Below are 72089 nucleotides of genomic sequence, written 5' to 3'. Positions count from 1 at the left end.
CAAAATAAAAACTGCTCAACAATATTAGAATTATCAACAAATCTGCCAAAACCTAGTAATTGAGTTTTAGAAGTTCTGTCAGTACTCTCGTCTATTTGTAATGAAAATAATTTTTGATTTTTAATTTTTTCTAAAACAATGTCATTAATATCATCAGCCATTTCATTTATTCGGCGGCTAATAGTATTATTGGAAAGTGGCACTTTGGATATAACATCTTTAGATTCTTTACCTAACATTGTTTCAACCATAACTAAACAGGCAGGTCCTATTAATTTTTCGCCAATAACATGAGAGCTCATATTTTTAGCAATCAGTTCTGCGACTTTAAATGATGCTTCAAGAGCTTTATCAGATATAGTCACTCTTTTTATCATACTATATGCAGCTCTTTTATTTGAATTTAGGAGGCGTTCAAAATATAGTCGTGTTTTTAATGACTCACCCGGATGTTTTGTTGTTAAATGCCTTTTCAATTTACTGGGTACCATTGCTTCATTGCTTAACTTTTCACCACAAACGATACAAACAAGTAAAGGACAGTCAGTATCGCCATTCCACGTAAATCCAAAACATAAATAACTATCAGTATATTTACGTTTGACTTTTAAATTTAAACTTGTATCACTTACTGAAGTGGATTGTTTAATATTAATTTCTAAATTTAAATTGTTGTAATTTCTATTAGCATCAACATCGTTCGTTAATTTAATCTTTTTTATAAATCTATCCATTTTTTAACTACCGTTACGTAATAACATGCGCACGATTATCACTATACTGAATGACTGAACTGCTAAATGACTGCTTATAATACCCGTATCGGGCGTATCGAGTATTATCAAATATTCTAATCTATAATAATAGCTGTGTCTTTCCATGTGGACATTTTATCAATTTTTATTTTTAGGAGATTTCTATTACACAATTACAATGTAAGACACAAATTACACGGCACACCCAAATAATTTCGCGGCACACTTATGTGCCGCGGCACGGCGGTTGGGAATCCCTGCTTTACCCTGTCAATAAATCCTAAATATTTTAATTTTATGATCTTAACTCTATTCATAAGCTAAACAAAATACTATCATTCAAAATTTGTGGACCTTAAATGATTTATAATTTATTAACAATATCAACTCTGAAATAATATATTATTTAATATAGTTATTTATGTATTATATAAATGACAACAATCAACCATCATTATTATTATGGGGAACAACCTGCCCCTATAAAAAATGAGTTCAAAAAAAGTAAGCATGAAAAATTAAATTATTTAACTTCAAACTGATTAATTTTTATTTTTTTTAGATAACAATCAACAACAAAAAAAAAACTAAGAAAAAAAAAATACAAAACCGAGTATGTATATTGTTACCTATTGAGTATGCTATAAGATTAATTTCGCATACCTAATTTATTTAATTTTTTTTTTAAAAGAATGTAAAGTATGTTCGAAAAAGCATTTAGGCCAATGCAGATTGCTGGCCACATACCATAAAAAAAAAGTTAGTATACCTGTATTGGATATTAAATTTTAATTGATTAAGCAATAATAAACATGTAGTTTGTTGTTTAAATTAGAATGTAATATATGCAACATTGGCCACAGGGGCCGATGCTGGTGGCGTTCGGAAAAACAGGTAATTATTGAATTCAATAAAACAGTTTCCTGACTAGGTGCAATTTGAATATGATTATTTTAATAATACATTTTTTTAAATTTTAGAAAACCTAAGAAAAAAAAGATTAGAAAGTTTTTTTTTTAATACTTAAATATCACTATGCACATATCGAATATTTAAATATAATAGTATTTATACTAAGTTTCTGTTAATTATAATCAAAAAATGTCTTCATTTAATTTATTTATCAGTGAAATATTAAATTACTCTATAGTTAATTAAATAATAGGTATATGATAGTGCAATTATTGATATTGCAATTCAATTGAAATCATGGGCACCTATTGGGGGGAAAGATAGGGCACTTGCCCCCCCTGGACAAAAAATATTATGGACTTGTAGCTCAATAAATATTATCATAATATTATTATTATCTTTATTAACTTACATTTGAGATTTTTTTTTATTTTTACCCCCCCCCCCCCCCCCAAAATGTTACCTATGGACGCTCATCATTGAAATAACTAAAATGACTCATTTTTGGTTTTCATAACCACACAATATCAAAATAGTAGCTCGGCGCGGTGCAGTGGCTGAAATTAATCACTCATGTGGTTAAGAGTAAGCAACGGCCGCTACCACTACTACTCGGATGGGTGACCACCTAGGTACGTAGTGCGCAAAAACCTTGCCACATATACACGTGTTCCTAAACCGATCGTACCAACCGTAAAAACACAACCTATCCAACCAACCCTTACCCCTACCACAGTTCATAACCCCTACAATAGCTAATGGCCTTAGTCGCCGGGCTTAAGTTCAATAAAAAAAAAAAAAAATATATCAAAATATATTTATTTACTACATTCAGAATCTAAAATATTTGCAACCAAACATTAAATGTGTATTTATTAAGGATTTTTTTTGTAATTTAACTAAACAACCACTCTCTCTCAAAAAAAAATTCTGAATATTACTGATGTTCATAAAAAAAAAAAAAAAATAGGGCAATATTTCATATATTATTAGTATACTATCGTCCACAAACACCGCAATAGTGTACCACTAAAGAATATTCGATACACTGAAGAATAAGTTTATTAAATATATTATGTCATAGTCAAACTAAGCATTTTACTAAATGACAAATAATCAAATAAGTTCATTTTTTATTCAATTTCACTACCAGTCTAGATATTTAGTTAAATGATTTTAAGAAATTTAAAAATGTAACGATATTTTCTATTAATTTATATATTATATAAAAAAAAACCATTAGTGATGATAGTGAAATTACCTAAATAAAAATGTAATTTAATAAAATGCCTTATTTGACTATATGCCTATCACAAATACACTATTCATATTCATAAAACTATAGTAAATACAAAATATTATCTAATTCTGTTATAGAATCAAGAAGGCAATACTCCAATGGAGGTGGAGGAGATGATTGTTTTTGAATAATAAAAAAAAAAAAAAATCGTTTTAGTTTTTTTTTTACATCCTACCTTCATCATGGATCATTAAAAAAAAAAAAAAACTACCTATAAAAATTACAAAATGTTATAGTACCTGTTCTTATTATACGTTGACTAGTTGGTTGTGAATGAGTTGCTGGTTGAAGCAGGCAGATATGTTAGCCAGCATAACGTATGCACCAATAAATAAGTACACTTTTTTAAATTTGCCTCCTCGGGGTTATAGGACCTGAAAATGTAGGTGAATTATGTTAATTAGTAAACAAGTATTAAAAAGTCCAAGACAAATGTGTCAAAAATTGTAACTCGCAATGTAGGTATACCAAAAAAGTACTCGCCGAAAAGAGTACAACAGTGTTAATAATACATACCATACATTGTGCTATTTCAATTATTGCATTGAAATGTATAGGCTTAGTAAAGTTGCCTATAATCACATATTCACATCAGTTGGAGTTGGAAATTCATTGGTCAAAATATATTTTATTCCAACAAAACAATTTCAATGAAAAAAAAATAAAATAAATCACACGTGCAGGCTACGTTTAATATTCAATTCACAACCACTATAACTAATTAAAATTAATAAAGTAAACATACCTTGACGAAACGAAAGGTAACTCGTTTTATTGGGCTTCGAATGCAAACAGTTCCGTTATTGATAAATTAAACTAATCACTTGGTTATTTGATAATTGATTACACCATATTAACAAAATACAATAAAAATAACAAGGTATAACGTTCAATTTAACCAAAACCAGAAATTGAAACTCACTAAAAACTTGAAAATAATTATAATTATGTGTCTGCCATATTGCAGGCATTTAATACCTATAACGAATAATAGAAAATGTCGGAGCCTCCTCGCGTAATCAGTGTCATCACATATTCACATCTCTCTATCATGTGTCGTCCACGTGGTTCCGAAGAGAAAATATGACACCAATTAATTTAGGCTCGAGGAATATTTTCGGGAAAGAGGACAAGATCCCGGGAACGTCAGGTTCTATCCCGTGCAACCTGCAATAAATATATTGGCGGGCGGTACGGAAGGGCAACCGGACGTTTCTCCGACGCTGGCAGACACGAGCGCCAGCCAAATATTCGGACAGCCGCCCGGGGGGATTTCGAAAAGCCCAACAGCAAGTCAAAAACCGGCGGGCAGCTTGTCGGAGCACGGTGGGCATCAGTCGACCATGCAACAGGGACAGTCTGCGGGGCCGGTAGAGAGCGACATATTTAAAACCGCGGCGGAACAGTTGAAGTTGTTGACACAAACGTTGCCGCAAACGAACGAATCAAAGTCGTTTGAGGCACGTTTACGGGCGCTTGAGGCAAACATGACAAGTTTCTTTACGGAGACACGTCTAGCAGCAGCACATCAGCCACACAACATCACAGTCCCGCGGAGCAACATGCACCCGTCACCGAATCGCGTAACAACTCGTATACACGATAATTACCAGGCGGGCAGGGCGCATGAGTACGACGAAGGCGGCGCTCACCATAGTGTTAGCCACGTCGCCGCCCCGAATAACCGTCCGTTCTTCGCGCGGGAAACCCAGAACGGCTATACGGGTCACACAACGCACGCGACGCACTACACGCCGTACGAAGCACGCACACATGAACGTTCGGTGTTAATACCGTACGAGGACTTGCGTACAGCAAGAGCCTCGTTACCCGAGTTCACTGGAACAAGGGCCGAGGACTCCGTACGATATATAGATAATACTGAGGCGATTTTGGTGCAAGCTCGTATACACCACTCGGGTTGGTGCAGGGCGGTCGAACCGCAATTAAAAGGAACGGCGAACACACTCACCTCACCGGTGACATGTGTGTGCAACAGCAACCGGCTTATGGGGTAGCCGCAGGTGTAGGGACAAAGGCAACAGAGACACGGGTGTTCACCTACCAGGTGACGGGGACGCGAACACACACACCGCGTATACCCCCGCATTAGGTCAGTCTACGCACGTAAAACCACAGGCGGGTACAGAGGCAATCGATAGGGTCAGTGTGATCATGGCGGTTAACGCCAACGATCAAACAGCTCCTGTCGCGGTTCAGAACCAATTGCTCCGCTCGATCAATGGTAATACGACTAATAACGGTACATGAACACGCCCGGACAGAATTCCGACCCCGGCGGTCGAACTCGAATTCCCGTCAGGCTCCGTAACAGCCCTATTAGACTCGCAGGCGTAAAAATCGTACGTAAACCCGATAATAGCCCGCAAATACGGCAAATCACCCCCCCACGGACCATCAAACAAAGTCCGGATGGCGGACGGTCACACTGCGACAACCAGTGGCACCACCTCATTCGAAGCTAGAATAGGAGCACTCGAGATACAATTCGAAGCAACTCTTCTAGACAATTTGTATTGCGACGCGTTACTAGGACACGACTTCCTTGTCAACAATGAAGTCTCTTGGGATTACGCCGCGTGTACAATACATATGGGTAGGCAAATTCGTACGTCGGCATGCTGGAAAGGGAAGGTTCAACCACCCGCCACTAGCCCCGACTTGTCACAATTAGAATTTGGAAACGACACCGAAACTCGCGCGAAACTCACCAAAATATTATATAAATATGCGGAAGTATTCAGTGAAAAAGTAGGACGTACCAAATTAATTGAACACGAAATTTTGCTCAAAAACCCATCACCTATCGCGCTAAAACCATACCCTTATCCACAGCAAAAACAAACTGCAATCGACGATATGGTGCGCGATATGGAAACTCAGGGCCTCGTAGAACTAAGCACCTCACCGTGGGCTGCACCAGTAGTATTGGCAAAGAAAAAAGACGGAACATTTCGTCTCTGTGTCGACTACAGGCGGCTTCACGACGTGACGGAATCCGACGCGTACCCCATGCCAGATCTTAATAAAATGATTAGGCAGATGCGGGGTGCGAAAATTTTCAGCATTTTCGACCTGAGGTCGGGTTACTGGCAAGTGCCACTACACGAAAATGCACGAAAATACACGGTTTTCCGAACACGTAGTGGTCTATTTCAGTTCCGAGTCCTCCCCTTCGGTTTAAAAAATAGTCCTATGACTTTCGTGAGACTCATGAACGAGGTCATGAGGGGTTACCAGGACGATTTCGTACAAGTTTATCCAGACGATATTGTAGTATTTTCAAGGGACGAGTACGAACACCAGGCTCACTTAGACAAAGTTCTCGAGCGTCTCAAGAGATTCGGACTAACGTGCAATACAAAAAAGTGTAAAATCGGTTTTCGCGAAATTTCATTTTTATGGCACATTGTAGATTCGGAGGGCATAGTAAAACAACCGGAAAAGTTGATATGCATTGACAATTTTCCGGTGCCAAAAAAGGTTAGGGACGTACGTAAATTTTTGGGCGTGTGCAACTGGTACATCCAATTCGTAGATAATTACGCGGATACCATAGCACCACTCACTAATTTATTAAAAAAGGGGGTACGGTGGAAGTGGACAGATGTAGGGCAACGCGCGTTCGAATCAATAAAAAACGCGCTAGTCCCATCACCGAAATTGTCACCACCCGATTATAGCAAACCGTTTTGTCTGCAAACCGATGCAAGCGAAATAGGAGCGGGTGCGGTACTTTTCCAACGGGGTGACAGATCGGAGGAAAGGCGCATAGTGTCCTACGCAAGCAAAAAGTTTAGCGAAACGCAAAAAAGTTACGCCGCGGTTGAACGCGAGTGCCTAGGAATAATCTGGGCAACAGACAAATTCCGTCCATATCTAGAGACCCGACGTTTCGAGCTTCTAACCAACAATTCGGCACTAACATGGTTACACAGGGCCAAAGACAGAAATTCAAAATTAACACGTTGGTCATTACAACTAGCTAATTTAGATTTCAGTACGGCACACGTCCCGGGAATACAGAACGAAGCTCCCGATTTGTTATCCCGCGACCCGGTACCGGGCCCAGCCATAGACGAAGACCGACTCGAGGAAAAATTGGTAGGGGCACCAACAACGCCAACAACCGACGTTGACCTCGAGTCCGACCGTATCTTCTCTATGGGAAATAACCACGATAGTGACAACACGCCCCTCACCGCGACAACGCTCGAAAAGTGACAGTCTCAGGACGCTGCAATTCGCGACGTAATCGCCAGTCAACAGGGGGACAACCCAACTCGGAACGCTAAGAACGCAAAAGCAGGGTCCTGTAACTATATTTTCTCCGACGGCCTATTACGCGTAACCGTAGGGCCCCACACACCCGTCGTGATACCGAAAACCAAAATACAGCACGTAATTTGGAGGTGTCACGATCACGTCTTGTCCAACTACCCGGGTTGGAAAGAGACGTACCGGGCAGTTCGACAACGGTACTATTGGAAAGGTCAAAAGAACGACGTCAGGTCATATGTCGGTGCGTGCCACGTTTGCGCGTGCACGAAACCACTTAACTCGCGTCCAAACGATCCGATACAACCTAGAACTCCCCGACAACCGTCGGAAGTTATCAGTATTGATCTGATGGGACCATACCCACGTTCCGGTAAGGGAAAATCATACATACTGGTAGCAACCGACTGTTTTAGTAGATGGACCGAGGCTTACCCCCTAGGAACAGCAACCTCTAAAACAATAATCGAAACACTAGAACGCGAGTTCTTCTCACGTTTCGGTTACCCGCGCTTGTGTCTCAGTGATAACGGCACCCAATTCGTATCGAACGAAATTTTAAACGCGTTAGAACGTTGGGGAACACAGGGTTGGACAACTCCGATTTACCATCCGAGGGCCAACCCGGTCGAACGCCGAAATCAAGATTTGAAAAAAGGGTTGCGCGCCCAGCTGGTTGATGGCAACCACAAATCTTGGGACATAAAACTACCCGCAATTCTATTTTCGATACGGAACAGGTGTAACGAACAGAAATGCTACTCACCCGTGGTCCTCGTTCTCGGTAGGGAATATAAAAGACCCGGAGATTGGGCGCTGTCAAATTCAACACCGGTCAGTATCGGGAAATCGCAGGAAGAAAGGGTAGTGCGTGAGCAACATGTTTTGGGCAAGAAGGTAGGGGTACAACCGAGTGCGAACACCGCGACACCGGTGAAGTTCGGCAAGGGCGATGTAGTAAACTACAAAGCACACCACCTATCAAAGGCACACAAAGATTTCCACGCCGGATTCGCACCAAAGTGGTGGGGACCGGTAAGGCTGGAGAGGCAGGTCGGGAAAGGTGTTTTCCTCACCGACCAACAGCCACCGCGGAAAATACATGTGTCCTGCCTAAAACGCGCACCGCATAACGAGATTGCCAAATAACACAATACACGCTAAAATTTATTATATATATACATGTGTGTTGTACCCTAGCCGCCGTTTTACAGGTTCCGCAGAGTATCATGAGTGGCCGACAATCCGAGGGGCCATGGCAGCCGTTAGCTGACCTGATCTGTCGGTTGGGGCTGGTCAACGAGGGCGACGCACCGCAGACGGCAGCGCAGGTGGCGAGGATGTCCACCGCACAGCTGCTACAAGACCCGGTGCGGGCGGCGATCTATCGCCGAGGTTGGGAGGACAAGACTGCGAGCATCCAAAGGACACTGCAACAACCTCCACAGCCGACCACTCGCCGACCACAACCGACTCCATCACCGGCCCGGTCACAAAGGCCGAGCCCCCGACACTCGCCGGCAAGACGGCCGCAAAACCAGGCGGCCGCCGGTACGGCGAGTCGACCGAGCTTCACGACACCAAGGGCGCTGGCACCGGCGCCCAAGGTGTCCGGAGCGACTCCTCCCCCACCGGTGGCAGTGAAGACGGAAGCACAGCAGGCGAGGAACTGTAAGAAGTTACAACAGCTGAAGGAGAAGAGGAGGGCCAGGAAGCTATCGGCAAGCCAACAACACAGGCTAGCCAAGCAACCTGCGCCCACTTCGGACCCGGAGGCCGCCTGCAGTGACCCGTCGGAACCGACACCGGTGGAAACGATGGAGGTGAACGAACTAGCGCCCAAGAGTGCGAAACTCGAGGAGCCGGCACCCTCAACCAGCCAGGAGCAACCAGACCAAACCACAGACTCGCGCGACACCGCTGAGGATGCCTGGCTGGCCGCTGCAGGCCTACCGTTGGAGGAGTTACCGGATACGGTGTACGACAATCAGTTCTACACCCCGGTGACGTCGCCCCGACGGGAGTAAGGGGAGGGGGGCTAGGAAGGCAAGGCTACCTCAAGCCACAGGCGAGAGGTAGACCAAGCCAACCCACACCACGACGCGACGCTCGGTGCAAGTACGCCCCGTGTGGCGGTTTAGGGGGGGAGTATGACACGGTACGCAACGGCTGCCAGTACAAAGTACAGGCACCGCAGCGACCGGTCTACGACTTTATCAACCACCACCACGGGTGACGACGACGCGACATCGTCGACTCTCCCTACACGCCGCAAAGGCTAGTCGGGACGGAAAGACAAGTCGGGCCGGACGAGTGCCGGCCGTCGGCGATCGGCCTCTCTTGCGTCAACCGTACTACGGACAATAACCACGTTCCGAACGCCGACACAACTTTACTGTTTTTTTTTACGGCAAATTCTCTTATTGGCGATCGCGCCTTGTTGGCTTTGTGTTAAAAATATTTTGACATAGGTATATTTTATACGTAATTTATTGAAGTTATAAATGTCAATAAAAAATTGTATGTACGGTCAGAAAACTTAAAAATTTAAAACAAAGGTCTCAAACATTTTACTTGAAGTAAAAATACGACATTCGCATAAATGTTTTAAAATATATATATTGTAGTGAAATTGTTTGTGGTAATTCATTGAATTGTACCCATTGCGAAATAATAATAAAAAAGTAATACAAATGTATTATATATTAAGAACCAAAATCTATACAGTTTTCAATATCAAAAGTTAAATAACTTTAGATTCTGATCTATAGTTTATTTAAATATTTTATTTAACAGTTGATTAATTGATTTTAAATATTATATACACTAGGTTTATTCTTTCGCATGTAGAAATGATAGCTGTAGTAGATAATATTAAATATTATATTATAATTAATAATAAAATTTATTACTAGGCCGACAGTGACACCGTTTCAGCACAGAGCCTCAGAATCCTTTTTCTACTTTTTTTGTATGCAATAATTTTTTTATTGAATTCAAATATAGCACATCAGATGAAGTTATCAATTATATGCTACATGTTACACTAGATATGAATACATAATAATAATAATTTTAATTACAATGAAATAGTTAGATAGTATGTTCTATGTACAGGTAACAGAAAACTATAAGTACTAATCTATATAAATCTATAATAATTATATAACTACTAACTATAAAGATTCAAAACATAAAATATATAATATTGTAATAAATTGTAATAATATTACCCATACTTAACATTAGAAAGTCTCCCTATTTTATTTTTAGATTTTAAATTTCCAAAATAAATATTCAAATCTTTCCTTTATTCTATTTTTAGACATTATATAAATATCAATTATTTTATACTAAAAATATAATTTATAATTTTGTGTTCAAAACACAACAATTGAATTGAACAGTGTGCTGTGTCTTATTGTCTACTGAACACTTGAGTACCTAATTTTTTTATTATATTGTTTAATTTCACAACTTTTTTTTAATTATGAGTGAATCAAAAAAAAAAAAGATTAAGTGTACTGTGGCGATTTTTTACATATTTTGATCCACATTATGCAAAATGTGAGATTTTTAAAGTCAAAATTTCGAATAGGACAACAATGTCAAATTTGAAAAAGCACATGGAGGTGAAACATCCTTTGGTTGATTTGCAGATCTATAATAGACCACAACAAGAAGTAAGAACATAATTCAAATTAGTGGGGACGTACATAGATAGAATTGTTAATGATTGTTTTTTTGAAAATAAAATGTCTTTAATGTATATAATAAAAAAAAAACAAATATTAAACTGCTTCATTTAGTATTTTTAGTATTTGTAACAAATATTTGAAAAAAGTAAATATTTTGGTTTGTGTGTGTCCCTTTAAATTAAATAATTTAATTTAAATATATTATAAATTTTTGTAATCCTTAGGAGACACAAATTGTTCAACACTCGCATGATTTAACAGGTCAGTGTATGGATAATAATGTTAACATTGTTTCACTTAGTGAAAGTACTTCTGAAGTAGCAAGTACTAGCAATATTGCTAGAACTTCTGAAGTAGGAAGTACTAGAAACATTGTTAGAACAATAAAAAGAAGTTAACATCTTTACACACATATGTTCCAAAGAAAATATCTGCAACTGGTAAATCAAATTTGAATGATAGTTAACTAAAACTTTTTTTATATAGATTGTAGGCCATTTAGTATGGTAGAAGATAAGGGGTTTAAAGATTTTGTTAGGATGTTAAACCCTGCATATAATCTTCCAAGTAGACAGACCTTGTCAAAAACTGCTTTACCATTTGCATATGAAAAATGTTTAAATGATATGAAATCACAAATTACGGAAAATGCTATATCAGTTTATTTGACAACTGATTGTTGGATGTCAATTAATAATCAAAACTTCATAGCAATAACTGCTCATTATTTAGACCCAGATTTCAAATTTATATCTGTTTTGTTGGAATGTGTACCGTTTGAAGAATCCCATACTAGTGTGAATCTGAGTAGTAAAATCCAATCGGTCATAACTGACTGGGAATTAGATAATAAAGCTGTGTTGGTAGTATCTGATAATGCTTATAACATAAAAAGGTGCCATAACAATTTTAGGTCTAAAGCATTTTGGGTGTTTTGCACATTCCATAAATCTTATTGTACAAGACACTTTAAAATTATCAACAATTTCAGATATTATAAGTATTGTAAAATCAATAGTTGGTCATTTTAAAAGAAGTTCGAATGTATCTCATGAATTGGATAAATACCAGCAAAATTCCGGAACAGTACCTAAAAAATAATACAAGATATAGCTACAAAATGGAACTCGACCTATTATATGTTATGCCGTTTCATAGAATTGGAAAATGCAATAAAAGCAACTTTAGCTATACTTGATACAAATCTGCCTACTCTTTCCCCAGATCAATGGAAAATATGTAAAGAGCTTTGTTTGGTAATAAAGCCCTTTGAAGAGGTAACCAAAACAGTAAGTGGTGAGAATTACATTAGCACTTCAATGGTTATTATTTTATACAATGGGTTAAAAGATGTAACTGAAAAAATGTATAAAAATTTTGATACTCATGTAACACAAGTGGTTTTGGAACTGAAAAATGGACTTGATAAACGGTTTTCAAATTTGGAAAATAGTAACACTTTGACAATTTGTACATTTTTAGACCCTAGATTTAAGCAATTTCCATTATCTGAAAGTATAGCATATTAGACAAAGAATAAAGTAATAAATGCAACAACTAAGATAGCTAAGAAAAGAGACAAACCACAAGACCAAATAATGACAATTATCAATAACATCCAGGTTGAAAACGATGAATTTTGTATTTGGAACAGCTTTGATACAACAACATCAAAAATAACAACTCAAGGATCTAATACATCTAAAAGTATCATAGAAGTAAATATATATGTGGATGAAGACCTATTATTAAGAATACTATCCATTAAAATGGTGGAAAGAGTGTGGATATATCTATCCAAATTTAAGTTTATTGGCCCGGGAGAAGTGCTGTGCTATGGCAACGTCTGTACCTTGCGAAAGGGTATTTTCAAAGGCCGGATTTGTTTTTAATGAACGTCAAAATCGTCTGAATCTATCAAAAGTTAATCAAATACTTTTTTTAAATCATAACTGTAAATTGTTGTAAAATTTATTTTAATGTTATCAATACCTATAATAATAATTAATAGTTAATATTTTTAATTAAGACCAGTAAATATTTGTCTATCGGTCTTAAAAGTTTGTTAATGTCCTCTGAAAATTCTTGTGCATATTTTGGGAAAGTATTCCGCAAGGATGATATATATGGATCGGATGTAAATAATAAAGTATAAAGCATGCATTAAATCTTCATTTGTATTTAATCTAGAATTTTTTGTAGTATGGTGCTATCTTATAATCTTTATTTCGGCTTTCTTGAGCTTCTTCCGATAGTTTACCTTAAATATATTACATTTTAGTAAAATAATATAATATTTTAATAATATTGTTCATCATACAAAATATACCTATTGGAAGAGGAGCAAATGAATTTTTTTAAAAATTTACATCAACCTGATACTAATAGTTCATCTTCCTTAACTTACGATAATTTCTATCAACACTCTGCGTCTTTGTATATACCTCCGCCCAGACAACCTGACATTAATAACACATATTATTCAAATACATCTCATAACATTCCATCTCCGTTACGTTAGGTTCGATTATTACGCGGGTTTTCGACGATTTTAACGTTTTTTTTTTTTTTTTTATCGGCTGTTTGTTATATTGTAATAATATGTTGTTGTATTTTCAAGTGTACGTTGCTTTGGGAAACGTTACATTAAATAGACAATTAATATTAATATAAGCTTTATTACACACGAATTATACGGAATTATTATATATGATGGCATACTCTTAATTTTTTTATATATTCACACACACACATACATATAAAATTGATATGTTTCTTAATATAAAAGCAGTTAGGTACAGGTACCTATAGTTAGGCAAGTCAAAGTTGTAATTGCAAATATTCTTAATCATACCTAAGAGTTTATGACACTTTTCTTATAGTATTTTATTATGCGTGTCATTTAAATTGACTATGATGTTATGTGTAATACGTTTTAATGTATACTGTAACAATTTCTCTGAATAAATTATATATATTTAAATATTGTTATATATTGTATTGTACAATTGATACCTATTTGATTTGTTTTAAGGTTTTGTCTAATATATTGGACTATGATGTAATATTATAATAGATACCTATAACACACTGCCACTGTACATAATATGCGGTGTTCTCTGCGGTCCGGAAACGGCTTAAGGGCTCGACGTTCGACTCAGTTTCCCATCTCAAACTGTAGTCGATAGGTTTAGGCGTTAGGTCCCCGTGCTAGGATTGTCAAGTTCGAACCCCGCTCCAGCGGTTTCGTCGTCGATCCGACGGCGGCGCTTTAAAACGCATGGCCGCTCTGACCTATTCAGCTGCCTTTGTTCTACAAAAAAACTGCCCTCCCCCTCCCACTCACTTTATCACGCAATATCATACCTTGACTGAACAAAAATTGTATTTGCATATTTAGGTATGAGGATTGTAGCATGTATGTACCTATATTAAATCTTTGGTGTATGGTATAAATGTCTTAAGTCAAATATTGACATTTTTGGATTGTGGTATTATTAGAATCAAAAAATTGTATATTTTTATATCTTGTTGATACAGATAACGTAAGTCAAAACTATCACCACTATAACCCACTGTCAGTGAAATGAAATATTATTAGCTGTCTTCCAATAAATTAATTAAATTTAAACATAAAAACATAATATATTATTTTAAAATGTAAGACAACTTTACCTCAACGAAATAAATTTGATAAAAATCAACATTTTTCTTCACCTATAAACCTATAGACTGGATATATATACAATAATCCAGTAATATGAATTTTAAAATAATTATAAGAACAAAACATAAAATTCGAAATGAAAAAAATTAAATTTCTACATAAAAGAAAAAAAGAACACAGTATACATAATATATATCATTATTATAATATAGTACTTTATAATTATATAGAATATATTATTTTAATGTTACAAAATAGCTTATTGTATAAATGTTAAGCAAAATGAACTTTTCTAGCTTTTACAGCTGAAAACTTTTCAATTAATGATTTTGTGTCCACACTTTGACATAACTGATGTTCAATTGAAATAATTGACAGATTAGTCAATCTATCTTGATTCATAGTTGATCTAAGGTAGTTTTTGACTATTTTTAACTTTGAAAAAGATTTTTCTCCTGTAGCAACACTAACAGGCATTGTTAAATAAATGCGTAGAGCAATACACATGTTAGGAAAAAATGATGATAAGCCATTTGTTTGAATATAATTTAAAACATCATGGGAATTGTAATCTAATTTTAAATGAATTCTTAATGATATAATTTCTTCGTACAACTCAGGACCACTTATATCAGATTCATTAAGGACATTATCGGTAAGATGTATTTGTAAATCATTACAATGTTTGAGTAGTTCTTTATCAGACATTTGTATTAAATTCTTAATTGAATAAAATATTAAAAATATATTCGAATTTGTTCTAAGTAACTCAAATCTTTCATTAAGTGATGATAAAGTAGAATCTAAAATAGTATAGTAAAAGTTACATTTAAAACTATTTTGTGGATCAATAATGATAACTCGATACAGCATTACAGCAACTCTTTTGAAGCTATTGTAGTATAATTAGTACACAATGTCGCTAGTTACTATCCTGTTTTAAATTATTGTATTTATTTGTTATATTGTATTATGTTGTATATTTATTAAGAATTGCATGTCAAAAAAATATTGATAGACGATAGAACCATACGATACCTACTAAACCCCTCAGCGTCAAAAATCAAAATTTATTCCCAAAAATTTAGATACCTATTTAAATTTGCCGCCCCTGGAATATTACCACTTTTTGCCGCCCTTGTTTTTCGCACACCTCGCACACCTAGTTTGCGCGGGCCTGTGGGTAATTATATATTTTAGGCGGATTGATTATTCAATACCGATTTTCGACGTGTTTTTCGTGTTTGTATTATATACGTACAGGTTTATCTCGAGTTTTTGAACACCGATGAAATGCAATTGTTATTAAACATAAAAAAAAAGAGATTTCGATTTTATTTTTACGTGGCGTTTATATTATGTTTATACAATATAAATTGTCATCTTCGCAATCCGATATTAATTGGACGTCAACGGCGGCCGTGTTAGATTTAATCTTTGGGTATAGTAATACTATCTTATCGTCGATAAGATTTCGATTTGACGAATTGTAAATCTATTTATTGTTGGTGAATTCGTTATACTCAATACAAAATTAGTATTTATTAATTATTAGTGTAGGTACCCATCATTACTATACGCCTTCACTTCCACAGTCGGCGTATTATTGTTAAATACGTACAACTTTAAATATGCGAAAGTATTTATAAATTTTGCTTATTAGGTATATTTGTATTCATTGAAAACCAATACCTCATTGAACCCCTTAAATACATATATTATGTTTGGGAAGTATTAAGAACAAATAATCAAACACCAATATCATAGACACGGAAAATACGTATAATAATAAGATGCAATTGCACAATATACAACATCGTCAACATCTGTCATCTAAGCACCATGTTTTTTTTTGTACTACTGTTTTTTTTTAGCTTATATATTATGAGACGTTATGCTTAAAATGCTGGTTTAATGTAAACCAGTTATCTGAACATTATACATACTCATTCATATTTACACTTACAAAGCATTATTGCTTTTAAATTAGTTCTGAATAAACCAATACATTTATTGCAATAAATTGTCTAATTTTTATTTAACAACTTATTATATTTCATTAATGCTGAGCTATAAATTATAATTATCAAACGATTATTTTCTGTTTGTTGTTAATATTCTTTATTTTATTTATCTTTCCTTCACATATATTAATAATACTGACTATAATATAACGAATACACGACACTGGTCAATTATGTAAAATATTGGTACAATAAAGGATTTCAAAGATGGGTTAAATATTTACCTACCCTGTTTTTATATTTATCACGTGTGATATAAACCTTATGTATTTTTAAAATTTCAAAACAATTTTTAAATTAAAATTGAAAAACGTATATGGAAAAAATGCCTTTAATGATGCACATAATGTATTATTACATTATCTTACAATTTATTATGTAAATGATGATGTATTTAAAAGTACATATTACAAAGATTTACTTTAGGTGATGACTGATTGCTAGACCCCCCTTCAAATACTTAATTTCTATTCTATCGTGTAATTCTTTTGCATTTCAAAATTATTCTGAATTCAAATTTCAAATATTTCAAATACCTACAATAAAAAATAGAAAAATAAATTAAAATTGTAGAAAAGTCAACTCAAATACTTATTGTTGTATTCATTGTAACTAATACCAATTTTAATTTTACTTCATAATACATATTATAATCGATCCTACTGCGGCGATTTGATATACACGGCCACCCGAACGCTCTAAATTTATTGCATTCTTTTCAAGTTATTTTTTGATTTTTTAATTTGAATTTTGATAATTAAAGCTATTGCTTTCTCTTATACAATAAAATACATACGTCTACGATTTTTTTTTAATACCATATTATTACGATTATTATTAGTATAATATAAAGTGTAGTACTACAACGCGTTAATGGAGTACATTTTGAATTTTTATGTTTTCAATTTTTATGACATTTGAGATGTTTTATATAGTTTCCTACATATCAAAAACAACATCTGATATATTCTGAACTTTGAAATTAGGAGGTATGAAAATTATGGATTTAACTTTCGGACATCGATTTACATCATATATTATGATGACTGATAGCTAGACATTCAACTACCATTTTCACTAAATAAATTGTATAATATGAAAAAAAGAACCAAGCATGCGACGGAACACGGTATCAGATTGTTCATATTATACTATATTGACATTATAAACCTACTATTCACGCATTGTCCGCGATCCGACGGGTTTAATTGCGTTTAATTCGATTTTTCCCAATGATAACTGACAACTCGACTTGAATGCTCACAATATGTTATTCGACTTTACACTTATAATCCTACAATACAACATTAGACTTTCGACGTCGGAGGCGCAGGCATCACGTGATGTGATGATTGATAGCTAGACACTCGACTATCATTTTCGTTAAATACATTTTTTTATATACAAAAAGAACAGGGCATGCAATGGGAAACGGTATTACACCAGCTAAGGACTGATAGCTAGACACTCAATTACCATTTTTCGTATTTATTTACTCGACTTATAGATGACTTATTGATAGTCGAGTGTCTAGCTATCACGTGATGCCTGCGCCTCCGACGTCGAAAGTCTAATGTTGTATTGTAGAATTATAAGTGTAAAGTCGAATAACATATTGTGAGCATTCAAGTCGAGATAAAAAGATAATATGATTCAAGTCATAATAACTGAAATTTTCTCTCTTATAGAAAGAAGTAATAGTATACTATCTTCTAATAATAAATAACATAAGAAAGAAATAACAAAGAAAATTTCAGTTATTATGAGGTAAAATGTATAAGAAAATAATTTTACTTGTATGTCGTCTCAACTGACAGTATAAAATTAACTACCTATACAATTTATTTTTATTTTTGTATGATTAATATTACAATACAATTAGATCAATGAGTTCCAGAGATTGTGTTCTATGTAATACTACATTTTCAACTGTATCTAATTTAAATAAACATTTAAAAAGAAAACATACAGATCTTTTACCACAGGTATATACTATAATATCAAGTTTTATAAATGTTAGGCCATAATTAAACACAAAAATTGTTTCATTAAAAATAACTAGTTTTTATTATTTATTATTTGTAAATATATTTTTATTTTTATTCTTATTTTATTTATATAAAATATTTCTGAATGTGTCATCTTGTATTTTGTGGAAGGTTAATCACATACAGAAAAATGGTTATACTTGTGACAACTGCAATCAAAAATTTAATTCCAAAAAAAATATTATCAAACATCTTAAACACGAACATAGTGAACTAAAAATTAAATGTTCATTTGAGAATTGTGACAGATCTTTTAAAACATTAATAGGTTTTTCCAAGCATTTGAAAAATGATCACTACATTGACATCAACACAGAATCACTAAGTTTCAATACTATAGAAGGTATCCTGATTTATTAAAATTTTAACTATTATTTGTTTTAGAATTTAAGAAATGGAAAACCAATATTGAAGACACTAACATCTGTCAATATGTTCAAAGAACATCTACTAAAACTTACCATAATGTAGAATACACATATTATATTTGTCATCGGTCATACCATCCAAGATGAGCTAGCAAGGTAATAACATTTTTTCTACTTGAAATAAATGATTCCTGAATTTAAAACCTATAAAGTAAAATTAGATTATTAAAATATGAGATAAATGTTATATTTAAGGGTCAAAGGAATCCTAAAAGTAGTGGATCGGTAAAAATTGGAAAGGTTTGTCCATCATATATAAAAGTACACCCAAAAAGGAGCCCAATTTCAGATAGAATTTTGTAGTACTCATTTATTTCATGATAATGAAATAGGAAAACAAAGATTATATGCTGAAGACAGATGCCAATTAGCAGGTAGTCATATAATAAAATACAAAAATATGCTTAATTTACTTTTGTGTAGTCACATTAAAAATTAAAAAGTATTAGGATAATTAATACCCTTTTATTTATAGCTTATCCTAAAAGTGAATAATCATAGTTTAAAAATATTTATGTTTACATTTTTTTTAGGAAAACTAGGTATGGGTGTAACAGTTCAACGAGTTTTAAATGACGTTCAAAATTCTGCAACTATAACTGATTTTAAAAGAATCCATTTATTAGAAAAACGAGATTTGCATAATATTAAACGTGATTTTAAAATTGATAATTATTCAACAAAGATGCATGAAAATGATTTAATTAGTGTTTACCTGTGGGTAGAGAAATTTAAAGAAAAAGGTGAGACAAATCCAGTGTTATATTTTAAGCACCAAGGAGAAGATTCCACAACACATTTGACTCGGCATGACTTTTGTTTAATTTTAATGACTGAATACCAAGCTGAAATGTTAAAAAAATTTGGATATGATAAAATATGCATAGACGGAACACATGGTTTAAATAGTTATAACTTTCAGTTGTATACTTTACTTGTAGTAGACAATTATGGAAATGTATTTCCTATGGCATTCTGTTTTACAAATAAATCAGATACATCTACATATAAATTATTTTTTGAATATATCCGGCGTGCAGTAGGACTTATCAAAGCTAATGTATTTATGTCTGACGATGAACCTGGATTTTATAACGCATGGGAATCTATTATGGGTCCGGTTTCTAAACAATTATTATGTACTTGGCACGTATTAAGAAGTTGGAGTAAAAACCTTTCCAAAATTCATTCAAACGAAAAAAAATCTATGGTTTATAAGACATTAAAATCTTTAATGCATGAAACTGATAAAAACAAATTTTACATAGAATTAACAAAGGTCATTGAAGATTTAAAAAATGATACAGATACTGCAGATTTTGGTCAATATTTTGTGAGCAATTATTCTTCAAGAGTTGAAAAATGGGCATTTTTTTTATTTATTATTATTGAACCATGAATATTTATTCGTTTTGTATTTTACTATTTAATATTTATTAACAATTTGACCTAAGAATTTTTTTATTATTATCTATTAACCACAATGATAAGAGTAACGACGTCATGTACTGATAAATGTGATAAGCGATTTGACGCCATGTTGGATTCTTTTGGAATCTTTCCTGCGAAGATCCATTCGTCCAGCAGCAGATTTTTGGCATCCTTATCACGCGCGCAACGCCCCTAGCGATTTTCTCCATAATTTGACTTCCGTGATTATCGTAGTGATAAGTGATAACAAATTAATGATAATTCCCGGTGTTAATATTTAAAATAAAGCGCGCATTTTAATAGACACGACATTATTCAATATTCATAAATATTTTAGCTTAGTTTATAAAATTTACTACTGTTACAAATTTGATTATAAAAAATATATTATGTAATCAAGTATCAATATAATGTTGTAACTTTATTTTGCCATAAACTAACAGTTTTATTTAATCAAATAAGTAATTTTTTAATGAATTTTCTTGTTATTTTATAATAATTTACTTACTATGTAGTTAAAATGTAGAATATAGCAACAGACAGCAGCCTAAATTTTATAGTTAACAAATGATTGTATCTAGACATAAAGCACTTCTTTTTTAGAATTTAAATTTGTTACTGCTAATGTCAATAAATAAAATGCATAATATCCAGTCTAGTTAATACAATATGCCCAGTAAACATAGTACGTATAACCTACGTTTATAATAAGGATAACTTTGGTGTATACTATACGTAGCAAATATTCGTATAATACTTGTACAATATACGTCAAAATACGGTTTTTACGATTGAATTTACGTCGAAGGCACGTATATTCCTATTCGTATATTTTTCGTTTTACAATTACGTTTATTCAACGTGGATGATACGTCTTTTATTAATTTGGGTAAAATTACGTCGATATATGGTTTAAGAATATACATATATTTTACGTTAACGTTACGTATATTCATATTCGTATATTTTTCGTTTTACTATTACGTTTATTTAACGTGGATAATACGTCGATTAATAATTGGTCAAAATTACGTTAATGTATGAGTAAGAATACACATATATTTTACGTTTACGGTACGTATATTCGTATAGGTACGTCGATTTAAAAATGGTCAAATTTAAGTTCGATGTATCTAATTACGCAGTGATGCGACGATGTTATGGGTAATGTGTAGGTATAATGATTTACATATATTTTATGATTGTAGTATAAGTGAGTATAGATGATTAGTGTATACTTATTGTATAAATTGTAATAATGTAATAAATAAATAAATAATAGTAATATAATATAGTGTATAACATTCTGCAGAATTATGATAATATATTAATATATTATAGTATATAAATTGTAATATATAATAATATATTATTAGACGTATAATGTATAATGTAATGAGTAATGATTAATCGATAAGACGTAGTCGGTGGGTAATTCCGTTAATAACTTTTAAATATATTCTATTTATACTATACAGTATACGGGCATACGGCCAGGGCCCGGACACTGATAAAATTTAACACAGTTTGGTGATAGTGGCTTTTGTTGGCACACTATCAGCCAGACAATTTACGAGCTTCGAATGAAACTCGAAGTTGGAGAAAAGGTAACTTCTACAAATAACAACAAGCTTGACGAAACAAAACTTTTTATTTGGTAGAGAAACAAAAAACGAGAGTAACGTACTTTATAATAAAATAAATACAACGGTAAAAAGGTATAGTGCTCGCGGAGACAATATACGCGCGGCGTAGTTTTGGCGGTGTCGTAAAAAAAAGGTAAAGTCGCGTGACGGAAAGGAAGTTAGCTGTACTGAGAACTAGGGACTTCACAGTTCGGATGTCGACAAAAGAGTGCCAAAACGGGAACCGCGAAATCCGCGTAACGGCCGTAACGAGCCGAGAAAAGCGGATCGGTCGCTCGCGCGGACTGGCGGGGGGTAGCGCGAGATCGCGATATCGTTACAATAGGCCTATATAGATATAACACAATAATAAATAATAATACAATAATACAATAATAAAATAATACAATAATAATAATGGTACAATAATTGTGCGCTAGCGCGGCGACGATAAACACCGCGACACTGCGTCCGCGGTGTAGTGGTGATAACACCGTATCACCACAACAGTAAAGATACCCAATATTCAAAAACGTGGCAGCCATCTTCCCGTTGGCTAATCAGTGTGACCATACCAGAAAAACAAAATGTTAAATACAATTTTTTCCAAAAATATTTTAAATCTAATTAGTTTTATTCTAATTGATCACTTACTTAAAATTATTAAAATCAGTAACCGTTAACGATAACTATAAACCAAATACATAGTTAGGAAGGTACTCATATTAAATACATGATAGAAAAAAATACACATTTTGTTATATCAAAAATATTATTATTTATTAGAAGCTTAAATGCAGCAGATGTAGTTTTGAAAGCTAATATAACAACAAGTTGTTGAAGGCAAGCTTGAGTAATGGAGAGAGGTACTATAAAAATATGGGTTAAAAATAATAGAATTGATGGAAACAGCATGTAGAAATAAAAAGAAATTATGAAAGTCAAATTTGGAGGAAAAGATAGAAACAAGGTTATAGCAGGAATATGATGGTAGGTGAGCAAAAATAAGAGTAGTTGATCCCACTTGCATGGAATAAAGTTGAAGCTGGAGAAGCAAAAGCAGAATGTGCAATATTTCTGAAAAATAAAAAATAAATTAATATACATAATCAACATATTAGTCATGTTAAAATAATTAAATGATACTAATCAGATTACTTCATAGCCAGTTATTAGCAGTGTCTTATATAGATTTCTATATTGTATACTTGGAAATTGTTAACCGTGATTTGTATTTATATACTATTTTCAACTATTTTCCCTATCTTGGTGACTCAACTTCCTGTAAAATTTATAAATTAAATAAATAATTATTTTAAAATATTAGACAACATGTACACTTAAATAAGACAAAAACATTTTTTATTTATAATTTTTACATTTTTTTTTTTAAATCATTAAAAATTAGGCAAGTAATTACTTATATGCCAAATTATACAAATAATAATAATAATAATAATAATAATAAAACAAAATCAATAACAAAGTATAACAATTAACAAAATTTTTCTTAAAATATGATGCACATTACATTATATCATCATTAATCATACATGTTTTATTATAGTTAGTTTTCTATTTTTAAATTGGCGTTCTGAAACCAATTCTCTATTTAAAACTTAACAGAGGAAAATATTCTAAACCTTACAAATAACTTAATTAAATAAACATAATCAAAATTTGGACATGGGTGCTTAAAAGGTACATTACATAAAAATTCATTTAATTTATAAGCTACTCCTTTAGCAATTGCAAACATAGGAAATCTTTCAATAAATATGTTTTCAAGCTCATATATGTATTCATAAAAATCATTTTCGGGCATTTGAAGATTACCGTAAGTCGTCTGTGCAGTATTTGTATATGATTTAAAATAACATAATAAAAATGCTTGATCTAAATTTGTTTGGGACCTGCCATACTTAATACATAAATCACAGGAATGTTGACTTAAACACTTACTATACAAATAACCACAAACATAATGTAAGGCATTTTTTTCAGGTAAATTTAAGTGCCTATAGTCAACAGTACCAATTTGAAAATTAAAATATGTACCTCTTGATGAAGGTTCTGGCAACACAACGTTGGTGGGACCGACTTCTTGAGGATTGATATGACACAAAATGTCATTAATGTCTTTAATACAATTAGCATTGGGCGAATGTTGAAAGTAATTTAAACAAAACAAATTCCGAAAAGCTATATAAAATTGAACAGGAGTAGGATTTCGATGTTTCCATTCTTATTGCGAAACATACCGAATAAATTTTCTAAACAGTCCTGATTTAAACGGTTGGTAAATAAAACATAATCACTGGGATGTCTGGTTGATTCATTTATTAAAATCCACAACTTTAACAGCCCATTAATGGATATTAGCCAACCGTTTATAAAATTCACCCTGCTAGTTACATCAGTACCATTTGCCTTGGAAATAACTTTAATTTTTTTAAAAAATGAAAGCATCATAGAAAGATGTTCTATTTACATTGATGTATTTTTAAAAGGTCTTCTGTAGGATTTGCTATTTGGTACTTTACACGAATTAAAAATATCAAAAAGTTTATCCATTTTATCTATAAAATTAATTGTACATTTGGCTTCTAATGGTAATTTACCCAATTCTAAGTGAGTGTTCATTCCAGCAGCTACCGATTGGCTAAAAACCTGGGCTGCCAAATACACTCGCATTTTTTCAAAAGGCCCAGGATTTATGTGAGCATGAGTAAGCTTAGGTGCCAATCTTAAATTAAGTTTGCTGTCCACATTGTAAAATTGTATAATATATTTATTATCAGTAAGTTCATCATCAATACTAAAATTATGTTTGAAAAACATGTTACGAGTGGACTTTAATAAATGTGGCGGATCAAACAAATACACAATCTCTTTGCCATCAACAGTAAAATAAGGGCGCTGTGGGCTAACATACACACTTTTACTGAAGCTAACAAAATTTGAGCCTTGGTCAGTGACAAATGCTCTAACATTTAAAGATATGTTTAACAATTTTTTTATAGTAGACATTATAATATCACTTAAATCTAGGCTACGGCAGCTTCCGGACACAAAAAAGTATGCTACTGGCTGCTTCCACGTAACATTAATTCCCCTTATCATTAAAACTAATGCATACTTGGCTGCCTCATAAGTTTTAGTGAGATTTGTCTGATGAAATCCTATAATTTCATCTTTGGGAAATGAATAATACAAATGAGTTTTTAAGGACATTTCATCAGCACATAAGATGCAGTCAAGGGCCTCAGTTTTAAAGGTAGACATTTTGAATTTTACAAAATCAAATAAAAAATCATTTAACCCAGGAATCAGTTCATATTTTGAAGTAACTCTTCTTAAAGTTCTAACTGAAAGTAGACTTAAGATACTTTTCAAAAATCTATACACAGATGGGCCTAAGAAGTAGATTGTTAACGCTAATTGCTTCATATCATTTGTGTACCTGTATCCATGAGGGTTTCTTGTTTTGCACATTAGATTAGATTTCACAATCGTTAGTACAGCGGGTGATAAATGTTGTTCACACAATGAGAGTAAATTTTCAACAGTATTAAACTCACTTAGCTGATTGCTCAAGGCCAGGATAGTTTTTTCAGCTTTGAGACGAGCTTCTTTTTCAATCTTCAATTGTTGCCGTAACAAAACTTTTCTGGGTGTTTTCTCAGACCAAGATTCTAGAGTTTGGCAACCTTTTGAAGAACCTAAATCATATTCATATAATTTTAATTAGCACATAGTAAATTGTAAATAAACAGTTTAGTAAAATTGTTTGATTAAATCTTACTGGAACTTGTGAAATCTGAAGGAGAATCTAAATATGTAGATTTTTCACTAGAAAACGATGATATTCCAGGAGAAATAGCGTAGTCAATACTATCAGGTACTACTACACAAAATTTAAGAATATTATATTAAATAATTCTTAAAAATGGATCTAAATGGAAATCATATTAACTTACCAGGTGAACCAGGTAATGGAAGAGCCAGTATTTCATTGTTACCATATGCTACTGTGGTACATGATTTTGAAGAACCTAATAATGTATAAAGTTAGCAATAATAACAAATTTTAAAATAAATATAAAAATATATTTACCAGGATCATCACTAATGTTTAGTGGAGTATTTGAGCCACAAGACACAGTATTACTCGAACTGGTAGAGGTTCTAACTTTCTCACTAGACAAGTCTGTAGTACTCACGTCACAATTATCTGAATATAAAAAAAAAGGTTATTTGAAAATATTATTGCTGCTGAATGTCATATTAATTCTTATATACCTGGAAATAGTGTAGGTATAGCATCTGGTTTTAACCTGTTCTCTAAGAAGTTTAAAAACATAATTTTTTCAAAATGTTTTCCACATAATTTTACATTCTTTTGGGATAGAGTGTCAGCTGGCAGTTGACAGCGTTCTAACCAAATTTCACACCTAAAAAATGTAACAAAAAATAGCTTGTTTATACTACAAAACACAATTGACTAGGTACTAGTTATATATTGTACACAGTTCTGTTTTAATTTTGTTTTCTCAGTATAATAGATCTGTCTTATTGTTTATTAGACCAAGAACATTAGGTGTTTAATTGTGTAACATTATATTGTAAATTTAACAAGTACCATTGACTTGTTTCATACTTAACATTATTATAAAACAAAATACTTACCGAGCAGGATCTTTAGGAAAAGAAAAAAAACTAATTGAATCTTTTTGAGTTTTCATTTCCCCGCATGATTTTATAATACATTTGAATGAATATCCACTTTTACGAGACATTTTAACAAAATGTAGATATTAAACACAATGTTCTTCGAAAAAACACAAACCACAACTGAGCAGTTTAAACGTAAAACGTGCTAAAAAACGTGTAACAAATGCTTGTTTTTTTTAGTAACCTTAAATTATGAACTATGATAACAGTTTTTTACCTGATAACACTTAATTGATAAAAGTAGCCAACGGGAACATGGCCGCCACGTTTTTGTTTACATTGAAAGTGTCCCTTCTGATTTAATCTATTCTGTGATACGGCTGCACGTAGTCGGTATAGCGTTATCTGTTTACCGAAGCCCGCGAAGCCATCAACGCGCACCGTCCTCGTTGTGCACTCCTTTGTCTTTCTGCAGACTAAATAGTTCTTATTTTGGTTATTCCGTATTGAGTGTTCGACTTCGTTACTTTTTCACGTTCCTGTATACTCTGCAGTATTATATTATATTATATTATAAATTCCTACGTAGGCGGAAGGCTCTTGGACATTCAATCAATCAGGTAAATATTTTTTAAAACTATTATATTAATATTTATTATTTATTAATATCGTTACACACATTCGTTGAGGACCTTTCAATCTAACACTCGAATTTCTCATATTATAACATTTTAATATTATTTGGCTATTCAAATGATCGAAGAATATCCCCAAAAGAAAGCTTTATTGCTTTCTAAGCACGAGATATGCTTACTATATTCTCCATAAGTCCAAATTATTTGTCATAATACTATTAGTATTATTAATTAAATTTTTAGTTACAAATAAGCTTATCGGTCTACAGAAAAAAGTCTATTATTAAACTATTGGAACATTGGTATATTATATTACTTTATTAATTGGTTTAAAAAAAAAAATAATAATAATTTTATATTTTATTTAGGCTCAAATTTTGCTGAGGGATGCAAAATCATTTGATGTCAAACGGTCAACTTACATGGCGATGAAGATAATAATGCAAAACCGTGTAGCTGGATACCTAAATATGGAAGGCAGACAAGGTGACAAAACAGCGTTTGTTAAATATAAAATATTTACCATCGTGGCAGGTTATTATATATTAAAATATTTTTTATTAAAGACTTCTTTCCTCATTCAACACTCATTGAAATCAAAGGACATATCAGTGATTGGCCTAAAACAAGTCCCAAGACGAAAATAAAAGCCATCCCATTATTATTTATTTTATATTCTGTTAAAATTTGGTGTTAATTTTTTTCATTTTTCTTAATTATATATATTAATATTATATACTTCTGTTTTATGTATTGTGCATAATAAATCAAATTCATTTTATATAAAAAGTACATTTCTTCTGCACATTGGTGCGTACTGTGTAGTCAGCACAGGTTAACCTAAGGAATTATTAATTATTTTTATTTGGCATAGGAGCGGAGCAGCTTATGATGTATGCTTAAATAAATTTATGTATTTAAAATGTTGTTACTTGGTTGGCTTTAATCTTTTAACTTATAGGTTGTTTTGTACTATGAAGTGATGGACAATATGTATGTTTCTTTTAAAGTCTACAATTGTGCTACACTGAATACGGAAACCTACTGTATTAATATAAATCCCATGATAAAACTGATACAAAGAAAATCAAAAAAAATCAAACGAGAATAATTTACCCCTTTGGTTTTTAATTACAGAATTTGATTCTTGGAAACGAGAAATGGAACAACGGACATCAACAATGTACTTACTTGATAGAGCTATGGGTAGTAATAAAATTGAACAAGCATGTCCATCGTTGCTAAAAGTTAATATTTCCAAATATTTCCAAAACTCACTGTGGGCATGAACTAGAAATTGGTCTAATTCAATTGGATAATGAGACAAGAACAATTATTGCTGGTGAGTGCTACTTTTTATTTGAAGTATTAATCAACAATGAGTTAAATATAATATTTGGGACCATTTAATTCAATTATTATTTTAATTGATTCTACCTGCATACTTTTAATCAGTCTTTGGTGTCTTATATTTAATTTTAATTTTATGTCTATGTTATTTTTTAAACTCTGATTTTGAAGATAACATAAATACCCAAAAACAGTGTAATATTTATTCAATATTTTATTATAAAATAATATAAATGTATTTAGGAAAACTAAAGGAGGGAGTTACTTTTAATCGTGTGTTAGATGCTATTTGAGAGGCTGAAATATCTCCAGATACTTTTAATCGTTCATGTCTCTTGGAACGTCAAGATTTGTATAATATAGCACGTAATTTTAACATATATTGTGCAACAAAACGAGATTCAAATGATAGTATTAGCGTAAAACTATGGGTCACTGAAATGAAAAGTCATGAAGCTGAATGTCCAGTATTATATTACAAAAATCAAAATGAATCTGACGCTTATTTAGACAAAGCTGACTTTGCTCTAGTCTTGATGACAAATTTCCAAGCTCAACAAATTATTAAATTTGGTTCAGAAAAAATATGCATAGATGGTACCCACGGAACAAATGCTTATGATATCCAACTGTACACTTTATTAACTGTGGATGAATTTGGGTCAGGATGCCCTGAGTTGCATTTTAGAGCGATGGCAATAGTAAAATTGCCTTGTATTTCCATCACTTAGTTCTGATGCAGCTCTATCAAGTATGTACATTGTTGATGTCCGTTGTTCCATTTCTCGTTTCCAAGAATCAAATTCTGTAATTAAAAACTATGATGAATGATGATATAGGAATACTGGTAAATACTAAATAGTTCCCAATTTTTACCTGAGATATCACAAAAATTAATATTTTCCAATTCCACATCAAAGCCATGCACATCACACAAATGCTGTCTTTGTTTAACAAATGTAAATAATTCGACTACACACTTGTCATAGGGGCAAATTATTCTCGTTTGATTTTTTTTGGTTTTGTTTGTAATAATTTCATTATGGAACTTTTTTATATGTACACTCAATGTTTTAGGGGTTGAAAAACCTTTTTGACATACTCCACATTGCAAATCTTTCACTGGTACTACATCTGTGTCGTGAAATTTCCGACAATGCACGTACAGCGATTTACGCTGAGCAAAGATCTTATCACAATATAAACACTTAATGGCAGTGTCCATGTTTTATAATGCGACAATTATTATTATTATTATTATTATTTCGTATGGCGTATTAAGTCCGGGAGTAGGCCCGAAGGCCTAGTTCGGACGCCTATTTGGTAGAATTTCTAATGGGGCACCCTTAGGTTTCTGCCATGCCCCGGGGTTAGGTTAGGTTACTGTTTTTGGGTAAAATTTCCCGTTTTACCGTCACTTTTTTGTTTTTCACAATTTTTTTAAAACTAATCTGAACTTTACTTTTGACTTTAAAATGCACTAAAGATATTCATTTAGTCATGCCATCCCTGAAGTTTTAAATTGCATTATTTCGACAAGTTATACTGTACATACACACACAAAGACAAACATCATTGTAAAATAATAAATAAATATATAATTATTAAAAATTAGAGTACGCAATTCACTTACTTTTTTCACCGTTATCTTCAAAGATTATCCTATCTCTGAAATGAAGAACAGCTTTGATTACTACATTTGGCTGAACTGCTGCTTTCGTTCTTTCACTTTATAGCTTAAAGATGGCATTTTCACGATACAATATTTGATCACAAATACGAAAACAGTTAATTTATATTTGCAACGTAATTGCTCAAAGAAACAAAGGAAAACAAGTATTTACTGAACTTCAGAACAGACTGTTAAAAAGTAAAATATTACAAGTGACAGTGCTTAATATTTGTCTAAATGTTGCGCCAAAAATAGAATAAAACCACTCAATATTCCCTCATATAATTGAGTATATTTTGCCATTTAATTTTATTATTAAACGTTAGTTTATTTAATTCTTACGGGAAAATCATAAAATTAAAAACAATTGGTAACCATCAGGTCTCGTTGGCACTATTTTAATTCTAGAATGAAAATAGGAGAGGTATCTTATTGATAATAGAATATTAATTAAAATTTAAAATTTAATTAAAATAATATTTAAGCAATTCAATGCATGCACTAAGACTAATTTATTTACTTTTATATAATATATATATATATATTTCTTTGGATTAATAATAACATAAATAACAAAACAATTCTTAAAAATAACTAAATATAAGAATACAAACTAATTATATTAAACTAGAATATCATAAAATATAATTTGTATATCTAAATAATTACATGATTTTATGGCCTTAAGCTCCACATACTATACTCTATTCCACCTAAGAGTGAACCACTCGCCGACCAAAACTCGTTTTTTTTTGCGCATGTTTGTTGCCACGGGAGCGCTGATGACAGCTAACAACCTATCACAGTGCTTCTAACACTCGCTTCTTTGGTAAATTGAGTCCCATATTATTATTTTTAGGTAAACTGAGTCCCACCAAAAATTTAGTCATAGGTAAATTGAGTCCCTCGTAAAAAAATGTAAGAGGTAAACTGAGTCCCTTGTAAATATAAATAGTTATAGTAAATATTTTCCCTGGTAAATTAATAATTCTTCTAGTAATTAATACCTATTGTCTAAATTAATAATAATAGGTAATCAATTTTTGAATAAATAATACATAATATAATAATTTATAATAATTAATTTTGTCAATAATAATAATAGATAAATAATACTCTTGATACCTATTAAACGGGTAAATATTTTAATGATACGAGCTTAATAAAGTCAAGTCTACTGATTTTATTATTTTTGTACTTCGTCATTTGTTCTCTTAGTATATTCTCCTTTTCTATATTATGTTTTGATTTTTTGCACAGTTCTTTACTTCTTATTTGAATATATGTATTAGATTGGATTTCTTTGAGTGCATCAATAAAAATATAAATATTTGGATGAGAAGTATAAAATAAACTATTCAGCTTCGCGTGAAATGATTCACAACTATTTGTTGTACGATTAGATATAGTCGAAAATTCAGCCCAAAGATTAGGCGGGAATGTAGAATCTGATACAATGTATGTTTTTAAAATATAATCAGTAAATAATTTTAAATTTTCATTTGTAGGAAGCTTTGGCATAATATCTTCAATGAAACAATCGTAAACATCTTTCGGACTTAAAAATGGTAAATCAAAAAAAAATTTTAAAAAATTACTTTCCTCCGAATTTCGTTTTTTATAATTTGAACTTAAGCCAAGACATTGTATTTTTCTCCACCAACTTTGGCCAAGGTGAAAACGACAACCTTTAATATTTATTTCTGGCCAAACTTGTTGCGCGGCATTATGTATAGATTTTTCAAAGTCAATAAAAATATATTTTGGGGAAAATGTTAAACCAACAATTGTACACTGATCCACCGTATACTTAAAAGAATAAAAATAAGATTTGGTTTACTTATTTGGCAATAAAAAAAAAACTAGTGGAACATACATTTCATTCACAAGTGCGTGAATCGTAAAGATTTGTAAAAAATACTTGGGACAACTTTTAAAAGTACCGTCAACGTATATTGTATTTGAATCACATAAAACCGTTAAGTTAGAAGTTGTTGAAAATCCGATAATATTATTATCGTGATCCAGTGGCGTAACTAAGAGGGATCAGAGGGTGCAGTCGCACCCGGGCCCGTTCACTTAGGGGCCCGAAGTATTAAAATTTTTTTCTATTAATTATTTTTAATAAAAACTTTATTTTTTTATTATAATAATATTATACTATTAAACTATTCATTTTTTTAAAAAATAATTATGAATTATTTTAAATTATCATTATTTTAATTTTATATAATGTAGTAGACAACATGAATATGAATATTATAATATATTATAATATCATTATATGTCAAAATTCAACATATTACGTAATGTTCATAAGTACCATACTACAGAAAAAACAATAGGAGTTTTTATTTTTATCTTTACTATTAAACGTTGAGTTTTATGCCTTGCATATTATATGCTGCATACAATATTATATTATATTTATTAATAGACTGTGCCATCAACCGACTGTCTGTCATCAATTTATAGTTATCAGTAAATTATTGTTTCGATATTATTTGAAATCTTTATTCGTGTTTTAATCTTTTTTAGTTTGTGTGTAAAGTTTGTAGTAGTCGGTCGGTCGGTCAGTCGGTGACAATCGCATATATTTTGATTTGATTTTCGTACAGTCGCATTCAATTTTAGTTTAACATATTGTGTTATTTAAGTGCATAATTTTTAAAAATTCGTATTTTAAAATGAGTAAACCTATGAGTGGAGCACAAAAGAGCAAAAAAATAATAGAACAAAAATTAAAAGATGCTAAACTTCCGAAATTGGACAGTTATTTGAAAAAAACTGTTGAATCTATTTCAGAAAATCCTATTATAGCTACATCTGTTCTTAAAATACCAGAAGAATACTCTGAAAAAATAACGTTACCGATGTTTATCAAAATATTAACAATACTGATGATTGTGATATATTGTTAAGTAAAAATATGCAAAACATTTGCACAAAACAGTATCCTACTGATATAGCTAATTATATACAAAAATCAGTTCTAAGTGTAGATGACAAAAAATTTATTGTTGAAAATGGTCCTTGTAGGCCAAGTGGTCCTTTCAATCGTAACGCGAGTGGACGATGTTTTGACGAATCATTTTATTACACAGTATCAAAAGCTGGACTGCGTATTTTACGATCGTGGCTTTGCTATTCACCAGAGCTCCAAAAATGTTACTGCCAACCTTGTTGGCTTTTCGGAAACAATAATATTAAGCACCAAGAATGGGTTCGAGGATTTAATGATTGGACCCATACATCACGAGGAATTGAAAGGCATGAAAAATCTATACCTCATAAAATGGCATGTATGGCCTTTAATTATAACACATTTTATAAATTTTAACATTTTAACATATTTTAATCATAACACAATTAACGAAAATCATGAAAAACAAATCAGGGATGAAGCAAATTATTAGAAACTGGTATTGGATAGAATTATAACTACAACGTTGACACTCGCAACTGAAGATATTCCATTTCGTGGACACAGAGAAAATAACGAGGCAGAAAGTAAAGGTAAGTTTTTAGCAATAATCGAATTGTTAGGTAAATATGACCCAGTACTCACAGAATTACTCCAAAGACCTAAAGGAACCATAAAATATTTAAGTCCTACAATTCAAAATGAAATAATTACAGCACTAAGAGAAAAAGTTAAATTTAATATTTTACAAGAAATAAGAAAAGCTCCGTTTTTTAGCTATATTTCTGACTCAACACAAGACATATCTAAAATTGATCAACAAAGTCATATATTTCGTTATGTAAATGTTATGTATGATAAAGAAAATAAACCAGTTGACATAGCTATACACGAAAGTTTCATTGGGTTTGAAGTTATGGAGGGCCAAACGAGTAGTGAAATGGAACAGCAACTATACAATAATTTTGAAAAAAATAAAATTGATATAAAAAAATTAAGAGGGGTTGGATTTGATGGAGCTGCTAACATGAGTGGTGTTTATAGTGGATTACAAGCACGTATCAAACACACTCAGCCACTTGCATTATACGTACATTGTGCTGCTCATAATTTAAATCTTGTAATTAATGACTCGGTTAAAAATATTAATGAAATTCAAAATTTTTACGAAAAACTTGAATGTCTTTATTCGTATTTTGCAAATAGTATTAAAAGGTGGGCACACTTAAAATCCGTAAGTTCTGTGGCTATTTCACTCAAGAGATTGTGTACTACTCGATGGCCTTCACGAAATTATTGTTTAAAAGCGCTTAATTTGCTTTACGTAGATATTTTAAAACTTTTAGCATATATTTCACTTATGGGTCGAAATAAAGATGAAAAAGATAAAGCGTCAGGTCTTCAAAACTATTTTCAAAAATTTGATGTAATTTTAATAATTGTCACTGAAACTAAAATTCTTAATTCATTATAAATTGTATCACTATTGATGCAGAAATCGAACATAGACTTACTTAAAGCTTTTGAACTGCTTAAAACAGCCCTAAATAAAATAAAAGAGATGCGTGATAACTTTGATGAAGTGTTCAAAGAAGCTAAACAAATATCAACTTCGTGGGGAGTTGAACCAACATTCACTAAAATAAGAAAAAGAAAAGCTACTAAATATTTTGATGAATTAAGTAGCGATGAACGTCTCCTTGATGCTGAACAATATTTTAAAACACAAATCTATTATCGTACTTTGGACATAATTATCGAACAACTTAAACACCGTTTTAATGGTATGAACCAAGTAATAAAACTTTTTTCTTCAATAATTCCAACTAATATATGTTCAATGCATGAAGATGAACTTAAACATTTAACTACCTGTTTAGTAAAACATTATGAAAATGATTTAACAATAGATTTGGTCAACCAAATAATTCAACTTAAACGTTCGTTTGAAAATCAAATTTCTATTCTTTTTTTTTTATATGGACCTATATAATATTGTAGTGATTTTATTATTTTATATGTTATATTATTATTATTATTATATCATGTATGTCCGTGTTTAAATAATATTGTCTGTTTGTGTTATCGCCGTGCGTCGGGCCGACCACGACAATACACTTACTTAATATTTTTATATATAATTTTTTATTATTACGTTATATATAGTTTTCATGTATCGTTATCGGCGCGAGTCGATCACGACAACAACGTTGACAAATAACTTGTAATGTATTATTATTTAGTCCTTTCTTAGTTGCCCGTCTAGTAGCGCATACGGCGAATTGTTATTAATATATTTTACGATTTTAAAATATTTGATTCTGTTCTTTTTTTATTTTAATAAAAAACATTTTGACAACGGATGACGATCGTGGTTAGAACATGAATTATTAAATTAATATTAAATATTTATTATTAATTAAATGATTAAAAAATGATAAAATCTCTATTAATAAAATTTGCAATAATATTTATAAAATAATTTTAGTTAAACCAATTCTACCTCCTCTGATCTCTTTAATATTACCTATATACCTATTTGGATGAGAGGGGCCCGTTGAAAATTTCGCTCCCGGGCCTAAATTTTGAAGTTACGCCACTGTCGTGATCATTGACCATAAGAAAGGGTTCTTCCGTATTTGTTTTAATTATTATTTTATTAAGAACTTCATGCGTTTCAATTACAGTTTTTGGTAAATTAGGGTGGACAGTTGATCTAATATTTCGTATATTTCTTTTAATAAGAGCCGTATCTGATAAAGTTAATGTATTTACGTTTTCTCTTTGTAATTCAACATGTAAAAGTTTAGATGGCTTACTTGAAATTTCTTCGATAGCTTTTCGTTTGAGACTATTGCTAATTTTTTGTCGGTTCAAAGTTTTTTCATCTAATTTATTGTGTTTGTGATCTTCAAAACTATCAATAACTGTGTTGGAATCATTGATTTTCAAATAGCACTTACACGTACTTAATGAGCAAGTCCACCGCTGGATTTCATTTTTCGCTGAGGCTAGAGACCCGGACACCGGGGATATAATGCGTAAATACTATATACCCGGACATTGTATGCGCATGCGCGGGGACTTAACCTTCTGCGCGACGTTATCACTGTTATCAGTTATCAAATATAATCAAATACCGCGTAAATTTAAATTATTAAAATTTTGATATAATTTGATATATTTTAATATTAATTATTTGAATAGGTATTTAAAATATTATCAAAATACAATTTTTAAGTATTTTTATAAATTGTTTAATAATTATTACAAATTAGTACAAATTTAACTAAGAGGCTAGATACCATGACCAATTTGAACTGGTCAAAAGTAAACAATTGCATTGTATTTATTACATACCTTTAGATAAAAATTGACATTTTTTTTGTTATATTTGTTGATATCACATTTTCCTAATTTTAATAGCTGGTTTTTTTGTTGGTATTTTTGAATTTAACTGGTGAACTGGTGAACAACTGTTATTATACACTACATTAAAAGTGGTTTTTTTTCTTAAAATATTGAATTCAACAGTGTAAAAGGTGAACAATTGTAATAATTAGTTTATCATTAAGATGCAAATAGGCGATACATTCAATAGCTATGCTGAGTTTGAAATAGCTTTAAATGATTTTAAAAATTCAAACTTTGTTGACTTTTGCGTTAAAGACTGCAAGACTTTATCGTCACAAAAAAATAGGTATCTTAGATTGGCAAATACATCTGAAGATTTAAAATATTACTATATTAAACTTATGTGCATTCATGGAGGGGTCCATAAAAAAAAAAAAGATTTGCCAAGACCAACGAAAGACCTCGTAAGTATTTAAATATTAATATATATTTTATTCATATAACATTTATAATTAATATTTACAATATCATATAATTACAATATATTAGGCATTACAATTTTTTTTAATAATCTTAAATAAAAATTTAATAAAGATAATTAATTAAATAAAAATTTCAGAACTGTGAAGGAAATGCGTTAGAAATTAGTCGAATGAACAACATCCATAACCACGCATTATCTGAAGTGTTATTTAAAAGTATGTCATTTATTATTATAATAATATGTATAATTTTATATCTTCACATTTTTTTTTCCAAACCACATATACATAGATACATCGTAAACAATATTTTGTGTTGTTACGTCTTATACACTTAATTATAGTTATTATTATTTTTGTTATAATCAGCTTAGTTGTAGTAAATGTACGGTATATACACGGAATATATTCTGTGGTATATATATATATATATATATATATATAAAACAAAAAATAGTTATTAGCTTTTTCTTACAGAGTTTAGTTGATATAAATAGTTATAATTTATGTTTTATTTTTTTAAAAAAAATAGTATAATATACTTAACAAGAATTTAGTAAGTACAGATTAGATAATGCCCCTTTTTTAAATTTTATTTGGTGTGAATTATAAACTTGAAAAGTGGTACAAATTATTTTTTTTTAGATGTGGTGTAAATGAGATATAGTTTTTACATTACCTTTTTTATATTTAAAATAAAAAAATAAACGAATAAATATTTACCTATAATTTCAGAATTATAAAATGGAATCTCCTCAAATCGTAAACCTCCGATCTTTGATAGAAGAATTACATTTGAAAGTTTTAGAAAACGAAAAAAGTGTTGATCAAGATGAAGAAAGAAAAAAAATAGATATAAGAGCTTTAAATAAAAAAATTCATAATTTATATAAAACAAAAAGAATAGATCTAGTTGAAATAGACAAGTTAAGAAATGAAAAAAGAAACGTTTTAGATGATTATAATTTTTCTTATTATATTGGTGAAAAATGTAATAGACGTATACGTTATCGTTCCTCAATTTTGAATAATCAACTAGAAGATTTAATAAATAAATTTGTTTAAATAAATCTATTTTTTTTTAACCTAATTTATATTATTTATTTAATCTATTTTCCATTTTTTCTTTTTTTTTACACCTACTTATATAGAAGTATTACTTTGTTCTTAATAGCTTTTCCAAAACATAAAAAAAAAAAAATGTTTTTTTTTAGAAAATGGATTTACTTAACCATATCTTAATTGAAATTCATCGATTGGATGAAGAAATCGATGATAATGATGAGAAGGAAGTACAAAGTAAACATGAACAAAGAAAAACCATAATTTTAATCAAAAGAAAAATTAAAATATTAAAATATGAAAAATACTTAGCTAAAACACTTTTACAAGATATAAAAAAAATAAAAATCTTAAAAGAGAATATAATAAATTTGAGAAATGAAATATTACTTGTTAATAAATATTATGATTTGTATGGTTATGTTAGATTTCGAAAACAGACGTTAGCTTATCATCTGCATAGCGATTATTGTACATTATTGGATGATCTAAATTTATTAACAGAATCTTTTTGTTTGAATCTAAAATGATTTTTTTTTTAAAAAACTAAGTACTCATTGTTTATTTAAGAATTTTATTATTATTATTTTTTTTTAAAAATGTAAAACAAAAAAAAACATACATTTATATATATATAAATTTAATGTGTTTCAAATATTTTAAACTTAAATTCAAATTTTGGCGGGTGTTCAGCATGCATTTGACCTACTCAAAATGGTGGATAATAACTTTACATCATATCACTAGTTAGCAATCTAGTTTATTATCGATATCTGTGCTGATAACAGTTTTTTTTTGATAACAACAAAATGATAACGACAGTGGTGGTCTAATCCAGTGGTGCGCAACCTGGGGGTTTCGAAATTTTATTAGGGGGTCGCCAGTAATCACCAAATGATAAAGTTTTATACTATACTATGTATATTGTATATTATTTTATAGTTTTATACAAAGTAAAATTATTTTGTACCGTTGATAGCTGTGTCAATATTATGACATTATGTCATATCTTAATGTTGCGATAACAAGTTCTATTGAACCACGCAGTATATGGTTATTTTTAAATTGAATTTAATCAGTAATTTTATTTAATCTTACGGTTATTATGAAATAGTCCGATAGTCATGTACGAGCCGTTGAGTTAATCGTATTAATGCTTATAATTTTGTATAGCTTGTAATAATTATTTGTATTTTGTATTATTTTAAACTAACATTTTTAATATTTTAATATTTTATAATATATAAACTAAAACGATATGGATAAATTTTTAATTAAACGACCGATGAATAGTGATGATGAAAGTGCTATAGAAACTAAAGTTCGTAAGGTATCGGAAATGTCGTCAGATGTACAAACCAGTCGAAAAGTTAATAAAAAGGACCGTAAATACCAAGACAGTTACATCAAGTTTGGATTCACTTTCGATGTTGAAAAAGGTGAGCCAAAATGTGTTATTTGTTTAGAAAGATTAGCTTCAGAAAGTATGAAGCCATCAAAGCTAAAACGACATTTAGTTACTAAACATCCTCAATTCCAACATAAAGAGGAAGACTTTTTTAAAAGGTATGAAAATTCGATAGAAGTTCAAAAAAATACTATGCGTAATTTTTCTTCAGTTTCTATAAAAGCTCTAGCTGCATCATTAGAGGCTTCATATTTAATTGCTAAAACCAAAAAACCACACTCTATTGGTGAATCTCTAGTTTTGACCGGCCGCTATAAAAATAGTATCAATTATGCATGGCGAATCATATGCAAATGAATTAAAAATGATTCCCTTATCAAGAGATACTGTGTCGCGTCGAATTGAAAATATGTCTGATAATATAAAATCATAACTCCTAAATAGATTACGAGGAAATTATTATGCAATGCAATTAGATGAATCTACGGATATAACTAATCTTGCTCAACTTCTTGTATATGTTAGATATATTTATAAAGATAAAATTGAAGAAGACTTTTTATTTTGTCAACCATAAGAAAGACGTACGACTGGAAATGATATTTTTGTTCTTATAAACAATTTTTTAGAAATTAATGAAATTCCCTGGTCAATGTGTGTGTCAATATGCACTGACGGTGCAGCTGCCCTTACTGGTTCAAAAAAAGGTTTTAAAGCTAAAGTCCTAGAAGTGTCTTCAAATATAATGTTTAACCATTGTATGATTCATAGAGAAGCTTTAGCTTCCAAAAAACTTCAACCAGATGTTAATAAAGTACTCCTTAATGCTATAAGTGTAATAAATTTTATAAAATCAAAGTCATTAAATTCCAGACTTTTTACTATACTTTGCAATGAAATGGGTTCTGACCATGAAAAATTGCTTCTTCATACTGAAGTAAGGTGGTTGTCTCGTGGTAAAATATTATCACGCCTTTTTGAACTCAGAGATGAAGCACGAATTTTTCTTCTGGAACGTAATAATAAACTTTCGGAACATTTTTTAGACGAGCAATGGCTTGCAATTCTGGGTTATCTTGCAGATATATTTGAAAAACTAAATTGTTTAAATTAAAGCCTACAAGGGAAAAATACTAATATTTTATTTCTTTCTGATAAAATCAATGCTTTTAAAAAAAAAATTCTTCTGTGGAAAAATTATATCGACGATGACAAATTTGAAATGTTCTCATGTTTATCAGAATTCCTCAGTGATAATGATGTGGATATTAATATGATAAAAGAAATTATAACTACTCATCTAATAAGTTTACAAACAAACTTTAATGCACGGTTTGAAGATTTCCCAGAAGAAAGTCTAGGTTGGATAAGAAATCCATTTCATTTTAATATCAATGAAATAAAATTAGGAAATTTAAAAATAAGCGAAGAACTTATTGACTTGTCATCAGATGAAAATCTACGTATCAGATTTCAACAAAATGCATGTGATACATTTTGGATTTCCATCAAATCTGAATATCCAGAATTATCAAAACAAGCTATATCAATTTTACTTACTACTACTAGGAATGATAAAAAACTGAATAACCTATGAAATTCTTATATATAAAAATGAATCGAAAAATGTGTTAGTAAGCGCATAACTCAACAATCCCTGGACCGATTTGGCTGAGTTTTTTTTTCAACTGTTCGGAATTGCCAGGAAAAGGTTCTTACGGACGAAAAATTTGAGAAAGTTATCGGGTTAGAGAAATATGACGAGGTGGTGATGAAATTACAGAATCGCCATCTATCCAGCAAATAGTCAACTAAATTATTTTTGGTAGTCAATGGCAACCATTTAAATAAAATAAATCATTTATTTAAAATGTTTTTAAAAATGCATGCAAATAGACATACAAACCTAAATCGTTGTCATAGTAAAAAAAGAAATTAAAAATCTTTATACATAAAAATGAAGACAAAAATGTATAAAAATTCATCAATTAAGAACAGCTGAACCGATTTCGCTAATTATTTTTTAGGAGTATTTGTTATTGTCTGGAGAAGGTTTTTACGAAAGAAAATTTTTAAAAAGTCAACCGAATAAGTAGAAAAAGTACAAAATCTATTCATTGATGTCTGGGATTTGAACTCGATACCATTGTCTTTATTTACTCTATGGTAGACATCTAAACATCAGCTCGATGTACAATCAATATAATCTATGGTTTCTATAGTTATTTTAGTTTGGAAATTTGAAATTTGTTGAGTGAATTTTTTTTTAGTTCACAATAATCTATCTATCTTCTATCTTCTATATATATAAAAATAGAGACAAAAATGTATAACATTTCATCAATTGAGAACGGCTGGATAGATTTCGCTCATTCTTATTTTGTTTGTGTCGTAAATTCCAGAAGAAGGTTCTTATGTAAGAAAAAGTTAAGAAAATTGCACGGAAAATTAAAAAAAAATACTGATGACTACTATTACTGTTATTATTATTACTATTTTATTTTCGGTAATCATGGTAACAATTTTTTTGTTATTATTATTTATTTTCCCCATTTTTGTAACATTTTTCACTGATGATTCGCTCCTATTGGTCGCAAGAGAAGGTGCTTATGTAGTACAATTTTAGGAAAATCCACCAGAAAACTTCGGAATCGGGATGTAAAAAAACAACAACTGTCACTGCAGTCCAGCAAGAAAATAAACTATATTAAGGTCACTATTGATTATGATTGAATATAATAATTATAGACCTGTTGTTATATTTTGTTAAAACCATAACAACAAAAATAAGAATTAGCAAAATAAGTCAATGTCTACAGTAAATTTAAAATTCACAGCAATAAACTAACATAACAAGTTATACCAAGTTTTATTGTTTTACCAACAGGCAACAATATAAAAACTACGAGATGGCACATTATTGTATTTTACCTACCGTAGTAAAATAAAAAAATGATATAACTTTGAAACTTAAGTGTTAGAAATTATAAAATTCTTATACACATCTCGCGGGGTCCGCAATCTACCACGTGTGGATTGCCTACATGATAATATACTGCTCGCATAATCATAAGAGAGTCTCACGGCAACGGCAAGCAGAATGTCTATAATATTATGACTTGAGTAACTCACTGACTAATAAACGTAGAGCCTGAATAATGATAGATCGATGCTTAAAATTTACACGGTACATTCGTAAAATCGTACCACAAATTTAGTGTGCAATAAGAAAGCATTTTACAAAATTCGCATATTAAAGTGGTGGTTTCACAAGATTTTTGAGAATCAAAACGGTCAATGAAAATATATAAGTTTTGAACACCGTTAAACCGAATATTAAATAACAAATTAATCAAAATTCGAATCATATTATATAGAATTGGCATTTTTAACGGGCAACGAAGTGCACGGAGCCAGCTAGTGACTTATAAATATTATTTTTAATAAATCCTACTCTACTATTTTTTCTTTTATGACTTCAATATAATAGGTACTATAATTTATAATATAATTTTAATTCTGATATAGTTCATAAAACGTCACTCCGATGTAAATTTGTTCAAGAATTACTAAGGACAGCAATTAATCTTATGAAACATTTTTTACACATCGCAAATTATATTATGCATTTAAAGAAATTCTAATTGTTTGTGTTTTAACATTACTTATCCAGTTAAAAAATAAAAATATTAATATAAAGTTACGTCAATATTGTACTTACTTTAATTTTAGTGTAGGTATGGTTTTTAGGTATGGTACTGTTGTGAAGTCGAATGGTTTAATTATTTTCGTAATTTGACGTGTGTGCCAAAATCAGAAGTTTATCTCTACTGATATACCTATGTCTGAAGTATCCTTGTCAATTATTATTATTTTTTTTTTTTTAATTATCATTATCGTAATTTATTACCTGTACTCGCTGTATAATTTTACCCGTTTTCTACCGATGCTGTTCGATGTGGGTCTAAGTCAGAGATACTTTTCATTGTTATTTCTAATGTTTTGGCCTTTTGAAATTTCATCTGTCATATTAAGTAATTGGCGACACGCGCGACAAAATATCAAAATACATTTCTTTTGGACTTTCGAAATTGTAATCGTTATCTCAGTAATTGCTAACACGCGCAACAAAATATCAAAATACATTTTTTTACCTATAGTTATTGGCACCAACCCGTCGATTATATATTATCTGATTTAGTGTGTTTTTAGCAATCGATGTGAAAGGGACTTGTTTTCATACACATTTATATATCTTATAAATACATTGTTTTTCTGGTGAGTAACTACTTAAGTTTATAATTTTAATACCTAGTAGGCACATACTATATAGGTGCAATGGTATGTTTACGGGAGGTGATCCGAAAGATATATCATGTTTTAGATCCTTGCTTTAATTTTGAATGAAATTTATTTAATAAATATTATTATTTGTATATTATCTGGGCCACCTTCTTCTGTTTTAATAGTATTATAGCCCATAGTAGTGGAGCTTGCTTAATTGTTAATATCACTTTGCGTGGTATTTAAAGCTTGATAATACTACACAAAACTCAAATTATAATTATAATTTGGTCTCCATATTATGTTTTTTTTTAAATTATTTTTTTCATCATAAATCTACTCATGTCTCATATTGATAAATTATTTATAATTATAGTTTTTCACAAATTATCATATTTTATGCTTCAATAATTTTCAAATGCTAAACTGAATATTAGGCTCAGTAAAATAATTTGTGAGTCGATGTTTTTAGAAACGTCACGAGTCATATATTTTTTGAAATTGAGATGTTAGTAAAAATGTATATACTATTATAGTAATCTCATGTGTTTTTAAGTGAAAAAACCGTCTTTATAGTTGCAGTATTATTAGTAGGTGTATGATATATTTTAATAAATACTTTTTCTTAAATTAATTTATTTTTCAAAAATATTTATATTATACAGTTTTTATCAATTATTCAAAAGTTTTGAATAATTGTCTCATATGACGCTTTTGCAATCATCGATTCGTGTATATATAATATATTATATTAGTACCTATGTCATGTATGAGAATAAGTTTTTTCCTTTATCAAGTTGTGTAGCGTATATGTACATTGTACATTTTATGAATACAGCAATTGATTAAAATTAATCGCTGAAGAAAAGTCCGATTTAAAAAAAGTTTGACTAAAAGTCTAAGCACATTATTTAGTTTCTAACAAAAAGTCGGAAAATACAAAATATTCTTTATAACTAATATTTATTTTTAAAATTTAAAATGTCTGTACGTATAGGTACAGGGGGTGTGCACTCCACAGATATAAAACATGACCCAACTTATTAGTTGTTACTACAGACACCAGTAGCGCGTCATCAATATCATGGAAGAATACGTATACGAAACTTCAGCTATCCATGACAAATTTGATAACATAATCTCAACTATCTCTTATCATCATAATAATAAAAATTATCATAGTAAATAAAAAACAATAATAAATATTTATGACATATTTTATTATAATGTGTTGACCATGATTATTTTACCATTATTAATTATTATAATCAAAGAATAAAGATTATAATCGTGGTGTTGACACACAGATGCACAGAATAAAGATTAGATCCATAGAATAATGATTACATCTAGAGATTAGGTTATAAATCCTAGTGTCCTACTGATCCTAGACTATCTAATATAGGTCATAATAGTTGATATTTTGTGAAAATTATTTATCCCACACATAAATTATGCTGTAATTTAATTTAATATACAAAAATGCCATCCAAGCATTGTATTGTGAAAGGTTGTAATAGTCGTAAAGTCCCTATGCATCGCTTTCCAATAAAGTCTCGGGAAGATTTTAAAATTTGGGTATTACGTACTGGAAATGAGACTTTACTGAATATGAACCATGCACAAATATACAAATCATTTGTTGTTTGTGAACAACATTTTGAATTGTCATGTAAAAGTCCAGGAACAAAACGTTTAAAATGCAAATCTCTACAACACTAAATTTACCAAGTATTCAAACCATACAAATTATTCTGTGTTGCATGTACATGTTTAATGTTTATGTGTTTGTGTTTTATGTGCTTTTGTGTTTAAAACCTTTAAATGAAATTTTAAAGCTCAGTCTTGAATTTTGTATTCAGATTTGTAGTCAATGTTATTAACCAAATAGGTAATTAGTTATTAAATAATTAAAAACAACACAATTATATGAACAAACAAATATTTATTCTATACTACGTTTTTAGCTTTGTGCAATAATGACAGTGATTTAAACATTGAAAAGAAATTACAAATTGAATACAGATAAATTATAGTCCATATAGGTGTTTACTGTTTATATTAATAAATAAATATACTTTATTTTGGTAAAGTAGCTCTGGGTAACATTAGAAAAGAGATTGTGTGTAATGTTGACCATGAGAAAACTGTTCTAAACACAACCATAGACAAGACAGGTTCAAATAATGTTCTTGATTCAACTGATAATATAAATTTTTTAATTACAAATTAAATATAGATATATATATATACATATATAAATATAGTAAATATAAAATATAAACATATAATATATATATTATGAATACAATAAGATACTTAGAATATAATTACATTACATTAGTAATATACTATTTTTTATTTTTGCTCTAATATTTTATATTAGTTGCAGTCAAGAAAAAAGCAAGATCTCTTTTGATACCTGGTGCCACTAAACAAATTAAGTTATGTTCCCAAGCTAAGCAAATGTATAATGAAGCCAAGATATTACAAAAAAAGTTAAAAGAATAAAAAAACAAAATGTCATATTCAAAGACCGTCTGAAATTAGCTGAAACTTATTCAAAAAGAAAAGATTTTCAATACTTGTCAACTAAATTAAATGCTACGACAATTCAATTTTTTGAATCCCAATTAAAATGTCAAAAGAAGAAACCTAAAGGTAGAAGATTTGATATTAATGACAAAGTGTTAGCTTTGTCTTTATACAAAACTTCACCAAAAGGGTATAGATTTTTTTCTACATTATTTGCACTACCATCACGCAAGACCCTGTCTAAATTGTTGAACAAAGTACCTTTCCACCCTGGGATTAACCAACATATCTTTGAAAACTTAAAATGTCAAGTAAGAAACATGAAAGAAGTTGACAAAACGTGTGTTCTTCTTTTCGATGAAATGGCTTTGGAACCTGGGTTAACTTATGATAGAAAAAATGACATTATATTTGGATTCGAGATCAATAATGAACATACAACCACGGCACAATTTTCAGATCATGTTCTTGTTTTCATGATAAGGGGAATAAAAAAAAAGTGGAAGCAACCAATTGCTTACTATTTTTGTAATGGAACCACAAAAACTATTTGTTTAGTCTTATACATTAAACAAGTAATTTCTAATATTTTAACAACTGGATTTAAAATAGTTGCTACTGTCTGCGATCAGGATGCGACCAATGTAGCTGCAATAAATTTGTTAAAGAAGAAACCAATAGATACTGCATGCATCAAAATATTGAAAATAAGTACTTTTATTTTCTTGTAGAAGATGTGGAAATACTCCCAGTATTTGATCCACCACACTTATTGAAGTGTGTAAGAAATAATCTGTTGACTAAAGATGTTAGTTTTACATATCGCGGTGAAAATCATACTGCATCATGGAGACACATTAGAATTCTATTTGAATTTGATAAAAAAAATGAAGTAAATGGCTTAAGATCATTGCCATCATTAAGAGACGAACACATTTACCCTGAAAAAATACAAAAAATGAGAGTAAAATTGGCAGCTCAGGTATTTAGCCAGCGAGTTGCAGCAATACTAAGACTTTTAGTAAATTATAGTAAGAAAACAGTGCATTATCAAATTTTTACATTAACTTTTTTTGAAAACAGAATAACTTTTTTACTTACTTTTTAGCACCAGATAATTGTTTAAGTGATGCTGAAGTTTCTATACTTCATGGACCAGGTATTTGACTCAGTAAATGGATCAAGTGTCAAACCTGAAAAAGGAAAAACTCTGAGGTGTGCAATCAATAACTCCTCAGCTCATGTTGAGTTCTGGAATGAAGCAATAGGTGTCTTCAATTCAATGAAATTTGTAACTAAGGATGGAAAATTAGTTACTCCTCCTTGTATAAAGAACTGGGTTATAACTTTACGTTCATTAATTTATATTTGGGGTAAGTTAAATAAAAGTTTTAAATTTCTTTCACTTCGGAATATCAACCAAGACCCACTCGAATGTACCTTTGGTGCAATCAGAAGCCACGGAGTACGAAATATAAATCCAACAACCATACAATTTGTTAGTTCCTTTAAGACATTGCTGATTAATAATTTTTCCTCTGTCAAATCAATAGGTAATTGTGAAATAACTGATACCAGCGATGTCTTAGATAATCTGAAACAATTTCTTATGGTTAATGATAATACCAATCTTAATACATATTTTAATGATCCAAATGAATTCAAATTACCATTATTTCAGAATATTTCGAAATAAATTACCCAGGTTGGTGATATGGCTATTGGATATGTAACCGGATATTTGGCTCGTTCTATTATGAAAGTGGTAAGGCATTGTAGGGTTTGTAGGCAGAAATTGATCTGTACTGATAGAACAAATGTATTAATTGCTTGTAGAGCATAAACTGCAAAAAAATTAACCGATCCATCCGAACAGTTTATAAATACAATTAAAGATATGATTAATATATTCAATGACTTAATACCGAAAATTTGTTTTTAAAAACTAATAGGACAAAAATTAAATTTTTTATTTGAAACTTACTCTGATTTAAGTAATTTTGAATGTCCTATACACGAGTTGAAAGAAATTATTAAATCAAAAGTTATACAATTTGTTTTATTTAACTATTGCAAAAAAACTAATAAAATTATCAAAGGTCTGGATAGAAATTTTGATAAAAGTATGTCTACCAACTGTGTAGCATACAATTATTACCTAAAACATAAAGGTAATAAAAATAATAAATGAAGTACTTACTTTTTTTTTTATATTTTTGTCTTCCCCTTTTTGCCGCGTTTTAATACTTAAAATTACACTTAAAATTGTAATATATTAATGATATTGTATATATAAATATATATATATAGGTATTTATATATTTATATAAAATGTATTATTTATTATATTATATAGTATAGTAGTATATAGTTTAGTTATAATATCACATTTTAGTATTAGCACATTATTTTTAATTAGTATTGTGTAACATTGTTATATTTTCGTGTTTTTATGTAATTAGTATTAACAAGTGTTTGTGTAATATATATTATTAAATTTCTACACATTATCAATGTCTCACTGTGGCCTAGTGGGATAACCCCTTAATTTGTTCGTTTAAATTTAGAAGTTCTGAGTTCAGACCCAATGTACCAGACAATATTTTTTGCACTTTTTACACGCAGTCGAAAGAATAGTACGGACAACAAACATCGGGAGCGCTAGTAGTGCAGTAACAACCTTCGACCATATAAGCTAATAGACGCGCCTTATTATATGCTTGTATAGGCACAATTATGTAGCCATCATATTTAATGATATGACGTCACGTTTGGGCAAAACAATTTCGTGTTATTATTAGTTCGTTTATTTGGCGTTCACTCGTTCACAGCGTTTGCCTTTTGCCATTTGGAAGTTTGGAACACATTTTTATTATCTTATTGGCTAATTAATTATTAATATAATTATTATAATTAAGCATATTATTATTTAATATTTATTATTCATATTTTCTATATAATATTATATTATATAAAAAAAATGGTAATTTCATGTTCAGCATATAATTGTACTCAAAGATATACTAAAGGAATTTCATTTCATGGGTAAGCATATTTAAAAAATATATTTATTTATAATAACATTTTTTATAATTTAAATAAATTATTTACAATTTACCAATTATTTATTTAGTTTTCCAAAAGATGCTGAGTTAAAGAAAAAATGGATTCATGTCATGTGAAGAGATAATTTTACACCAAGCAAACAGTCAAAACTTTGTTCAAAACATTTTACCAGTGGCTGTTATAATATTAATCCGTCTAGTTCTCAGAAGAAACTAAAAGATAATGCAATACCTTCAATATTTGATTTTCCTACTAGTTTTAAAAAAGATAAAAATCCTAGAAAACCTCCTGCAAACAGACAACAAAATACTGCAGTTAATAACTTAAATGATTCATTGCAGTAAGTACTATATTTGAAATGAATAAGAACATTTTTTGTAACATTAAATATATTTTTTTTAGAAACCTTAATCAAGATTCTCAGATAAATATTACAAAAACAAAGGGTAAAAGGTATATTGGTGATTTTACTGAGGATGATATGGTTTCATCTGAAAATAGCAAAAAGTTTTTAAAATTAACAATAAAAAAACTTGCGGCTAAAAAGAAGAATATTAAAACACTTCAGCAATCCAAGCGTCGTCTTATAAAAAAAATTAAGGACTTGAATTCATTTGTTAGTCATCTCAAGACCAAAAGTATGATATCTGAAGAAGTCTCAACTATACTAAGGGTAATTTTATTCTTTTATTATTATTAGATAGAGAAGAGCAAAGAAATACAATTTTATGATTTATCTGTGTAATTGTTATTGTTATTTAGTAATTTATTAATATATATTGTTAAAAATAATAATATGTATTTGGATAGATGTGTATTAAAATTAATGTTTTTATTTGTGTTTTAAAATATTTTAGCTGTGGATATAATATGAACTAATTTATGAAATGTATAATTTTTGTAGAAGGTACCTATGTTGATATTGTAGAAAAAAATTAAGATGATTTATATATATTTTTTGTAACAGTTTTTTTTTTAAAAAAATGTGTGTTTATTGTATTTACTTTTATCAATAGTATAGATCATAAATTTATAACAAATAGTTTAGAATTAAATAAGTAGTATACTTGGTATAGTATACTTAACAAACTGTATCCTATAAAGTAGTTATAACTTATAACCAAACTAATTAATATCTATAATTTATTGTAACAATCAAATATGATGTTTACTTTTGAAAAAAATTATCATGTATAATATATTTGTTAAATATTAATTTAAGATGAATAATTATCTTAAATGAATGAACATTATTAAATTAAAGAATAAGAGTTAAACAGTGTTATTTTTTTATTTTATTATTATTATTGTATTTCTACAATCAAAGTATAAACCAAAATGACTATTCAAAAAAACCACTGTAAAAAAAAATCATAATAAAGTAGGTATCAGAGTACTAAATTATTTTAGCATTGCATACACCCTTTGACCATATAAAAATTGATATTATTTTTTTAATACGAGCTACCTTTAATATGAATGTGTATTATGTATATTTTATTAGTTTATTCCACACTTCCATAATATTATAGAATATACATCATAACACACACAGTATACTTAACAATTATATCCTTTAGTTATAAATATAACAAAACTAATTAATTCTGTCAGATCATTGGGTCTTATTTAATTTAGTAAGTTACAATTTAGTGATTTCATTTTAAATACTATATATCTATAATAGATATAATTAAAACTTGGATTTCTATGCAATTGCATAATTTTTTCTTTTCACATTTTTGGATTTTTGTCAGTAATCTCTACGAATCATATTAGCTCGAAGATACTGGCAAATTTTTTTGCATATTTCTGCATATTTAATGGTTATTGCATATTTTTGCATATTTTTACAGGCGTCTATGTCAGAGTCTGCACATCAATTATTTCAGCGAGTTTTATTAGGAAAAATTAAAAACCATTATCCACCAGAACTGAGAAGCTTTGCTTTAACATTAAATTTTTATTCCGCTAAAGCATATAGTTATGTTAGAAAGACATTTAATAATGCACTTCCTCATCCACGGACTATTCAGAAATGGTATGAAAGTGTTTATTGTTCTCCTGGATTTAGTAAAGAAGCTTTAATTGCTCTTCAAAACAAAGTGAAAGAGGCCGAATAAATTGGTAGACGTGTTGTGTGCTCATTAATGTTAGATGAAATGGCTATTAGAAAAAAAATTGAATGGACTGGTCATAAGTTTTCTGGATATGTTGATTTCGGAGCTGATATCCCTAACGATTGTACACCAGAAGCTAAAGAAGCTTTAGTTATTATGGTCAACTGTGTGAATGGGCGTTGGAAAATGCCCATTTCATATTTCTTCATTGATGGTTTAGGTGGTCGTGAAAAAGCTAATATAGTAAAACGTTGTCTAGAATTTATTCATAATAGTGGTGTAGAAATTATATCTCTTACATTTGATGGCGCTGCATCAAATGTTAGTATGGCAAATTTTTTAGGTGCCAATATGTCTGTTGAAAATATGAAAACTTGGTTTCCTCACCCTATATCAAATCGTCCGATTTATATTTTACCTGATCCTCCTCATATGCTAAAGCTCATCCGAAATACCATTGCAAGTAGACCTGCAATATACGATGATCAGAAAAATGCTATAGAGTGGTCATACTTAAAGAAATTAGTAGATGTACAGAATAATGAAGGTCTGCATATAGCTACAAAAATTAGAAACAGACATATTGGATGGACACAAGAAAAAATGAAAGTAAAGGTCGCTGCTCAAACATTAAGTTTAAGTGTTGCAAAAGCACTGAGATATTTAAGGGAAACAAATCACCCTTTAAATTTTCTGAAAAGTGAACCTACTGAAACTTTTTTGATTAATATTAATGACGCGTTTGACATTTTAAATAGTCGGAATTTACAAGCCAAAAATTTAAAGTGTGGCCTTCAAAACTGGAACAAAGAAAACATTTTTTCACGAATAGATGAGATAGTTAAGTATTTAAAAAGTCTTAAAGAATCACCAGAAGGCCAATATATGTATTTAACTGGAAGAAAAATGGGTTTTATTGGGATGATAATTAGTCTTAATTCTTTAAAGTCAATTTTTGAAGACCACGTTAGTAGCAGTAAACAAATTTTAAAATATGTCTTAGCATACAAATTTTCTCAAGACCATCTTGAAATTTTTTTTAGTGCTTTACGTAGTCGTGGAGGTCATAACAATAACCCGACAGCCCGCCAGTTTAAAAGTGCTTATAAACGTTTATTAATTCATTGTGAAGTGACTGGTTCACAAAATGCAAATTGTTTAGATCAATCGCCAATTTCCATTTTAACTGTAAGCAGTAGTCACAAAGACCAAATTATACCATCAGGTATTCAATCTTTAGATGTCAATTTCAATGACGAAAACGATATTTTTGAAAATCAGATTTACTTAAACGAACATGATTATTATAAGCTTCCAGAATTTGAAACACTTTCACATTACGTTGTAGATGTTGTAAGCTATATATCTGGATTTGTAGTAAAGAAAGTTAAAAAAATTGTTAAATGTAATGTTTGTATTAGAGCTTTAACTTCAACTGAACATACATCTCGACTTGTGAATTTAAAACAATATTCTTCAAACACAAAGGGTGGACTCATAAATGCATCACCTGATGTTATTTATTTGTGTAAACTAGCTGAATCAGAATTTAGAATAATTGAACAAACTAACAATTTGAATAAAAAAAACATTATGGAGGTATTAGTCATTAAATGTTTACAAAATATGAACAAATCAGTTTTTAAAAGTTTACATGATCATATGTTTGATGAAGATGCTCAAGGAAATCATATAATATCATTAGTCAAAATTATTATTGCCAATTATTTAAAATTAAGACTTCATCATAAAGCAGATTCGATTAATGACGTACGAAATAATAAACGTGTTCGTAGTGTATTAACTAAACAGATTTTATTTTCAAATCAATAAGATTAATTGTATTTTATAAATAATTTTAATTTGTAAATTATGAATATGTCATAAGTTGTTATAATTTAAAAAATAATTTGATTTTTAAGTCTTTAAAATTAACTTTAATTAAATTTAATGAATTGTTTTATTTTATTTCCAATGTTTTATATCGACATTTCAATAATTAATAATATTATGAATTTATATATTTATATTAATTAACTCAAGTTTGAGCATTAAGTATGTATTATTTCATAAACGTTTGATTAAAAATACAAATTTCTTTATACCTAAGAAATACCTAAGCATTAGAACATATTTTTGTACCTATATTTTCAAAATTTAATAGTTTTTTAAAATATACTTATATATTTTTATTTTATATACCTACTAAGATCATATTTTGGTCTCAAAGTGGCATAGATAAAATCACAGAATAATAAAATTGTACTATTTTATGATTTTAAGTGTATATAAATCTGAGAGTCTACAATGAGGTAACAATATACTAGTTCTAAATATATCATTTTGGTAAATTAAATTTAATAATAATTATGTTTTAATTAATAAATAACTCGTTAACTAGGAGAAAAACCGAGATAGACAAATAGATAGATAAATGATAGTATAATACTAAGGAAATAAGAAATTAAGAATTAAAAATTTGTAAGTAAACCATTACTCAAAAATATTCTATTGGGATAGCTGGAATACTATCTATAGTCCGGCCGCCGGCCGGCGTTATTGCCCAAACGTGACGTCACACGCTACATGATGTTGGCGTCAAGATATTTACCGTATGCCGCGTCTATTAGCTTATATGGTCGAAGGTTACTGGCAAAATTGTTTTTAGTTGACATTTGTTCGCCATACCGTGTGTACTGTGTAACTAGAATACAGATAAAACATTTATAAATGTAAGTATCAGTACATTTTATTTTTAGCAGGTATTTTTTGTTTTAGTCGCACTATATTTTCAATATATTTGTTTTACATTATATTATTTTTTCATTAGAATGGACGACGATCAAATTCGTTTACTTATTGAAAATATTGATGATGGAAATACCGAGTTTGACGAAATCGATGGCAGTGATGAAGAAGGAGTTGATGAGGTAGAATAAATAAGTCATAATAGTGATTCTGAACAATCTTTAGACGGTGATTATGAAGATAATGGCACCTATTTATTTTCTAATTGGTCGAACGGACCGCAATTTATAGGGAAAGATGGTAAAACTTTTTGGAAATATTGTCCTCCGCCAAAAAATAATAGAATAAGACGACATAATATAGTTAGACATATACCTGGAGTAAAAGGGCTTGCTAAAAATGCAAATAGTGTTGAAGAATCGTGGAATTTATTTTTTCCAGATTCTATTTTGGAACAAATTGTTACATACACAAATATTTATCTTGACCGTATAAGACCAAAGTTTGATCGTTCACGTGATGCAAGACCGACTAGTCTAACAGAAATAAAAGCGCTAATCGGTTTATTATATTTAGCAGGTGTTCATCAGTCTTCTCTTATGAACTATGCGCTATTTATTTATGCGCTATGGACGGTACAGGTATTGAATATTTTAGATTATCGATGGGTATGAATCGCTTTTATTTATTACTTCGAGCAATTCGTTTTGATGATATAACAACACGTGCAATGAGACAATCTGTAGACAATCTAGCACCAATACGATCATTTTTTGAAGACTTTGTTAGAAGATGTCAAGACTATTATGAATTGAATAATTATGTTACAATTGATGAAATGTTAGAGTCTTTCCGAGGTCGTTGTCGTTTTAGACAATATATTCCTAATAAACCCGCAAAGTATGGCCTCAAAATAATTGCATTAGTAGATTCAAATACATATTATTCATATGATTTGGAAATATATGCAGGGAAGCAGCCAAACGGGCCCTATCACGTAAATAACAGTGCTTGTAGTGTCGTGGAAAGATTGATTAGGCCAATTTCTGGTTCAGGTCGAAATATTACGTGCGATAATTGGTTCAGCAGTATTCCTCTAGCAGAAGACCTTCTCAATAACCATAATTTGACCATGGTTGGAACATTACGTAAGAATAAGAGAGAAATACCACCAATTTTTGTTCAAAAACTCAAAGAGCTGCCGAATGAAAGTAGTATTTTTGGTTTAAAAAAAAACATGACTTTAGTGTCATATAAACCTAAAGCTAATAAAATTGTTTCAGTTATATCAACTATGCATAACGATGATAGCATTGATACTGACTGTGCTAGATCAAAGCCTGAAATGATCAAATTTTATAACTCGACCAAAGGGGGAGTCGACACTGTTGACCAAATGAAAGGAAAGTATTCCGTCTCAAGAAACAGCCGGCGTTGGCCATTGAAAATATTTTTTTCTGTTCTAAATATTGCGGGCATAAATAGCCAAATTATTTATGCTAGTAACACTAATGCAAAAATTGTTCGCAGAGAATATTTAAAATGTCTTTCAAAAGCATTAATTTATAAATATATGTTGGAAAGAGTACAGATAAAAAACATTCCAATGCATATAAAAGTTCGAATACGTGAAATCACAAATGCTATAGAGGAACCAGTACAAAAAACGTCAAATGCTCCTGGAAGATGTGCATTTTGTAATTGGAAAAAAAAACGAAAAACATCGAATTTGTGTAACGAGTGCCAATCATATATATGTAAAGAACATACAGCACCTTCGATTTGCCAAAACTGTTCACAACGAACGATGGAAGATGATTTTTTTTTAGAATAAAATTTTTTATATTATTAATAATCTAATATGTAATAAAGTTTAAATAAAAGTTTAATTTGTTTATATTATGTATCAATTAAATCATTTGACAATATTTATTTATTTAAAATAAAATCAATAAAATAATTATTATTTCAATTTATCGAGTTTTAATTGAAATATTTCAATACACGGTCAAAAACACCGTGTGCGTGGAATCTGGTGAATATTTTTAATGCGTGTAACCTAGGGTTAATCATTTACCTAACCAACGAAAAATGAATACACAAAGTAAGTCAGAAGTACTTGAATTGATGCAATTAAGTGCAAATAAAAAATTAATTCAACATACCATGCAAATAAAAACTGGTAAAATTATAACCCTCAAGGATCTTTCAAACATATATAGTACAGGTAAAACAAAAAAAAATTTAATGTTTAATATTTGATTATATTTTATACAAATCATTCAGGTAAAATAAGTGACAGCAGTGTATACAAAATTGTTCAAAAACTAAGACATAAGCATAACTGTACTGTTGAAATTTCAGTTGATAGTGAAGAAAATTTAGTTGGCTTGTTTATTCAGGATTCAATGATGCAAAACATATTTTAAGCTTTTCCAGAGGTAAAAACGATTTAGTTTACTCACGTTTCAAATACCTTATTTCTATAATTATTTAATATTAGTATACCTTTACTTATAGGTTGTATTTGCTGATGCAACATACAAATTGAATAATTTGAGAATACCATGTATGTCTTAATGGTTGAAGATGGAAATGGGGAAAGTGAAGTAGCGGCTTTAGGTTTAATGACAAATGAAGAGAAAGACACATTACGTTGGTTTTTCGAGACATTTAAAAAATTTAATAGTAGCAGTGAAAATATAAAAATGTTTATGACCGATAAAGATATGATCGTAAGACAAGTAATTAAATAAATCTTTCCTAATGTTAGTTTAGCTATATGTCTTTTTCACGTGTTAAGGACATTTAATCGTGAAATTACTTGTGAAAAACAAAACATATCGCCTGAATTAAGAGATCAATTGAAACAAGTTTTTGAAAAAATGTGTTATGCTCAATCTGAGGATGACTATAACTCATTATGTCAACATTTGGAATCTGAAGCGCCCAAATCTGTGTTTGAATACTTTTTAAAGAATTGGCACCAAATTAGACATGAATGGGTTACTGGACTAACATTTCACAATGGAAATATGCTAAACAATACTACAACCGATTAGAGTCCTTTAATGGAAAATTAAAGAGCGTGATACCTGTTTTTACAAATATTGATGACTTCGTGGATAAATTGTTTATTTTACTGAAGTGCTTAAGGTTAGAACGTGATAGAAATGCTGTAAACATGGTGCAAAAATTACCATTGGTAAAAACTCGACATCCAGATCTACGTAAATATTTTTCGCTACTTACAACTTACTCTTTTATGCTTGTCGAAAAGCAATCTGAAGCCAAGTCAAAAACGCTATCTTTCACAACTATTAATGGGTGTTAGTGTAAATTCTATGTAGCCATAACATTACCTTGTCGTCACATTTTCAATGCTAGACAAAAAACAAATACATCATTATACGATGAAAATTTATTGCGCATTTATTGTTTAAGCCATGAAGACAAGAGATTCATGGTTTAAGCTTAAGATACCACAATATCTATAGCCGTTATACAATTCATCAATTATCACTTTATCAGTGATTCGAAATTTGTGAATTGTATTTGAAATGTTGGTTGAACTGAGTCACTGAGTTGCCGAATTTTGAAACACTGATTTGACTCAGTCAATTAATTTCAAAGAGTCGACTCATCGAGTCAAGTAGCTCGCGAGCTACACATCCCTGTTTCCAATAACTTTGCTATGGTACCACTTTCATTTAAAATAAGTCAATCGGGACTTACACATAGCCATGGTAGGTAGTTTAACATCTACTATTAAACCACAATTTAGTACACCTTTAATGTATATCTGCTTGAATGCTTCTAAAGCTATTGATTCATTTTGTTGACCATTAGTTACATTTATTTTACCTTGTTTTCCCAGTTTGTTTTCCTTTAATAATGTGCTACATAAAATTGAACTTTTCAATCTAAAGGAAATATGTTCAGATTTAAAGTGATCATGTTTAATTTTCGTGCATACAAAATTGTAGATAAATGAATTTGATTTAACTCTACTTTAAAATCAAATTCTAATTGGTTTATTATAAATGAAATGCATTTTCTACATTCTCTGTCTTTTATATTTTTCTTTCAACACAGTACTCAAACTTCAATGCATGTCTAATATGTTGCATTCTTCAATAAGAATTTGATGATCCACTGCAATATCCAGTTTTGTTTTTCAGATTTTAGCCTTTTGTTGAAAAATAAGGATTCAATTGTTTTACCTTTTTATATTTTTTTTGGCCAGACTTAGAGGGTTTACTCCATCGTTGAGGCAAATTTGTTTTTGAAAAAACCATCATCATTTTTTATAAAATAAGCTACAGCACAAGTGTGTTTACACATTCCTCCTGCACTAGCAGGACAATTACAGCTAGTATGGGTAACGATTCTATTTTCATTCAACTAAAAATAAAAATACAATAGGTAACATATTTACCAGGAAAGTTTAAAAATAAGACTACAAAACATACATCAAGTGTTATTTTCCAAAGTTGAATAGCCTATAGATTTATTTTCATCAGCGTTAATACATGTTTACTCTCACATAGTTTTTGTCCTTTATTGTTTGGTATACTAAACCTAAGATATATTTCTTGAAAACCATTATTAATTATAATATTAGGAGTATTAGAGGTCATTTTTATAGATTTATTAACTAAGTTTTTAAAAGATATTTAGTTATATAATCAAAATAGGTATGAGTAGCTAAATTAATTATTCAATCCTATTTATATAGTATATATTTAATTAGGAATGATAATATATTATTTTGCAGATAATTTTATATTATATTCCATTTTTACCATTTACTATAGATATAATAATACCATATAATATTATACAATATTGTGTTTTATTTTGTATACTACAATGTATTTTGTCTCCCGGAAGAATTTCAGAGACTGTCCGCCAGAGTGCAGTGTATTTTAATACATGACCAGTCTTTATACTAAAGAAGAAATGTACAAACTAAATATTAATGAACACTTTTTTTATATTAGGTACCTGGCAACTTTTTCCAGCCAAGCATTTTATTGTGCTTGAGGTACTAACACAATAAGTCAAATAATTTTGGAAACTACAAAAAAATATGGGAATTTTTAGTTAACGAATATGTAGTGATTGCTGTGCAAGACACTGCGACCACGTACTAATTATTATTTAAACGACGTAGCAGGTTCCTTGGTTGAACTTGAGTTATTTGATGAGAAAGGTAGGTGATGTAAATTAAAACACTTAATGTTTTAATAAAGATAAACAGTTACTTTTATGAGGTTAAACAATAAAAAAATAAGTAAATTAAAATTGCTTACTTCTATGTATAATTAGAGTACTGGGGATTGACCGTAAACTCACGGCAATGTGGCTGTGACGAAGTCCACGACGAGCAATAGTCTTACATTAGAGTACCTTCTGAATAATACTAGGTCCTCTACTTGTATTTATATGAGTTTTCAAAGTCGTACAGTGGACTAGTATTATTAATAATCATAATTTAGGCTTGATTTAGAGTGGCGTTATCTAATTATAATAATCTACATATTTATGAAAATATAACATATTGTTTCTGCTGAATGTGGTCAAAATCCTTATTCATGGAAATAGCATATTTTTCTGGATTTGGCCTATGTAAATATAACACGATGTTTCCACTGAGTGTAGTAAAAAACTATCATTCAGCGGAAAGAACATGTTTTTCTGCCCTTTGGCCTATTGCTTAAAATGTATGAGAAAGAAGTAAATTAAATTAACGTGTTTTCTACACTAAATAATAAAATAACCCAATACAAATGTATTGGGCTTACTACAAATACATGCCAATACCAACTGAAGATAAATAGATGAGTATAGAAAATCAGTATTACAGATTATGGAATTTACCAAATTGTGTAGGATCTATAGATAGACAACACTGATTTTAATATAATTTATTATGTAATAATAATAATAATGTATTATTATTTAAAAAATAAATTGTTATATGTTTTTTTTTTTATAAATAATAATTATTATTTATTAATAGTATTTTCTTATGATTATAAATCTCAATACTCAACAGAAATTTTAATCATTTGACTTCTATAATTGTATTAAAAAATTAATTATAAAGCCTAATGAGTTAAAAAAAAAGGGATATATGTGTTTAATTTTGAGTTGATGAGTCTGTTATATTATTGAATAATTAGCAGAGCCGCATTTAGGGAGGGGGGCACTGGGTACAACAGCCCCGGGCGTCAAAATGTTGTGGTCAGAAATATCTTTACTTATGAATTTTTAAAATTTTATACTTTAAATTATTTTTATAACAGTATTATATAATATAATCTGGTATAATAGTATTGAATATATTATATAGTATAATTATGCCGTTTGAAATTTATTATTTAAACAATCAATGTATTTATTGCAATATAGCTATCAGCGATCTATAATTATTAATATAAATATTAATAGTTCCCGAATTTGTTTTGATTAGGTATTTCAATAGACATCAGTTATTTATAATAATACGGGCAATACCAATACGGCGTATTTTGCTATCGTGTGCGGCACCGCGGCGCGTCTATTTATTAGTCAACAAACTCTATCATTTCAAGCCACAGTATTTGTGAATTATGCTAATGTGATTATATATTATTTCTGTTAATTGTCACTATTCAGCGCTGAGTATTGAGTGTTGATTATTTACTTTTTATTATATTTATTTTGTTTTATACTTTTATATAAATTTAATTATGACCGGTAAAAAAAAAGCTAAGTGGTAGTCAAAATCGTAAGCAAGCTTTGTTAAAACACAAAAAACAATTGAATGTTATTAAGAAATTCAAAAAAATTCAAGACTTGTTTGGTGAAAAAACTTCAATAGTTGAAAGTAAATATACACTAAAATATATTAATATGTTTATTGTATATACAAAGGGTGGTTCTTGCTTAAATGTTTTTATGTCTCACCTCAAAAATGTGTTCTTTTATACATAAAAATAAAACGTGTTAAGTTTAAACATGATTAATCAACCCTAAGGCAGGCAAGAGGGTTGAAAATTTAAAAAGAGGGTAGATTTTAGTTTTTTCAGTTTTATTCAAAAATTATAGCTCTTAGCATAAAAATATAAAATGACTTAATTATAGACCATAATATTGTACACAAAAATTGTATTTAAAAATTTTTTGTAAGTCAATTATTTTCCAAGAAAAATAATTAAACAACGAACATTCAACTTTTTCTACTGTAACTATAATTTATTTTTAATTTTTAAACAATACATGACAAAAATGTTTAAAAAATATTTTTTTATAGTTTACAGAAATGCTAGAAGAAATAATATAAATATAAATTAGTATGGTTGTAATAATGTAGATTTTTTACTATCTGAATACTTTTGGCGGTAATTTCGAACAACTTGTAAAAGAAATTGCTTATGGTCTTCATTTTTTGTGATTATACTGTTAGTATAATCTGTTAGTAATCTTCTATTAATTTGATGTTTCGTTCAGCCGTATCGTTTACTACTTTTAATTGTTGTACCACGTGGAAACCTACTTTATAATTTTCATCAGTATCCCAGAGTTGTGGTTCCAAGTCTAAAAAACTAGTTGATAAATTAAACCTAGTAAAAAAATTTAAACTATCAACAGTTATACAATTTTAAATTTTTTTTTCAAGAATATTCTGAATATTATAATTTTGGATGTTTAATCGTTTTGTTTCTTCAGTATCACAATTATTATTTTTTATTGATTGTACCATTTTTATTTTTGATTCAATTGATAAATTTTTATCGAAAAATGATAATTCTGCTGTTTCTGATGTCAAATACCATAAATGTCCTGATAATTTTTTTATTGTTATGTTTGATATGTCAGGGTCAATTTTTTATACAATATAAGATTTTTAAAAAGCTCGAAGTCTAAACTGGGAGCAAAAGCAGCAACGGGTGATGAGAACCAGTATTTTACGTAAATGCGTACTATAAAAATACAAATATCATAAATTATATTTTTTTCTTTAGAATTTAATTTAAATTGTTCCGAAAATAAACATATTTTTAAGCTATTAATAGCTTTGGACATCCATCTTGCATGGTGAATGGCTTCTGAGACACGAAATGATATCCCACGTACAGGAATACCACCAAGAAAGATTATAGTTAGCTTTAAAAATTCTCTGTAATCTTCTCTACACTGTTGTACTTTTAAACAGTTTAAAGTGAATGATAATACTGTATCTACTTCATCATCTAATAGTTTTCTAGCCTGCATATCTATCCCAGATTTAAATTTAGTTGTATCTATTTTTGAACAATATTCTTTAAAACGTTTAAAAATTGGTACATTTGGACCTGAAGTGCTTCCAAACTTAACATCAAAAATACTTTTTAGTATCACTTCAGATATGTGGTGTTGACACGGAAGATAGAGTAAGTCCTTTTCTAGTAATTGCTCTGGGAGAACACAAGCACCATTCAATCGACCTTTAAACAATCCAATATATAACAAAATACAGAAAAAAAATGAGTTATAATACATTGCAATTATTATTATTTACAATTTTTACCAAACCGTATTTAACGCTGTTGTATCACAACAAAGTGGTTTGACAGAATCTTCAATACCCCAGTCTTGAAGTGCGTGAAAAATTGCCTGTGCTTGTTCTTTACCCGTTGCTCACTCTAATTTAGGAACTCCTAAAAGATATTCACTGTTGTTGTTCGTTGTGACTTGTGAGCACTGGTAAACGATCAAAATATTCATTTCCTGTTAATGCAGGTAGTATTTTACCATCCCAATGTACTACTGCAGCTGTCAATGGTTGTGAAAAACTTTTTCTTAATTCTTTATTAAATTCTGATCGAAAACGTTCTCTGTAGCGATGTATTATAAGAACGATTAATTATAAAATCATTCACATCAAGTCCTAAAGCTTCTACGGTAGATATTAATAAATGTACTGCTTCTCTATTTGTTATTTTCAGGGCTGTGAATTTCATGCATTTGCATGTTTTTTTTTTGCTACACTTAATAAAAAAATGGATTCGGCCGAAATTTGTTTTGACTTATTTGTAGTTCAAATACCAAATATTATTTTGCATATTTTTGCATATTTCATGGGTTAGGGCATATAAATGCATGTTTTAATAAATTTTTTGTTTAAATGCTGTTTTTTCGTAATATTTACATTTTTCGGTCAATCTTATAGTATAAACAATAACTTTTATAGTTTTATCGAAATTATTCCATTTTTACTCGAGTATTTAACGTGTATTATTGTTGACTATTGTACTATTGAAATCGCAATTAAATTAATTTACTGATATCAACTCGTACATAAGTTATGTAACACATATGACAAAAATCATTAGACAATCGTAAATCGTAATCTTTTAGTCTGGTGCGATCCATTGACTAACGTGCATCTTGCGTGTGTTTGAGTGTTATTCTTATTCGTGTTGATTTCGTTGTTTAATTGGTTTATTGCGCGTATTAAGTTATTCGTACTTTAATTTTTTTAAAATAATATCGCGTAATAAAAATGCCAAAAGAAAAATCATCGGTAGCGACCCGTTTAAAAAACTACGTTTCGGAATTTGGAAACATATTTACAACAGACAATAAAATTCTATTTTGTACAGTATGCAATATCAAAATAACCAGTGATAAACGTTTTTCTATGATACAACACATTGCAAAAGAAAAACATCGAAGAGGAGTCAATCGTGTAGAACACAAAAAAAAATGTCAGCAACTTATTTCACAAGATCCGTCATAAAAATCTTCATTCAACAATGATTTATGTAAAGCCATGCTCAGTGCTAACATCCCACTTAATAAATTAAGCAATACACATCTCAAACAATTTTTAATAAAAAATACGGGACAAAATGTACCAGACCAAACACCATTGCGCAAAGGAAATGTTGATTATTGCTACCAGGAAGTTATAACAGAAATAAGACAAAAAGTAGTGGGAAAGAAAATTTGGGTGTCAATAGACGAGACGACAGATGCTGAAGGTCGTTTTATCGCTTCAGTCATTATTGGTACATTACTCCCGGATCGTGCAGGTGACATTTTTTTGTTAAACCTCGAACATTTACAAAAAACAAATCATAGTACAGTATGTTCAGTATTTGAAAATGCTCTGTATTTATTATGGCCTGACGGAATACGTCGAAACGACGTACCTATTACTTTTTTTGAGTGACGCTGCACCTTATATGACGAAGGCAGGTGATACATTAAAAGTTTTGTATACAAAAATGGTTCACGTAACTTGTACTTCTCGTGGATTGAATAGAACCGCATTCAATTTCCAAAAGTCGATAAACTGGTCGCAAATGTCAAACGAGTATTTAAAAAAGCGCCATATCGTGTTCAGAAATTTCATACTGATGCACCACATATACCACTACCTCCCGAACCTATTTTGACATGTTGAGTCTCATGGATTTCTGCCGCAATATATTATAGCAAAAACTTCGAAACTGTAAGACAAATTGTCGAATGTTTTGATGAAAATGATGCACTTTCTATCAAAAATGCTCAAAAATATTTTAAAGCTAATCAAATGAAAGTAAATTTGGCTTACATACATTCAAATTTCTCGTGTCTTCCTATAGGTATAACGCGTCTACAAAAACAAGGTATTCTCTTATCTGAAGCTATTGAAATTGTACCTACAAGATATTTCGACAAAGTTTAGTCAATTAACAGGTACAGCTGGAACTGCTATTAATAAAAAATTACAAACAGTACGCAACAAAAACAAAGGGTTTCAAATTATGTGTAATATTTCAAAAATATTAACTGGCGAAAAAATGACGTAGATTTAGATATACCGGAAGATTTAACCAGTAGCGACATGACGTATATCAAATTTTCCCCAATAACTTCGTCAGACGTAGAACGCTCCTTTTCTTTATATAAAACTTTGTTGGCACCAAACAGGAGGTCTTTCAAGTTTGAAAACCTGAAGAAATTATTGGTTGTTCAATGCAATAACTACTTTAAAGGTAAGATATATAATTTTAATTATATTTTATTATATTATTTATATAATTTATATTTATTTTATAGATCTTGTATACGACTAAGACCAAGACTAGTTAAGATCAATAACTCATATACTCATGCCAAGAAGTAAAAATACTAATATTTAAACTAAAATTAATAAAAAAATTATACTAATGAAAAAAATAAAAATAAAAGTTCAATTTTTGTAGTTTTTTTTGCATATTTTAAGAATTTTTAGAGCATATTTTGTCAGATTTTAGTGCATATATGCATGCATATTTAATAGTTAATAAGTGCATTAAATTCACAGCCCTGGTTATTTTACATTTATCAAGTGCCGCTGCAAGTTTGGTAGTAATAAAATCTCTACTGGCTCTGATTTTGGGACCAGACGATATGGATAAAGCCATAAAGGTTCTTTATTTTTATAGTGAATTTCGTAATTCGATTGGAGCTCTTCATTTTCACTATCACTTGACGATTGTAATTCTATTTTTCTAATTTATTAAAAGTGCCATCTTCTTTTTTTGACAATTTATAATCTACTCCACTCATATGTCCTGGACGATCTGGCTGTCTTTGTAACAATAAAAATTGTCGATCTTCGTCGATTTTTATGATATCTAATGCATTAAAATGCGCAATATCAAATAACTCTTCTAATTTTTCAAGAAAATCATTTCCATTTTTTTTTTGTGTAGCTGTGTTTCTAGTGGAGTTCTTTTGCAATTTTCTCCATTCTCCGTAAATTAATTCTAATTTTTTGGAATAATGTTGAAAATCTCTAGTTGGAATTCGAGCTTTATCCCAAAAAATACTTGTTTTTCTCTTATGACAAGAGCAACACTGTCATGTAAATTTAAATTAACTTTACGTAAATTAAAAAAAAAAGTACACTTAGCACTTGTCTATTCGATGGTAATTTACATCCAATAATTTGATCTGTAATACATCCAATCAAATAAATATTTACGAAAAGATTATTTTTCAATGCCATTTAAATAAAATAAATATAATAAATAATAATAATAATTATAATTATAATAAATAATTTATAAACGGTAATAATAATTAAATAATTAATAAAAACAAAAATAAAAATATTATATATATAATATATATTATATATTATATTAAAATATAAAAGGCACTAGTTATAAGGTAGGCACTACTCGTATAATAACATTATAATGTGTCAAATTGTCGAGTGTAGGGTTTATCATTTTACATTAATACCTAGTCGCTGTCTTGTATCTCTAATATTATTTTGTAAGTAACTTGTACAATGTACAAACATGTTTTATCCTACACGCTGTTGTACAATTTCGGAAACTTGGGACCATTACGTAACTATATTAGCATGTAGAATCTTGATAAAAATGCGATAAGTATTATAGTCAAAGGTATAATGTGTTTGTGGTTTCGTAGTCTAAAAATACACACCTAATAGTGTAAATAATATAGTATCGGAGAGCAAATATCGATGTATCGTCACCAAAAATATTGATATATTGTAAAAACAAAATCAAAATTATTTATTAACAAAAAAAAAATTAAGGCGAATCTTCCCTTGTCAATGAAGTGGATTTGAGTTCAATTTGTTATTGATGTAGCAGCGCATATGACTATACTTATACAACATTTTCCAATGTATACACAAGATCCGACATCATGAGGGAGTAGTCGCACTGATAGTATAGGTATTTAAAACCTTTATATATTAATACTTTTAAACTCCACCGTTACATGGTAGAGCAGATAGCCATAGTACTTAGTTTAGTCTGTGTAAAATAATAACATGCATTAGGTATAATAGCACTGAAAATAATGCCATCTGTAGATTAAAAACCTAAACATTGATAGGTCATTTAAAAACTTTGAAAAAATGTGATAATTAGTTTTGTTAAACATTCAGTTTTTTGAAATTAACGAGAAACCATCAACCTCACAACATATTTATAAGAAACTTTTATTTAGTAAATATATATAGCTACAATAATAGTACTTTAAGTTTTTTGTGTAACATCAATATTTAAGAGAGTAAACGCATAAAATGGTAATTGATCCCCAATTACTAAAACTTCAACCCCCTTGAAGCACGTCTTAGGGTTGATCAATCATGGCCTAACTTTAAACATATTATTTTTATGCATAAAAGAATAAATTTTAGGGGTGAGACATTTAGAATTCGAAAGTTCATAAATAAGGACCACCCTAAATTATACAACATATTAAATTATACTTAGATACGAGTTACAATATAAGTTATAACTACCTATGTATTAATCAGAATTCAGAGTAAACCTAACCTAATCAAAATAAGCAAAAATAAATAGTTTTAAATATATAAGGTCTTAAAACAATAAATAATGTACATAATAAACTTGATAAAATGTGTCTAGATAAATTAAAATTGAATTTGTATTAAAATTGTATTATCAATCAAGTAGTTATTCAATACAATAAAATGATACAAACAAATAACAATTAACATGAGTATTTGATGTAAGTCCCCCCAGGGGGGCACTTAGTCTTTAGTGCTACGGGCTTTGCGAACCCAGGGCCCCGAGCTACGGGCTGACTTTGATTAGTTGGCCCAAACCGGCCCTCCAGGTTTGGGGGTTAAGCGATGGACCAACAATCCATCCTTGTAAAAAAACCATATGTTGTGAATCTTCTAACAAAGTCTCGGATTGTGGATAATAATGGGATTTTATGTGGAACTCGGAACGGAAAACTTTGGAGACTCGGTTTGGAACATGGAATATCAGAACTCTCTATAAAGCAGGAGCTTTAAAGAATATTGTGGAAGAAATTGAAAAATATAAAGTGCCAATAGTAGCAATACAAGAAATTCGTTGGCTAGGAAATGGTAATGTTCAGTCTAGCAATTCAACTATCTTTTTTAGTGGCAAAGAGACAGGCAAACATGAACAAGGAGTAGGTTTCGTAGTTAGAAACTCTATTAGTTCAAGCATTAAACGTTTCATGCCAGTGAATGAACGTCTGTGCTACCTGCAAATGGCTGGATGGAATTTCGATATATGTATAATTAAAGGTTATGCCCCGACAGAGGATCAAGAGGAGGAAGTGAAAAATATTTTCTATGAGGATCTAGAGAGATTATTTGACTCTCTGCCAAACAACTGCATCAAGATAATTGCTGGTGATCTGAATACGCAGGTCGGTAAAGAACAATTTCTTAGACCAACAATAGGCCAAGAGAGCTGGCACTCAGTATCTAATGATAATGGGTTGAGATTAGTTGGCTTTGCAGAATCGAAAAACCTTATTATAAGGAGCACCTATTTTCCTAGAAAGAACATTCATAAGCATACGTGGACTGCCCCAGACGGTAAGACGAAAAGTCAAATCGACCATATAATTATTGACAAGCGACACCGAACAAGCATAAAAAACGTCAGAAGCTATAGGGGTGCGGATGGGGACACAGACCACTTCTTAGTGATAGCAAGCCTATCGTTAAAACTGTCAACGATCTGGAGAAAAAAGCAACAACCTAATACAGCACATAAACTAGATAGAAGTAAATTAAGAGATCAAAAGGAAATCATGGAATACCAAAACAAAATAAAGGAAGGATTGAACAGCCTTAACATAATACAAGGAGATTTGAGTAATGTCATAGAGTGGACCCAAATAAAGGAATCACTAATTAAAGCAGCAGAAACTCTCCGAGATACCAAGGGAAAAAGTAAGAATCACTGGTTTGATAATGAGTGCCGAGACGCGATAAAAAATCGAAAAGCAGCAAGAGTTAAAATGATACAAAATCCTTCGACTTCAAATTTACAGGAATATGCAGAGTTTCGCGCAAGGTCAAATAGAATAATTAGGCAAAAGAAAAGAGCATCAGAAAAAAATGCCCTAAATGACATTGAGTCATATAAAAAGGACCCGAAAATGTTCTTTGAAAAATGTAAATCAATAAAAGAAGGCTTTAAATCTCGTACCTATCTTATGACTAATGACGATGGCAACCTCATATCAGACCCTAAAATGATCATAGACAAGTTTCAAACATATTTTGAGAATCTATTAAATAATAAACCAGACGATGAAACAAACAATACAGATGGATCTGGAGAACCGGCTGAGGATCAAATATATGTTACAGTGGAACGAGAAGTGCCGGAACCTAGTTTGGAGGAGATTAAATCAATAGTGGAGTCACTGAAGAACAACAAAGCTCCAGGAGAGGACAACATAAATCCGGAGTTACTCAAACTTGCTGGCCGAGACCTCCTGGAAAACTTACACAAAACCATCCCAACTATATGGGAGCAAGAAAAACTAGAAAAGGGTTGGAACACCGCTATTATTTGCCCGATTTACAAAAAAGGAGACCCCAAGAAAGTGGAAAATTTCCGTGGCATATCCCTTTTGGACACTGCTTATAAGGTCTTGTCAATAGCCGTTTTACATAGACTTGAAAAATATTCAACAGAAATAATCGGCGAATACCAGTGTGGTTTCATGAAAGGAAAGTCCACTACTGACCATATATTCACCCTTAGACAGGTTATGGAAAAATATTATGAATATGACAAAGATTTACACATGATTTTCATCGATTTCCAGCAAGCTTATGATAGCATTATTAGAGACCGGCTATGGTCAGCACTTATACATTTCGGAATACCAAGGAAGCTGGTTAAATTAATAAAGTGCTGTAATTCTGACACGCTTTGCAAAGTGCGCTTTCTTGGAGAAACATCAAAGGAGTTTGAGGTCAGGTGTGGATTGAAACAAGGGAACGCGCTATCTCCCGCTCTCTTCAATCTAGCACTTGAAAAAGTCGTAAGAGATATGCAGGGAGACCGAGAAATGGAAGTACTGGGGCGCTCATCTATCTTAGCATATGCGGATGACATTGTGTTATTTGGAGAATCAAAAACGGAATTAGAAGGGACAGTACAAAAGCTCATACTGTCAAGTAAAAAGATGGGCCTTAAAATAAATGAAAATAAAACTAAGTATATGTTAATGAGTAGACGACCTACTCCGTTACAAAATGTGAGCATTGATCATTTCTCTTTTGAGCAAGTCGAAAATTTTAAGTACTTAGGCGCTAATATAAATCATAAAAATAATATGCATAACGAGATTAAGTCCAGGATAAGTGCAGCAAACCGTGGATACCATGCAATGAGAAAAATGTTCACATCGAAACTGCTATCTAGAGACACAAAGAAAAAACTATACATTGCCTACTTGCGCCCCATTGTCATGTATGGATGTGAGACATGGTCCACGACGCAGGGTGACGAGAATAAACTGTTGACTTTCGAAAGGAAAATACTTAGGAAAATATATGGGCCTATATTAAACCCCAATACCGGTGTATACGAGCGAAGAAAAAACGCTGACTTAAACAGTCTGTTCAATACAGCCAATTTAAAAGATTTTCTAAGGTCGAAAAAGTTAGAGTGGGCTGGCCATGTTTGGCGTGCAGAGGGTAAATTGATAAAACAGGTACTCATCAACAAACCAAATAAAAAACGACCGGTAGGAAGGCCAAGACAACGGTGGTTGGACCGAGTAAAAGTCGACCTGAAGAGATTAAGCAATGGAGCAAGTATTGCGGATGCAGAAGATCGAGAACTTTGGAGAACTTTGGTAGAAGCTGCGAAGCGCCTAAATGGCGCGTAAAGCAAAAAAAAAAAAAAAAAATTTGATGTAAGTACTAAAATAGGTATTAATTATTATTTATGAACTGCATAGTGTGACTTTGACACGTTTCTTTAGTTTATTTCTCTGTTTACCAAAAACTTAGTTATAATATTAGAATATAATTTTATTATTGTATAATATTAACTCAAATTATTATTTATTAATTTATAAAGAAATATTTAAATTTATTTAATTTTATTAACAACATATTATATTCAAAACAGAAGTTTTTTTATTATTTTGATTATATATTTGCATTAAAATGTATAATTATATATTTTAAAACAGAAGTCCCTGAGGAAATTGAGATAGACATTCAAAAGATAGATCAGAGAACATTTTCAAAAGTAGCAGAGACTGTTTACAATGTCAAGGGGATTGGCATTTAAAGGAACAACTTCAAAAATAGGATGTAATAACAATGGTAATTTTCTTATGTCCCTTGAATTATTGGCTGAGTTTGATCCTTTCTTATCAAACCATTTAGAAACATATGGAAACCCAGGAAAAGGTAATACATCATACATATCATATAATGTATAAGAGCAATTTATCAGTATAATGTGGTAGACAAGTACTAAATACAATTATTCAAAAAGTTAAAGCTTCTCGATATTTCTCAATGAGTGTTGACTCTACACCAGAAATATCACATATCGATCAGCTTTCGTTTTGTGTTCGATATATCAACAATGAAGGGGAACCCGTCGAAAGGTTTTTATGTTTTTTGGATCAAATTGGACATACAGCGGATAACATGGCAAATGTTGTATTTAGTGTATTCAAAAAATATGACTTAAATATTGATTATATACGAGGCAAATACTATGATAACGCCAGCAATATGTCTGGGATTTATGCTGGACTGCGAGCAAAAATTAA

At 30.2% G+C, this 72089-nt stretch overlaps 6 protein-coding genes and 2 long non-coding RNA genes across 9 annotated transcripts in view; 5 read left to right on the top strand and 3 right to left on the bottom strand.

Annotated features, from left to right (window-relative positions):
* Positions 1-1014, bottom strand: part of LOC126553324 (zinc finger BED domain-containing protein 5-like) — a 1350-nt gene extending 336 nt beyond the window's left edge. The window contains exon 1 of the mRNA XM_050208504.1: positions 1-1014. This exon is cut by the window's left edge and continues 336 nt beyond it. Within this exon, the coding sequence (XP_050064461.1) occupies positions 1-734 (734 nt within the window). The 5' untranslated portion in view covers positions 735-1014.
* A 6603-nt stretch (positions 1015-7617) lies between these two features.
* Positions 7618-8415, top strand: LOC126553334 (protein NYNRIN-like). Its single transcript, XM_050208513.1, has one exon. It carries the CDS (start codon positions 7618-7620, stop codon positions 8413-8415), a length of 798 nt encoding a protein of 265 aa, XP_050064470.1.
* A 10132-nt stretch (positions 8416-18547) lies between these two features.
* Positions 18548-20499, bottom strand: LOC126553323 (uncharacterized). Its single transcript, XR_007606485.1, has 3 exons — positions 19847-20499; positions 19165-19275; positions 18548-18852 (listed from the first exon to the last, which is right to left on the bottom strand). It is a non-coding gene; the product is annotated as an uncharacterized LOC126553323 (long non-coding RNA).
* Positions 20500-22968: 2469 nt separating this feature from the next.
* On the bottom strand, positions 22969-27106 carry LOC126553338 (THAP domain-containing protein 11-like). Of its 2 annotated transcripts, none has more exons than XM_050208518.1 (7): positions 26877-27106; positions 26490-26641; positions 26305-26421; positions 26168-26242; positions 25993-26091; positions 25769-25909; positions 22969-23469 (listed from the first exon to the last, which is right to left on the bottom strand). In XM_050208518.1, the coding sequence occupies exons 1-7, from the start codon at positions 26984-26986 to the stop codon at positions 23462-23464; spliced, it is 702 nt and encodes a 233-aa protein (XP_050064475.1). In that variant the 5' UTR covers positions 26987-27106; the 3' UTR covers positions 22969-23461. The 2 variants fall into 2 exon arrangements, with proteins under 2 accessions (XP_050064475.1, XP_050064474.1); XM_050208517.1 differs by having other exon boundaries at positions 25993-26094; positions 26877-27104.
* A 12491-nt stretch (positions 27107-39597) lies between these two features.
* On the top strand, positions 39598-41344 carry LOC114126679 (protein FAM200B-like). Its single transcript, XM_050208512.1, has 4 exons — positions 39598-40033; positions 40377-40763; positions 40989-41108; positions 41157-41344. The coding sequence occupies exons 1-4, from the start codon at positions 39598-39600 to the stop codon at positions 41342-41344; spliced, it is 1131 nt and encodes a 376-aa protein (XP_050064469.1).
* A 7900-nt stretch (positions 41345-49244) lies between these two features.
* Positions 49245-50782, top strand: LOC126553339 (uncharacterized). Its single transcript, XR_007606491.1, has 3 exons — positions 49245-49611; positions 49700-49972; positions 50035-50782. It is a non-coding gene; the product is annotated as an uncharacterized LOC126553339 (long non-coding RNA).
* Positions 50783-55128: 4346 nt separating this feature from the next.
* Positions 55129-56929, top strand: LOC126553333 (piggyBac transposable element-derived protein 4-like). The gene is made up of 2 exons (XM_050208511.1): positions 55129-56002; positions 56787-56929. The coding sequence occupies exons 1-2, from the start codon at positions 55129-55131 to the stop codon at positions 56927-56929; spliced, it is 1017 nt and encodes a 338-aa protein (XP_050064468.1).
* A 13753-nt stretch (positions 56930-70682) lies between these two features.
* LOC126553331 (uncharacterized) lies at positions 70683-71186 on the top strand. The gene has a single exon (XM_050208510.1). The coding sequence runs from the start codon at positions 70683-70685 to the stop codon at positions 71184-71186; it is 504 nt and encodes a 167-aa protein (XP_050064467.1).
* The last annotated feature ends 903 nt before the right edge of the window (positions 71187-72089 follow it).

Source organism: Aphis gossypii, unplaced genomic scaffold, assembly GCF_020184175.1.
Source record: "Aphis gossypii isolate Hap1 unplaced genomic scaffold, ASM2018417v2 Contig00205, whole genome shotgun sequence".
Taxonomy (NCBI): domain Eukaryota; kingdom Metazoa; phylum Arthropoda; class Insecta; order Hemiptera; family Aphididae; genus Aphis; species Aphis gossypii.
The sequence above is the reverse complement of the archived record's forward strand: the minus strand, read 5'-3'. Positions and strand labels throughout refer to the sequence as shown.

Coding starts and splice junctions, on each gene's coding strand:
- LOC126553334 (XM_050208513.1), top strand. CDS start 7,618: ATGGGACCATACCCACGTTCCGGTAAGGGAAAATCATACATACTGGTA.
- LOC126553338 (XM_050208517.1), bottom strand. CDS start 26,986: ATGTCTCGTAAAAGTGGATATTCATTCAAATGTATTATAAAATCATGC. Junction 26,642..26,876: donor TTTCCTAAAGATCCTGCTCG/GTAAGTATTTTG, acceptor TACATTTTTTAG/GTGTGAAATTTGGTTAGAAC. Junction 26,095..26,167: donor TCCATTACCTGGTTCACCTG/GTAAGTTAATAT, acceptor AATTTTGTGTAG/TAGTACCTGATAGTATTGAC.
- LOC114126679 (XM_050208512.1), top strand. CDS start 39,598: ATGGATAAATTTTTAATTAAACGACCGATGAATAGTGATGATGAAAGT. Junction 40,034..40,376: donor CAAAAAACCACACTCTATTG/GTGAATCTCTAG, acceptor ACAATTTTTTAG/AAATTAATGAAATTCCCTGG. Junction 40,764..40,988: donor ACGAATTTTTCTTCTGGAAC/GTAATAATAAAC, acceptor CATGTTTATCAG/AATTCCTCAGTGATAATGAT.
- LOC126553333 (XM_050208511.1), top strand. CDS start 55,129: ATGGACGGTACAGGTATTGAATATTTTAGATTATCGATGGGTATGAAT. Junction 56,003..56,786: donor TAGCCAAATTATTTATGCTA/GTAACACTAATG, acceptor CAAATCATTCAG/GTAAAATAAGTGACAGCAGT.
- LOC126553331 (XM_050208510.1), top strand. CDS start 70,683: ATGAGAAAAATGTTCACATCGAAACTGCTATCTAGAGACACAAAGAAA.